Source organism: Nicotiana tabacum, chromosome 13 (genome assembly GCF_000715075.1).
Source record: "Nicotiana tabacum cultivar K326 chromosome 13, ASM71507v2, whole genome shotgun sequence".
Classification (NCBI taxonomy): Eukaryota; Viridiplantae; Streptophyta; class Magnoliopsida; order Solanales; family Solanaceae; genus Nicotiana; species Nicotiana tabacum.
Window position 1 is genome coordinate 69,661,133 of NC_134092.1, and position 72,089 is coordinate 69,733,221.

At 39.2% G+C, this 72,089-nt stretch overlaps 1 protein-coding gene and 1 pseudogene across 1 annotated transcript; both read right to left on the bottom strand.

Moving 5' to 3' along the window:
• Positions 1-22,480: 22,480 nt before the first annotated feature.
• Positions 22,481-35,112, bottom strand: LOC107778082 (tropinone reductase homolog At5g06060). Its single transcript, XM_016598267.2, has 5 exons — positions 34,939-35,112; positions 34,610-34,817; positions 25,002-25,218; positions 24,813-24,919; positions 22,481-22,989 (listed from the first exon to the last, which is right to left on the bottom strand). The coding sequence occupies exons 1-5, from the start codon at positions 35,025-35,027 to the stop codon at positions 22,801-22,803; spliced, it is 810 nt and encodes a 269-aa protein (XP_016453753.1). The 5' UTR covers positions 35,028-35,112; the 3' UTR covers positions 22,481-22,800.
• LOC142168607 (U5 spliceosomal RNA) lies at positions 24,463-24,552 on the bottom strand (annotated as a pseudogene).
• Positions 35,113-72,089: the final 36,977 nt, after the last annotated feature.

Consider the following 72,089-nt stretch of genomic DNA (forward strand, 5'->3'; position numbering starts at 1 on the left):
ATCAATTTAAAATCAATTTAAGAGAGAAAATCTGGTAAGCCCTAATTTTTAGGGAAAGTGTAAATAAGCAAAATACAAACAAAATCGGACTCACACAGTGTAGAATAGAATGCGTGTACACGAAATATGATCCAGATTCAAGAGATAGGAATCACTCGGATGGAATAGGAGAAGTAGCACTTGCCATGTTTAGGCAAGTACTAGGTAATACCATAGAGAATCAACCAGTAGCGGAAACACACAAATATGGTAAGTAAATGAGAGGAGAATCCCATTAGAAGAGGGATTAGGAGAGGGGTTTAGAGAGGCGGCGATTAGGGTTTATCAGAGAGGGGGAGAGTTTTAGGGCGGCAGATTTAGAGGGAATATGATTAGGGTTTGGGGTTGGGTGATTTAAAAGGGGGGATTAAATATGGGCCGTTGATCTTAGAGATCAACAGCCAGGATTTTAAAGAGGGGTTGGGTCGGGTTGGCTAGGCGGGTCGCGATCGGTTTGGGCTGGGATTATTGGGCTAAGGTACTGGGCTAATTTAGTCCGAAAAATCACTTAGAAATTGGGCCATCCTTTTAAACACATGTAATTTAGCAAAACATAATTTATAAAAATAATTAGTAAATGAATGAAATATTTTCTATGCACTAAAATGATTAAGAATAATGATTTAACACTATATAAAATATAAAATGTTGTTTTTGACATAAATAGTTTAAATAATGAGCATTTGTATATGAATATAGGCCATTATTGTAAAATTAAATAAATAGGTTAAAAAATGCTAATGTAATTATATGGAATGAAATAAAATATTTGAAACATATATTATAGGTGCAAAATAATTATTTTAGGTAACTAAGTCATTATAAAATAATTTAAAAGGATAATTACTAGATATTTACATATAATTTAAATACAAGAAAATTAATTTAAAGCTCTAAAAATTATGAAAAATTATAGAAAAATGTTTGTATAGGTTTGTAAATTAAATAATGATGCAAAAATACTATTTTCAAAGTATATATATATTTTGAAAAATATGAGGGCAAAATAGGGTATCAACATCTGCCCCTCTTTACCCGGGAATGATGAAAGAGCTGTCGGGTAAAGAATATGAATACCAATTTTGGCCGAATTGAGTGAGGGATGGTGTGATTTGAAAAAATGGGGGCCGATCCCTGGTTCTTGAATTGCCTACATATCCTTGCTGTTGCGGGAATCAAGCCGTGTGTAGTTCTGGATCCAACGGTGAACTGAACCGATGGAGTTGTTATAGGAACGGTCGTATGCTTCGGAAAGGGTTCTTTTGGATAGGACAATATCAGATGAATTTGCGCGAAGTCATGAATGTGAATCTGAAATGTTATGGATGTATCTCAAAACGAGTATCTGAACAGTTATCAAGGAAAAGTGGGTAACTGATGGTGGTTGGTTGCATTTGAAATAATTATAGGATGTGAACATTGAATGGAAACCGGAGTGAAGATTGCTCCCGTTAGGAGAACGGTTACTTCCTGGATTACATGCAAAACTTAAAACACAATGCATGCAAGTATATATGGATTATTGCGAGAATTTAAACATGATACAAATTTCCTTTGGACCATGAAAGTTGTCTTTGGACAGTGAGGATGATGTCCTTAGACCATGACGTCCTAGGTCATGAATCATGTGATAAAGGATTTGCAGGCCATGAAATGATGTCCTCTGGCCATGAAAATGGTGCCTCTGAACCATGATGCCTTTAAATAATGATGTGCAATATTGAGAGATCCTCAGTCCATGGAATGGTATCTTCTGGCTATGAGGATGATGCCTTCGGACTATGATGCCTTTGGACAAAAATGCCGATGTTTCAGCCCATGAGATGCAAAGATATGATTCTAGGTCGTATGTAAAGTGAAACAGAGCTTAGGCAATGCTTAGCCGCAGGCGAATAGAAGACAGTGCTAGGTCTTAAATAGCATAATGGAGATAATATTTAATCTTGAGGAAAAGGCAGTGCTTAGCCGTATGCAAGAAGGGGAGGCAAGGCTTAGCCTCATGCAAAATAGGAGACAGTGCTTAGTCTCATGCGAAGAAGGCAATGTTTAGCCTTATGCAGTTAAGGAGGCAGGGCTTAGCCTCGTGCAAATAGGAGACAATGCTTAGTCTCATGCAAAGAAAGTCAGTGCTTAGCCTTATGCAGTTAAGGAGGCAATGCTTAGCCTCATGAAAATATGAGATAATGCTTAGTCTCATGCAAAGAAAGGCAGTGCTTAGCCTTATGCAGTTAAGGAGGCAGGGCTTAGCCTCATGCAAAATAGGAGGCAGTGCTTAGTCTCATGCGAAGAAGGCAATGTTTAGCCTTATGCAGTTAAGAAGGCAGGGCTTAGCCTCGTACAAATATGAGACAATGCTTAGTCTCATGCAAAGAAAGGCAGTGCTTAGCCTTATGCAGTTAAGGAGGCAATGCTTAGCATCATGCAAAATAGGAGACAGTGCTTAGTCTCATGCGAAGAAGGCAATGTTTAGCCTTATGCAGTTAAGGAGGCAATTCTTAGCCTCATGCAAATAGGAGACAATGCTTAGTCTCATACAAAGAAAGGCAGTGCTTAGCCTTATGCAGTTAAGGAGGCAGGGCTTAGCCTCATGCAAAATAGGAGACATTGTTTAGTCTCATGCGAAGAAGGCAATGTTTAGCCTTATGCAGTTAAGAAGGCAGGGTTTAGCCTCGTGCAAATAGGAGACAATACTTAGTCTCATGCAAAGAAAGGCAGTGCTTAGCCTTATGCAGTTAAGGAGGCAATGCTTAGCCTCATGCAAAATAGGAGACATTGCTTAGTCTCATGCAGGAAAACAATGAGTGATAGTGAGAAAGCAGAGTATTTTTTAGCTGAAGATGTGTTTGCGTTTGGCAACTTTGTTATTATGAAGGTAGTGATTCTGATGTGTGTATGTATTTGCGCATATTCCTGTTATGTTCATTGTGCCCGCATCCAAAGAAAAATTGTGAGTTTGCGGGGAAGGTTGGTCCGTGCTTTCGCCTTCTCGCTTTGCTTTTGCTCCTATCTTGAGATCCTATTTGAATTACCCTGGGCAGCATATGGCTGTTTATAAAAATAAAGTTTTCGAAAAATATGTGTGCATTTGATGAATGTACTTATTTAAATATAGTAGTATGCAATATCAAGTAATTTAGATGAACCAATGACTGTGACATATTTTAGAGACATTGCGACTTCCTTGCTTTAGAATTTTGAGGGTCCTCCTCAAAATTCTACCCCAGCTTAAAAGCAATTCTTTGACTGTTCTGCATATGACGAAGTTGGCTAGACTTGCTTCAGAATTTTGAGGGTCCTCCTCAAACTTCTGCCCCAGTTGCTGACCATGGCAAAATTAAGATCTTATTGAGATGTGACCAAACCCACAGGGCTGCCTACGTATCCCCTCTTAAATGGGAATCAAGTAGATCAGTTACATCAAATGAAGAAATGTAAACAATCTAAATATAGTATCTCTTGACTGCGTCTGAGTTGATAGGTTTTGGCCAAATTTCTCCGTCCATTTCTGCAAGTATGAGCGCTCCTCCTGTTAGTACTCTGCGAACCATGTAGGGCCCTTGCCAATTGGGTAAAAATTTCCCTTTGGCTTCATCTTGATGCGGGAAGATCCGCTTTATTACCAACTGCCCCGGTGTGAATTGTCTGGACCTAACCATTTTATTGAAAGCTCTGGACATTCTGTTCTGGTAAATTTCATCGTGACATACTGCGTTCATTCTTTTATCGTCAATGAGAGCCATTTGTTCATAACGACTTCGTATCCATTCTGCATCACTGAGTTCAGCCTCTTGTATGATTCTCAAAGAAGGAATTTCTACTTCGGTGGGAATGACGACTTCAGTACCATAGACCAGCAAATAAGGAGTTGCCCCAGTTGATGTGCGAACCGTGGTGCGATATCCAAGTAAGGAAAATGGTAACTTCTCGTGCCATTGTTTGTGATTATCTATCATCTTACTTAGTATCTTCTTGATGTTCTTATTGGCGGCTTCTACAGCTCTATTCATTTGCGGCCTGTATGTTATGGAATTCTTATGCTTGATCTTGAAGGTTTCACACATGGATTTCATCAAATCACTGTTAAGGTTGGCGGCGTTGTTGGTGATGATTGACTCCGTACCCCGAATCGATAAACAATACGATCCCTAACAAAATCTGCGATGACCTTCTTAGTTACAACCTTGTAAGATACGGCTTCAACCCATTTTGTGAAATAGTCTATGCCCAGTAGAAGCGGCGGGTTTGATTGGACCAATGACATCCATCCCCTAAGCGGAGAAAGGCCAAGGTGCACTTATTGCGTTGAGTTTATTGGGTGGCACTCGTATCATATCAGCATGTACTTGGCATTGATGACACTTTTGGACATACTTGATGCAGTCTGTTTCCATAGTCATCCAAAAATATCCTGCTCCTAATATCTTCTTAGCTAAGATGAAACCATTCATGTGTGGTCTACAAGTTCCGGCATGTATCTCTTCGAGCAATTTGGATGCTTCCTTGGTGTTGACGCACCGTAATAAACCCAGATCTGGAGTACTTCTGTACAGAATTCCTCCGCTTTGGAAGAAATGGTTGGATAGCCTTTGGAGTGTTTGTTTCTGAGTATGATTTGCATGCTCTGGGTATTCTCCTTTTGCCAAATATTCTTTGATGTCATGGAACCATGGATTTCCATCAATTTCTTCATCAACGTGAGCACAATAAGCTGGCTGGTTATGAATCCCTACCGGGATAGGGTTGATGAAATTCTTGTCTGGGTGTTGTATCATGAAAGACAAAGTGGCCAATGCATTTGCGAACTCATTCTGGATTCTCGGAACATATCTGAACTCTATCTTTGTGAATCTCTTCATCAATTCTTGTACATAGTACAAATACGGTAGTATTTTGGTATTCTTTGTAGCCCATTCTCCTAGAACCTGATGTACCAAAAGGTATGAGTCACCAATTACCAGCAATTCCTGAATGTTCATGTCAATGGCCAACTTGAGTCCCAAGATGCAAGCCTCATATTCTTCCATATTGTTGGTACATGGAAACCTGAGCTTTGCGAATACTGGATAGTGTTGACCTGTCTCTGATACTAAAACTACTCCAATACCCACTCCTTTGAAATTTGTAGCTCCATAGAAGAACATTCTCAAACCATCATAGGTTTCGGTGATATCTTTTCCTATGAATGATACCTCTTCGTCGGGAAAATATGTTTTCAGTGGTTCGTACACTCCGTCTACAGGATTTTCTACCACATGATCCGCCAATGCTTGCCCCTTGACAGCCTTTTGAGTTACACAAATGATGTCGAACTCACTTAGTAATATCTGCCATTTTGCTAACTTCCCCGTAGGCATGGGGTTCTGGAAGATGTATTTTAACGGATCCATCCTTGATATGAGATATGTGGTGCAGGCACAAAAGTAGTGACTCAACTTTTGAGCTATCCATGTCAAAGCACAACAGGTGTGTTCCAACAAAGAATATTGTACTTCGTAGGGTGTGAACTTCTTGCTTAGATAGTATATGGCCTGTTCCTTTATTCCCGTCTCGTCGTGTTGTCCCAAGACACAGCCGAAAGCCCCATCTAGTACAGATAAATAGAGTAGCAGAGGTCTCCCAGGTTCCGGTGGGACCAGAACAGGTGGTTTGGATAAATATTCCTTGATCTTGTCAAAGGCTTTCTAGCACTCTTTAGTCCAACTTGTTGCAGCGTCTTTCTTCAATATTTTGAAAATTGATTCACAGATCACAGTTGATTGTGCTATGAAATGACTGATGTAATTGAGACGCCCTAAGAAACTCATCACATCTTTCTTGTTCTTCGGAGGTGGCAAATCTTGGATAGCCTTGACCTTTGATGGGTCTAGCTCAATTCCTCGGCGGCTGACGATGAACCCTAACAGCTTTCCAGCAGGGACTCCGAAGGCACATTTTGCGGGATTCAGTTTCAGGTTGTACCTTCGAAGTCGATCAAAGAATTTCCTCAAATCTGCTATATGATTTGTGCTTCTCTTGGATTTGATGATGACATCATCCACGTACACCTCTATCTCCTTGTGTATCATGTCGTGGAAAATGGTTATCATGGCCCTCATATAGGTGGCTCCATCATTCTTTAGGCCAAACGACATCATTTTGCAACAATATACTCCACACGGTGTAATGAAGGCTATTTTTTGGCATCCTCTTCATCCATCCAGATCTGATGATATCCCGTGAATAAATCCACAAAGGATTGAAGTTCATGCTTGGCATAATTGTCAATCAGTATGTGTATATTGGGCAAGGAAAATCATCTTTAGGACTCGCTCTGTTTAAATCCCGATAGTCGACACACACTCTGACCTTCCCATCTTTCTTTGGAACTGGCATAATGTTAGCCAAACAGGTCAGATATTCAACCACTCTGAGAACCTTGGCTTTGATCTGCTTGGTGACTTCATCCTTTATTTTCAGACTCATAGCTGGTTTGAACTTTCTGAGCTTCTGCTTTACAGGCGGACATATAAGGTTGGTAGGTAGTTTATGAGCCACTATGGATGTGCTCAAACTGGTCATATCATCATAGGACCATGCAAAAATATCCTCATACTCCTTCAAGAACCGGATGTATTCTTCCTTCTCTGACGACGATAGGTGAATGCTTACACGAGTTTCCTTGACAGTTTTGGAGTCTCCCAAATTAACGGTTTTAGTCTCATCCAAATTGGACTTAGGCTTATTTTCAAAATTTTTCACTTCTCTAACAATTTACTTGGGTATTATATCCTCTTCTAGATCCTCTGAATCACTATCCTTATGTTGCGTTGTCTCATTACATGTCACAGTTGTAAGTTCATCGGGATAGGTAATAATAATGCTGTAGAGAAAAATGTAAAAATAATAATAAATACAAAAAGCAGTAATGCATTAAAAAAATCTTAAAAACGTCAACAAGTGCGGCTTGATGGCTCGAGCAATTATTTCAAAACAGAATACTAAAAAATGTCTCAAATGCTCAAAACTATTTTTTAAAGTAATTCATGCTGATTTGCCAGGCTACCCAGGAACTCGACGGGCCCGGGATGGTGCAGCGGTCCAGTTCTTGAGAAGATGCCAGTATGCACAAACCAACCTTTGGGAATGGGAATAATCAAAAGAAAGAAAAGGCAAAAGGTAACCAAGTTAGTAAGGAATATTAAAAGAGTTTTTACGATATTAAAATATGTTTCACAAAGTCATGCAATAATTCGCGTCCTAATTTAGGGACCTCATTATGCCCGAGGTAGACCTAAGCGACACGTAGACTTGGAGAAAATTGATGTTAACATTTGCGTCATTTCATTAATGCCAAAAATGTTTACGCAATAATGATCAACATGTTGGCATATGTTTCTCCAAGTAATGCACATAGTATGATAGCGTCCATTGGGGTTGTGGAAATCCCGTCTGACTTTGGACGAGGTTCATCTTAGCGGGTTGTTACGTTAATAACGCTTCAACCCTTACTAGGTTTAGCAAGATACATGTACATTTCAAGTTGGAGTAGGGTTTCTAGAATAGTCTAGACTGGTACTCCCAAGTGGACAACTTGAGAGGGAAAGGAACGAGACCGTCGATTGCACCGTTGATCGAATAGTCTACCGAAAATAAGCCTTTTCGATTTAAAAGGGTAATTTTCGGAAGAGCGCGGACACTCATCAAGTGCCGCTATAATGATAGTTGGCACGAGTGGAGTATGATGTGGAGCATGCTTTATACAGTAATAATAACACGTTGTCAAGTATTTGCATGATATGTAAAAGCAGTAAATAATAGAGCAAAGGTAAACATGGAAAGAATATAGAAGAAAGACAAACGGAAGGAGTTAGTTTAGTTCATAAAAATATATGCGGGAATGTAATAAAGCAGGTAAGGAAGTAGGCATGATATAGAAATTTTGACAAGATAAAAGAGCGGTCATAGCAAGTAAAGGTGAATAGGGGGAAGGGATGTGCCTGTCATAGCAGATTTAAACAAATAAAGGTGAGTAGGGGAAAGGATGTGCATGTCGCAGCGGATTTAAACAAATAAAGGTAAGTAGGGGAAAGGATGTGCATGTAACAAAGAAAGTATTCCATATAAGCCAAGTTCATTATGGTAAGAGCCTAAGTGTAAATCCCCAGCAGAGTTGCTATGCTGTCGCGCCCCATTTTTCTCGCGAAAAGCAGTCTTCGACACGTGACAACTCCTTTTAGAATGGGAGATAGAGTGCTAAAGGAGAAAAGTCACCGCCTAACGATTTTTAAGGTGCGTTAGGGCACCTATTATGCAGATAACTCTATTTGACTAGTCAATGCCATCAAAGATCGGGTAAGGGCTCAAGTTACCCCAAAGAGAAGGTGTTAGGCACTCCTCGAGGTCCACAGCTGTGGGTCCCGATCGAACTTAAGATTATGTGGACTACGATTAAGCTAGGTGATCAAATAAACAAAGGGAATTCAGAAGTCAAAGAACTTTATTACACCATGATTAATACAGATCTTAGTGCGAATATAGGGATACAACTATTTAGATCTAATAAAAACATATAAAAAGGAGGGGGTCCTAAGTTTTTTAGCCTAAAGGATCACCCCGTGCAACATAAATAATACTTCGTAACTCCCTCAAGATGGGGTGTTACTCATATTATTCAGCGGGCACAGACTATCATCTCCTGCTACCCGATTACTATGTTAAAGTTGTTATCTAAAAGTGTTCTAATTCAATTATAGGTCGTACCCTATACGTGCACTACCCGTTCCATACTTATGGTCCAGGAGGTATTGGACCTTTACTTTGCATGGTTCTACACTTCACTTAGGCTGCTCAAAAATGTCAAAACTAGGCGACATACAAAACACATTGGACTTCACATATAGGCAGTCAAGGCTCAAGTTTGCCTCCACACTTAAGCAACAAATGCACGCAAGACAAATTGTATGTTAAGTAGTTCAGAATTAAGAACTTAAATCCCTATAGACATGATTTCTATGTGACAAGGCGTTAAGGCATGCAAGCAGTTTCAGAAACCAAGCGTTGCCCATAGACAGGATTGTACATTTGTCACATATTAATTGTTGAAATTGCAGATTTCCAGTTATTAATCCTCTAGATGTTGCGTCTAAGGGATTTATGTAGTAAAGACAATGGAATCTATCGGGAGAAACACAGAATTACTCACGCTTTTGATAATGGTCTAAGTGAACAATAAACACTGTTGAGGGGGGCATTATTAACAGTTATTAAGGCAAATTATGGTATCCTATAGGCAGGATCTTTAATGATTAGCACTTGGAACTGATTTTATTGTTATACTTTAACCTTATAGGCATGTTTTCTAGGTGAACAGTGCGATACAATAACAAATGAGATGATTAAAATCCTATAGGCATGATCTCTAGTGGATATACTGCAGCGATGCAAATTGAAGGAAAGTTCAACGATATTTATTTCCTATAGGGCAGGTTTTCTAATAACATGTAGCAACAAGGATAATGGAGGCATTTGAGCTCATGCTTTGCTAGTAGACAAGTAGTGTGAGTGTGTGCTTTTTCTAATGGCATGATTTCTACAGTGTGCGTAGAGAGTTAATGACACATATAACAAACATATTATTAAGTCCTATAGGCATGCTATCTACCCGTCGCATGTAAATATTAAACTCTACCCCATTCCCTTTTACTAACAACCCCAATTGTTTATAAAAAGATTATTACAGGCCCAATAATGAGTAAAGTAACAATATTACATAACAGTGAATAGGCCCACAATAGGCCCAAATAAAACAAATAAATACCCAGCATTGTTGGGCCTTTAATAGCTCTTACACAACATACCGAGGCTTTCAACAAAGAGCCACATTCAATACACGACTCAGGGATCCATAGAGGAGTCCAGAACCAGTTTACTCAACCATGGCACCAAGTGTTTCACCATTTAAATCAGCCAATTCAAGCACACAACACATAACAAGGGGAAGTAGAGTGAATAGGAACAGTTTGAGATTAAGGGAGTGACTAAGGACTAAGCCCTAGTGTGTCAGAGTTCACAAGGGTATCAATTGGACCCCGAGCAGTGCTCACACTTAGGAGGCCAATAATAGAACCTAGATAGTCTTGGCTTTCAGCCGGCTAAGAATAAAGAGTTCAGAATAGCATAAGTTGCCAGTGAGGAAAATGGACAGAAGTTAGGAGATATATTCATATCCTAAAGTAGACATAGCCAAATTGAGCATATAGAGTAATTAATCAAATAGGCCAGTAGGTTCAGCAGGACAGCAAAACACCACATAGATAGCCTCATATTGAAAGAAATTGGGGAAGAAACAGGTTTGCAAGATATACATAGATTATCATTCATGACAATAAACCAATTGAGACCTAAGAGGTTCGGATTAAGCTAAGCATGCATTTTAAGGTCATGCTAATAAGTATTTAGACATTGTGATAAACACTAGAAGAGACAGGGTATCAAATGAACAAAAGACAGACTGGAAACATATTAGCATCGAAGCAAGATCATAGTCGATAAAAATAGTTTTAATACAAATTGCAACACATTGTACATGCAAGACAGACATTGCAGAGATTCAAGATAGTGTGTGATAGCAAACACATGTAGGTATTCTAGCATTGACACGGTAGACTATTTACCTAAAGAAGGTCCAGATTGTGTAAGTCCTGATGTTATGCAACAGTCATGCTAATTTGGCAATCTGGCAGCATTTAGACATGAGAAAAGCAGATTATAACAACTGGTGAATCGAGGAGGGTGTTAAACATGCTAAAGGGCATACTGATAGAGATCAGGGTCAAAACATGTCAGATAGGCAAGTCATCAATACAGAAATTCAGAATATGAGGGGAAACAGGCTTGTGCCATACAATGGGTACATATTCATGCTTTTGAACTTAATCAAGTAGTCGACTAAAGAAGTCCAAATTATGCTAGTAAGGCATATTCAAATAACAAGATTGATAACAAAAGACTAAATTAAACACCAGAATATGATAACAAGTATAAGGGTCCCAAACAGTAATAATTTCTAACACATTGACTAGTAAGAACTTAATAGAACCGGGGTTAGGCATGCTTGAAGCTAAAGGCTTAAGAGACCTAAAGATTTGAGGAAAGCAAACTAAATTACACACAAAAGCAATCCAGAAAACATACAGAACTGACCAATTTCAGGAATGAAAATGTATACAAACCATAGATGCCTAGGAATGAAATTGCAAAGTATAGTGACTCACCAGTTAAGCGAAGAACAGTAAAGAATAGGTTTCCACAGAAAATCCAGAATCCCTAATGCGTCAAAGTTCCCAAGAGCTTCGATGAACTCAGGGCAGTGCTCGCACCAAGAACGGGTTAAGGAACAAAATGCTAATGGCCTTGGCTTTCAGCCGGCCAATACAGAATACCAAGCAAGAGAGTAGCAAATACTTTAAAATTTTATTAAAGAAATCGATTTTCTCAAAATCTGTCGCAAAAAGGAAAATGAGGGGTTTATATAGTAGTCAAAAATCGAGCAAACATATAAGAAAATAAAATAATTTAAACAACAAGCAAGGAAAAGAAACATGCAAATCAATTTGAAATCAATTTAAGAGAGAAAATCTGGTAAACCCTAATTTTAAGGGAAAGTGTAAATCAGCAAAATACAAACAAAATCGGACTCACACAGTTTATAATAGAACGCATGTAGACGAAATATGGTCCAGATTCAAGAGATAGGAATCACTCGGATGGAATAGGAGAAGTAGTACTTGCCATGTTTAGGAAAGTACTAGGTGATACCATAGAGAATCAACCAGTAGCGGAAACACACAAATATGGTAAGTAAATGAGAGGAGAATCCCATTAGAAGAGGGATTAGGAGAGGGGTTTAGAGAGGCGGCGATTAGAGTTCTTCAGAGAGGGGGAGAGTTTTAGGGCGGCGGATTTAGAGGGAATAGGATTAGGGTTTGGGGTTGGGTGATTTAAAAGGGGAGACTAAATGTGGGCCGTTGATCTTAGAGATCAACGACCAGGATTTTAAAGAGGGGTTGGGTCGGGTTGGCTAGGTGGATCGCGACCGGTTTGGGCTGGGGTTATTGGGCTAAGGTACTGGGCTAATTTAGTCTGAAAAATCACTTAGAAATTGGGCCAGCCTTTTAAACACATGTAATTTAGCAAAACATAATTTATAAAAATAATTAGTAAATGAGTGAAATATGTTTTATGCACTAAAATGATTAAGAATAATGATTTAACATTATAAAAAATATAAAATGCTGTTTTTGACACGAATAGTATAAATAAGGAGCATTTGTATATGAATATAGGCCATTATTGCAAAATCAAATAAATAGCTTTAAAATGCTAATGTAATTAAATGGAATGAAATAAAATGTTTGAAACATATATTATAGGTGCAAAATAATTATTTTAGGTAACTAAGTTATTACAAAATAATTTAAAAGGATAATTACTAGATATTTACATATAATTTAAATACAAGAAAATTTATTTAAAGCTATAAAAATTGTGAAAAATTATAGAAAAATGCTTGTATAGGTTTGTAAACTAAATAATGATGCAAAAATGCTATTTTGAAAGTATATATATATTTTGAAAAATATGAGGAAAAAAATGGGTATCAACACTCCCACGCGCAGAAAGACGGTCCATTACGTCACGAGCAGACCTGGTTCTCATGGAAGTACTGGATTGCTACACAACTATAAACCTGCATGGTCTTATGATAGAACACATGAAGAAGGTGGCAGAGTTCAAGGATGGTAATCATGGGCTGCCTTACAGGTTCCTCCTCACTAAAGCTTTTGAATTTTTCAAAGTCCCTTTGGGAAAAGCTAAGGTGGGAACTCGCAAGCAGACCTTCTCCAAGACCACCCTAGAAGAGTGTGAGTGCATTGACCGAAGTGGAGGGGCTGACAACAATTCTACTATCTCTCAGCTGATCAACACTCAGAACAGTGCCACTGAAGAGATAAGGAAGCTGAAGGCAAGGAATGCCATTCTCGAAGGTTAGCTCAGTCAGGTTCAGGAGGCACCTGGTTCTAGCAGCTCTCACAGCACAGAGGTTACCCGTCTAACAAAAGAGAATGCTGACCTCAGGAAACAAGTTGAGGACCTGAAGGAGAGAATGCTTAATGAGCAGGTGTCAGCTAATGCTCGAATGGACATCCTTCTTAGAACCCCTTACCTCTTCATCTGGGCCATCTCTTTCCGGTGTTCCCTAAAAATTGTTCCCTTCCTAGTGTCCGTCCTCTGTTTTTTGTCTTAATGATGTTTATAACTGGTACCTTTTGTTGTTTTTCTTTTGTGGATGGTTTGGTAACAATGGAACTGCTCCTTGCTTAATTTCCAAAAATTAATGGACGTTTCATCCTTTTTGTTGTGTATGTCTTGCTCTTTTGCTCTGTTTTTAGTCATGATTGTGTGAACACATGTGGCATGAGTTAACCAAGCTAGACTTCTTTTTGCTTATTGCTTGCTACTGATCTTTTTATAATGCCAAAAGGGGAAAAATAATTGAGGGGGAACAAGCTGGGGGAACAGATTCAGGGGGAATACAGGAAACTGATCTACCATTCTGGTTCTTAGGGGGAACTTCAATTATAAGTTTGTCATCATCAAAAAAGGGAAAATTGATAGGTTATATGTATCCCTGTTATATTTTGATGATCTAACAAACTTAATGATAAGAACCAGATAAGGAACCTGTTACATATCCTCAAGTACTTAAAGAACAACAAGTCTCAAGTCGGGGACGTGGTTCAACTCTTCAGAGTCAAAGGAACAACAGAGGGAACGGATGGCCACCAGTTCCCTTGGTGACGGTACAAGTCAACTCCTCAAAGCTGTAAAGTTGTTGCCTGCACACCAACAGTACAAAAACAGTATAGCAGTCAACTTTATGGGGAATGCCCTTTACCTAACTTGCTTGCATCATTCAAGTGATGTCACAAAATAAATTATTAACATCAAGCAAAGGCAAAAACAAAATACTTGCACATTCAGAATCGATCAAGCATTCTCTCAAGTCTGTGTCAATCTTGCAAGTGATTCTCAAGGGCATCAAAAACAAAGAACAACATAACGAAGGACCAGCTTCCTGTGTTGAGTTATTACATGTCCTTAGTTGTGTTGCATCTTTGTTAAAGCACTTTACTTGTAATTCCTACTTAGCTTAGTTAGAGGCATTGTGTAGGAAATCTTTGTAAAATCATAAGCCTTGTGTTTGTGTCATGGCTAGAGTTAGTCGAGTTGTAAGTCTTTGTAATAGAGTTATTACAAAGTGGCTTGTAATAGAGTTGTTACAAGTTAGTGAGGGATTAAGAGGTTAATTCATAGGTTACAATAGGTTGTAATCTAAAGTTTGCTCAGTAGTGAAGTTGAAATCCTACAAGGGTAGGTCGTGGTTTTTAATCCCGTGAGCTGGGAGTTTTCCACGTAAAACTTCTTTGTCTCATTTACCTACTGCAGTGTGCGTGCGTTATGTGGGAACTTATAGAAAATCTAGTTCACTGCATAGTTTGGTGGACCTTAGTTTCTATCAAAAACTTTTGAAGGAACTGCCTTCTCGCTTGCCTCTTTCTTGAGCCATCAAAACGGTAAAGATGAATAAAATATTACTCCTTAATTCACTATTAATCTTTTTCTTAGACGACGTGCTTCTCCAACCAGTTTGTAATATCTCCGAACTTGTCTTTATTGCCTACGTCCAAATCCCCTCAAAGAAGGCACGAAAATATACGCCCAAAATATTAACAAATCCTTATACAACTCTTTTCGCAGAGGCTTTGGCTCTCCTACAATTGATGGAAAAAGTTAATCTTTTATTTAGCTTCAAATCTTTGACACACAATTGTTCTTGCTTTTCTTTTCGTTGTTCTAATAAAAATATTTGGTCCAAATAATGCAAGTAACTTGCTAGAAGAGTACGTTGAATGATTAAATAGATAAAAACAAAAATGAATCATAACAGAATTGATGTGATAAGTTTTAAGAGAGTATATATAGAGGAAATAGTAAGGTCAAAAATATGTACTTTATTAAAAATCATCATTTACCGAGCAGAAAGGAATTAATAGCATAGGAACTACGTACCATATTACTCTCAAAGAGTCATATTTACGTAGTAATTAGCATAGTAACCATACCCTATATTCTACGCGGAAGAGAAATGATTGTAAATGCTGGCGGAACTCTAATAATCAAGTACACAAAAGAGAAAAGGTGAGAAATAGAAGATGATTGTTACCTTTTTTTTTGTCCTAGGAGTAGGGGTGGCAACCGGGGGTCGAGTCAGATATGGGCGGGTCGAAAATGGGTAATGCAAAAATGAATAAATTATCCGACTCGACCCATATTTAATACGGATAAAAAACGGGTTAAACGACGGATAATATGGATATTCATATTATCCATGACTTCTTGAATATGATGACTTTTGGGAGAATTCCTAGTCTCCCAAACTTGAGAAACCCCCAATTTGAGGCTTTATAAATATAAAAATTAAACTCATTGGTTATCCATTGGTTACGCATTGGTATCTATTTTTTAAGTGTATAATATGGTTCTTATCCATATTTTACCCGTTTTTAAAAAGTTCATTATCCAACACATTTTTTAATGGATAATATGGGTGGATAACTATTTTCCTTTAACCATTTTTCCACCACTACTTAGGAGGAAGAAGTTGGAGTATATGTGTCATGATCCGGAATTCCCACCCTCGGGATCGTGATGGCGCCTAACATTTCACTTGCTAGCCAAGCCAATGTTAGCTATATTTATTAACCATTTTAACAATCCAAATCAAATGATAACAATAAAACCGAGTAGTCTGAAATAAGGTGATAGACTAATAAACGATGTAATCCAAATACAATCGCAAAAATTGGAGTCACGATTACATGAGTGTCTAGAGTACTACAGATAATAATCTGAATAAAACACAACTATTTGAATTAAAATAAATAGCAATGATAACATAGAAGGGGACTTCAGGGCTGTGGATGCCGTCCAACTATATCTCAAGTCTCCACAGGTAGCTGGATCCGGGCAATCTCACTAAGCGTTGCTGGGACCAACTCCAGTATCTGCACAAGAAGTGCAGAGTGTAGTACGAGTACAACTGACCCCATGTACTCCATAAGTGCCGAGCCTAACCTCGACGAAGTGGTGACGAGGCTAAGGCGGGTCGCTTACATTAACCTGTACACAATAATAATAATAATAATAATAATAATAATAATAATAATAATAATAATAATAATAATAATAATAATAATAATAATAATAATAATAATAATAATAATAATAATAATAATAATAATAACAGAAAAAGAAGAAATGGAAGTAAAGCAATCAACTCATGAAAACAAACTCGAAGTCCAACTACCAGAGAGCCCAAAATAACAAGTCTCATAATCTCATATCACAATACCAAGACAAATCCAACAATCACATAAAAATACCATATATACAATCCATTGTGGCGCGTAACCCGATCCCACCATATCATTATCTGTCAATATCATAATCCGTCCTTATTCTACCATTTCAATTCATTACCTTTCAATTTTCGTTGCGGCGTGCAACTCGCTCCCCAAATAATTTTAATCAACATAAACGATTCAACAACCAAATTTACAAGAATGTTCGCATCAAGAGGGTAAATGTACGAGGCAATAAAGAACCACATAATAATCAAAGAATCTCTAACAACTCGAAGTCTCAACTTCACAAATTCATCTATATCTATCAATTAAACCACTCATGCAAGGGAAATCACCTTATAGAAGGCAACAAATATTACAAACAATAAGGCAAGTAAAGCATATGACAATTTAGATATGCAAGTAAAGCAAGTAGAGACAAATAGAAAATAAGCATGGAGTCATGGAAGGGACGGATAATTTGGTACAATATTAATTAAGTAACAAGTAACAATTATGGCATAGAAGTCAAATAAAGCATGTAACAATTAAGGCATGAAGCAAGACATATCATGAAATAAGCGAAAATATGGAAATAAATATGATGACGACGTATATATACTCGTCACCTCGCATATACGCCGTCGCCCACATAATTCACATAACACATAGTTCATGGGTCTCTAATTCTCTCAAGTCAAGGTTAGACCCAACACTTACCTTACTCCGCCAATCAAGCAATCAATCAACCACGCCTTTGCCTTTCGAACAAGCCTCCAAACCAACTAGATTTAGTAAATTATCGATCAAATGATTCAAAATAAGCTTTGGAAACTACCCATTAATGAAAGAGGTTCAATTTTGATCATTTTTGAAAAAGTCAACAAAAGTCAACCCCGAGCTCGCTTGGTCAAAACCCGAGGTTCCAAAATTCGATTACCCATTCACTCTCGAGCCCGATTATGTGATTTATTTCGAAATTCGACCTCAATTTGAGGTCTAAATCTCAATTTTACAAAAATTCCCAATTCTACCTAAATTCCTTATTTCTATCATGGAAATCCTAAATTTGATGTTGAAATCTCATGAAAAGTAATGGGTAATTGAAAGGAAATAGATTAGAGTCACTTACCAATGAATTTGGGAAGAAAAGTCTCTTGGAAAATCGCCTCTAGAGTGTTTAGGATTGAGAAATAGTGTAAAATGAGCTAAGTCCCATTTTCTCCCTCTTTTACCTAACTACAGATGTCGCAATTGCGAACATCGCAAATGCGAGACAAGGGTCGCAAATGCGAACCTTGCCTCATAACACCAGAAGTCGCAATGTGACATTTAGACGCAAATGCAAACATTCCACCATCGCAAATGCGACCAGAAACTTCGCAATCGCGAAGCAGACTCAAGTGGCCTGTAATCGCAAATGCGACCACTTCCTTCGTAAAAGAGAACGGCCACAGTTCGAAAAAGCGAACCAAATTCTCGCAAATGCGAGATTCACCTAGCCCACCCATGCTCACAAATGCGAATAATTCTTCGCAAAAGCGAGGCTCACAATTGCGAGCCAGACCTCGCAAATGCGAGATCTGCAACATAACCAAAATTGGTTTTGCACCAACAATCCTTATACTAACCAAACTCATCTGAACCCCTCGGGCTCTAAACTAAACATGCACACAAGTCTAATAACATCATACGAACTTGCTCGCGTAATCAAATCACCAAAATAATATCTAAATTTACAAATCAACCCTCAAAACGAATGGAATTTCAAAGTAAACTCAAGAACAATTAGAATCACATCTAAGTGTCCGAATCATGTCAAATAAATTCCGAATTGAACCAAATTTTGCAGATAGGTTTCAAATGGTGATACAGACCTATTCCAAGTTTCAACATCAAAATTCAAACACGTTAGCTATAAAGTCAACTTACGGTCAAACTTAAAAAATTTTCAAACTTTCAAAATACTAGTTTTCGATAAAATGAGTCAAATCAATTTAGGGACCTCCAATTCAATTTCGAGTAGACGCCCATGTACAAAATCACGATACGGACCTACCGAAATCGTCAAAATACCGATCCGAGGTCATTTTCACAAAATATAGATAGTGGTCAACTCAAGTTGTTTTTAAAGCCAAAAATCATATTTTCTTCACATCTTCAAATAAAAGCTTTTCAAAAAGCGACACGGACCACGCACACAAACTAAGAAACATCAAACGAAGCTAATGGAGGTCTCGAGATACGAAATTAAGAGCTAATAATCAAAATGACCTATCGGGCCATCGCATTCTCCACCTGTAAAATAAACGTTCGCCCTCGAACGGACATAGAAAGGTACCTGGGTTGGTGAAAAGGTGTGGGAATCTATTCCGCATATCGGACTCGGACTCCCATGTAGCTGCCTCGATCGACTGGCCTCTCCACTGTACTCTAACAGAAGGATAACTCTTAGACCTCAACTTCCGGACCTGCCGCGCTAGAATGGGTACCGACTCCTCCTCGTAAGTCAGATCCTTGTTCAATTGGACTGAGCTGAAATCTAATACATGGGACGGATCACCGTGATACTTCCGGAGCATAGTAATATGGAACACCTGGTGGACTGTTAATAATCTAGGTGTCAATGCAAGCTTGTAGGCCAACTCACCAACTCTCTCAAGGATCTCAAAGGGTCCGATATACCTAGGGATCAACTTGACCTTCTTCCCGAACCTCATCACACCCTTCATGGTGAAACCCGGAGAAAAACCCTCTCTCCAACCATGAATGCAACATCACGAACTCTCCTATCAGCATAACTCTGGTGCCTAGACTTCACCATACTAATCCTATCCTGAATCATCTTGACCTTTTCCAAGGCATCCTGAACCAAATCAATACCCAACAACCGAGCCTCTCCCGGCTCAAACCAACCAACTGGCGAACGACACCACCTCCCACATAAGGCCTCATAAGGAGCCATCTGAATACTCGATTGGTAGTTATTATTGTAGGCAAACTTCGCAAGCGGCAAGAACTGATCCCAAGAACCCCCGAAATCCATAACACAGGCGCGAACCATATCCTCCAATATCTGAATGGTGCGCTCAGACTGCCCGTCCGTCTGGGGGTGAAATGATGTACTCAACTCAACCCACGTGCCTAATTCATGCTATAAGGCCCTCCAGAAATGCGATGTGAACGCGTACCCTGATCAAAAATGATGGACACTGGCACACCGTGCAGACGAACAATCTCGCGGATATAGATCTCAGTCAAATGCTATGAAGAATAGGAATCTTCCACCGGAACGAAATGCGCCAACTTGGTCAACCTATCCACAATGACCCATACTGCGTCAAATTTCTTTAAAGTTCGTGGGATCCCAACAATGAAATCTATGGTAATACGCTCCCACTTCCACTCAGGAATCTCAAGTCTCTGAAACAAACCGCCAAGCCTCTGATGCTCGTACTTCACGTGCTGTCAATTCAAACACCGAGCCACACACGCAACTATATCTATCTTCATTCTTCTCCACCAATAATGCTGCCTCAAATCCTGATACATCTTGGCGGCACCCAGATAGATGGTATACCGCGAACTTTGGGCCTCCTCAAGAATCAACTCATGAAGCCCATCCACATTGGACACACAAACCCGACCCTACATCCGCAACACCCCATCATTTCCAATAGAAGCTTTCTTGGCATCACCGTGTTGCACCGTGTCCTTAAGGACAAGCAAATGAGGGTCATCATACTGACGCTCTCTAATGCGCTCATACAAAGAAGACCGAGAAACCATGCAAGTAAGGACCCGACTAGGCTTCGAAATATCTAACCTCACGAACTGATTGGCCATGGCCTGAACATCTGATGCTAGCAGTCTCTCATCAACTAGAATAAATGCAAGGCTACCCATACTCGCCGCCTTTCTACTCAAGGCATCGGCCACCACATTGGCCTTCCCAGGATGATACAAAATGGTGATATCATAGTCTTTTAACAGCTCTAACCACCTTCGTTGCCTCAAGTTGAGATCCTTTTGCTTAAATAAGTACTGTAGACTCCGATGATCTGTGAATGCCTCACACGACACACCGTAGAGGTAATGCCTCCAAATCTTCAATGCATGAACAATCACTGCCAACTCTAAATCATGAAGAATGTAATTCTTCTCATGAACCTTCAACTGCCGAGACGCGTATGCAATCACCCTGTCATCCTACATCAATACTGCACCAAGCCCAATATGCGATGCATCACAATACATAGTATAGGATCCCAAACCCATGGATAATACCAACACCGGAGCTGTAGTCAAGGCAGTCTTGAGCTTTTGAAAGCTCAACTCACACTCATCAGACCACCTGAATGGGGCACCCTTCTGGGTCAATTTAGTCAATGGGGCTGCGATGGATGAAAACCCCTCCACGAACCAGCGATAATAACTCGCCAAACCCTGGAAGCTCCAAATCTCTGTAGCTGAAGTAGATCTAGGCCAGTTCTGAACTGTCTCAATCTTATTTGGATCCACGTTAATGCCCTCGGCAAATATAACATGTCCCAAAAAGGCAACCGAGTCCAACCGAAACTCACACTTTGAAAACTTGGCATATAACTGACTATCTCTTAGGGTCTGAAGTACTACCCAAAGATGCTGCTCATGCTCCTCTCGACTGCGGGAGTAGATCAAAATATCATCAATGAAGAGGATCATAAAGAATCCAAATAGGGCTTAAATACCAGATTCATCAAATCCATAAATGCTGCTGAGGCATTTGTCAAGCCAAATGACATCACTAGGAACGCATAATGCCCATTCCGAGTCCGAAAAGCTATCTTAGGGACATCTGATGCCCTAATCTTCAACTGATGATAGACAGATCTCAAATCAACCTTCGAAAATACTTGAATACTGATATTGACTGTGATTAACCCCAATTTTCTATTAATTTAATTGTATAAAACCAAAATCTATTTTTTGGGTCATACAGTTACTCTCAGCTTTGAGCGTGCAAGAGAGATGTGTTCTGCGTCCCACAACAATTATTGTAGTGTCCTCATATGTTATTAGACAATTTTCACCAGTTGAACTTTTTGAATTGAGTTAAGCTAAGGTTCAATTTCTCAAACACTTCTGATAGCAAGGCTAAAGGAAAGAAAGAGCTGGGAAGAACTAAATCTTCTACCAATAAAATATATAAGGTAGCATCTCGAGGATAAACTGTTAGTTCCCTACCTTGTTCTCGTTAGAATAAGCTGACCGAAATCCCGAATCAATCTAATTTATTTTGACGCAAATATAAATCGATTTTAAAATGAAGAAGATGAATTGAACAAAATGACATTGGACAAAAGGAAGACGACATAAGAAAGTGCACTTCCAAGAAGGGGGCAAACAATAAGAACATTAACCCTTCTCTAGGGTCAGAAAATTTGCACATCATCACAACACTTCATTCAGTCAATAATTAAGCTGTCACAGTTAAAACATTCAATAACCAGCTCTCCTGAAATAAAACTATCACAAGAATATTCTGAAATTGGTGAGGAGGAATTACTAAAACAAAGGTTAATTACAACTCTTACCTAGAACAGATACTATCATACCAATATTTTAAAAGAGGTTCAATAAGAACAACGCCAGTCTTACTCATTTGGGTGAAAGTTTTAATACTTCCAAACTGGGAATTGATGGAAAGAGGAGCTATCAACACTGTTATAAGCCATATGCAAATTAAAGGACTATTGTAAGATCGGAAGCCTAACGGCTAACTAATTCAATAGCATGCTTTTAGCGTCGCCTTTCCTTCGAATTGAAAGTTCCTTAGAGAGATGGACACACATCGAATGAGTTCAAAAGTCCATTGCTATTTGCGTAATCCTATACAAACATGTGCAAATAATCAAAAAGTTTCCTATCCTACAGTTTAAATGAAATACAGAATTGCACTACCTTCTCAACAAAAATGAAATACAGAATTGCACTACAACAAAGGAACCTTAAGGAACGTGCAAAGCTCAGAAATAACTTCGCATGATATGCAACCGGCAACACAATCAACTACAGAATATGCTGTTCTTAGAGAAATATAAGAAAAAGACAGAAAACTAGAGTTTATACTCAGATAAGAAGGGGCATGCAGGGAAAATTAATGAGGAAATGCCTTATTATGATCCCATATATAAGGATTAAGGAAGATATGAAATAGAGCTTTTATTTCATGATGGTTTCAGCTTGATCAGTAAGAAACAAAGAGCATGAGTATCTCCAGACAAAAGAGATGCAAGGCATAAGCTGCGCTATCATCTCTAGACGAAAACACATATCAGTAGCTTGTCATTTCGAACCCATTGACTGTGAAACCTCCATCAACTGCTATAACTTGCCCAGTGATGTACGATGCTCCAGGTAGACAAAGATAAGCTACAAGGGATGAAACTTCTTGAGATTCTCCAGGGCGTCTAAGGGGAGTTCTAGATATTACGCCATCCAAAAATGTTTTATTTTCGAGCAACTGCAAAATTAAACATAAAATTCAGCAAAAATTGGAGAATATGCGGTTAAGTGAAAAGATTATATAAATATAAATACAGTAAGGGCTAGATTCAATAACATTAACTCCAGATAACAAATCTCTCAAGCTGCTACTGCTCAGTGCTCACATAAAATCCTGAAGCATTCTCCACAAGAAATGAAATTGGCTCCATTAAGATATGAATCATCAACATGCTTTGACAATACATATAACCAAAAGAAACTCTAGTCTTTGAAAACATTGCAATCGTGATATAATTCTCTACACAAAGAAAAGTCAGCAAATACAAATTTTCCTGTCACATTCAGGGGATTTTTTTCCTTTTGGGAAACAAAAAGATACTAAAAGACGGTTAACCATTTCCAGTCATTTGCCACTTCTATAAATATTTTACCACAGTTAAATATGCTTAACAATATAAGAACATGAAATTAAATAAACTTTATTCACAAAAAAAAGTATGATTTCAAAGGAAAAATATGTTGTCAAAGGCGAAAAGTTCTAAGAAGTGCTCCATGTCTATTGGGGCTTTATTAAAGTGTGGGCTTTAGCTTAAAAAAGCGCAATGAAGGAAAAAAAACAAAAAATATTTATGTAATTCAAGAAAAAAGTAACAAGTTCATTCGTAATGTTCTCCTTAACTTATTTGCCGGTTATATTTGTTGTTTAGTACCGCTTGAATCAAGATAGAGCTCATGGGCAATGAGGCACGGTACCTTAGTGCCTTCCCTACATTGAAGCACAGCTTAAGTGAGTGGAAGCACGCTACCTGAGCTTTTCTGAGCTTCAGGGCTTAAACGCGCCTTAAATGAGCCTTTGACAACACTGGAAAATGATTGAAAAATAGATCTAAGGACCTGGAAAAGCCAGTAACTATTCGCCATATGCTATTCCTTTTCCAAATGAACACTGAAAACCATGAAATTCTTTTAAGGGTATATATGAATACAAGTTGCTTTAGCAGATTGTCACCAGTTATTTACTCAACATACAATACACTCCTTAAATGAATGCAACAGGAATACAAGTTGTATAAAACAATATGCTGAAGATCCAATAGATATCACCAAGGGGTGTGGTGGGATGAATGAGATCCCTTTTCCCTTAACCGGAGGTCTCAAATTCGAGCCCTTGTAATTAAGAAACCCCTGGTAAGGAACGGTTCTCCCCTTTAACGGGCCTACGCGGTGCGAATCCAGACCAATCGGGTTAAAGGGTTCCAAAGACCGGATGGTTAGTCCAAAAAATAAAATGAAGAAGAAGAAGCCTTCCGACGATATACATAATGAAATTAGGTAGTTATTATAAAGCTCATGACAAGCTATTTTCACATTTATGATACACCATGTAAGTTCATGCTAAAAAATACAAGACTTATTATACAGTACAGTTAATTTGAGTCTATTAAGTTAGATAATGGCTAAGCCATGTTCTTGTGCAATGGCTGTTTTTCAATTTGACCTATGCCACTTTGTGCAACAGGCACAGGTATTCTTTAGCAAAAGGCAAAAGAATAGTTTGCTATGTGCTCATTGTGTGGCATGCCGTATATTTAGTTTTTTTCTTATGACTGTAAAAACTCTTAAAAGGTCATTTTGTGAGCCTGTTATGTAGTCTGAACTGCAGCATGCACCAGACACAACTTGAGAGAATTAATAAATGAAAAACGTGTAAATTCTCCGCGTGGGCCTCGGCGAAATCAAAGAAATGTTTTGCCTCAGGTAACTTGTATCTCCAATCGACAAGTACTTGCGCAAAGAGATTCATAAAATCAAATGCATAAGCAAGATTAAGAATATTACATGTTCTACCAAAGACGTCCTTATATACCACGGGGCAACACCATTAACCCGAATGCTATCGTTTGCCCATTCACAAGCCAGATTTCGCGTGAGTTGATTCATTGCCCCTGAAGTTAGTAAAGGAAAAGAAAACCTCAACACTCTATCTTCAATTGTTTAACAACTCAAAAGAGTGATAGTACAGCTAACCTTTTGTTGCTCCATAGATTGAGCCAGAGGACAGGTGCACCAGACCAGCAACAGAAGAGATAAAGACAACAGATCCATTTCCAGATGCTTTCAAAAGAGGGTGAGCAAGTTGACACAGATGGTATGCAGATTCTAAGTTGGTACTAAGAAGACGGGCATATTCTTCAGCAGAATAATCGGTGGTGGGCTTCCTAATGTTTGTCCCCACATTGTTTACCTATGGCCAGAAGATAGGACAATTACGTGGTTCAAAAAATTTACAGTCTGAAAATTGGGCCATCTAAAAACAGAAACATACATGTACAAGAGCAACAGATTGGTAATCAACAGTTTCTGTAGGACTTCTTTTTTGCACAAATAACAAGTAAAAATCCTTATGAAGCTTTAAAGGATCGCATTGGAATTTAGAGTCTGAAAACAGATGCGACAACACCATTCAAATGAGAACCTTAATAACATATATAGTCTAAGAGAACCTATAATGTTAATGCTAAGTAAGCTCTTTTCTGTCTATATGTCCTATTCTTTCACCATTAAACTAGTATTAATCAGTGATAGATCCATGTGATAAATCGTGGTGCATGTGCACCCTTCCTATTGGCCAAAATCCTGAAAAATATAGACATAATATGTTTAAAATGGCTATATATCATTATTATGCACCCATGTGCATGGCGAATTGAACGGTGCCCTGATTTAGCTTAGGTCACTGAAGACTCTGTCACTCATTGTCACTCATCAATCACTGTTAAGGATCTCTTGGTGAAAATCATCCCCATTTTTTACATGTGTGACTCCTCTTTTTATGTCCTTATCTTTTATTTCTTCCTGAAAAAGCTAATCTCAATTCACACCTTTGACAAAGTTTAATTTTCATCCAATAATATAACTGATAGATGCGCTTTCCTGACTTGTTAACATTTTGTCTCCTAATTCAGCTTCTAATTTTACTTAATAGATTGAATTAAAAGAAAAATCAAACTCTCGGGCCGATGATCAGTTTATTTGTATGAACCAACAACTTAGTAACCCAAACAGAGCTCAAAATTGACCAAACTGACTCATATACACTCATATTTTTGTGGCTAGTGGCATGCCTATATTAAGGAAATGATGGTGGTACACCCATGGTTTCCAGATCATGGATCCGCCTGGTATTAACAATGTTGACATTCGCTAAATTGGTTCCCGTTGGAAGTCACATATAAATTAAAATACTACTCATAGTTCAAACAAACTAGCTCCGCAACTACTAAGTGTTAGCATAACGTTTGGCTTATATTCAGTTTTAAAGCACTACAATACTGTTGGATATTGGGTTTGGGTCACGGGTCGCCCATATGGACTGACCCTACCCATTTAGAGGAGATAAAACCTTAAAGAGGTTACCTAGGGAAGTTAAAACACAGATAAATAAAAGAAAAAACTGCTGCACGTTAAAAAAAATAGTGGGAACGTGCGATTGTGTGAGCGGCAGTTTTTTCTTGAAACCTCTCTCTCCTTTATATATCTTTCTTCATCAACAGAGAAAATTGCTATGAAGTGATTCTCCCTAAAGTAAGAAACACACTGTGAAAAACAAAAACAAGGTATTTAGTTCGTGAACAAGAATTTCGTTTCCAAGAGAGACGAAGTCGGATTCAGGCAATTGATTGGAACAGATTCTGCAAAAACTTCCGCTGTTGTTAACAGGTACACAAATTCGATGTCCCTATCTTCATTGGTATCAGAGCCTTTGTTGTGTGTTCTATTATTTTGAATACACAGTTGAAGAATATTGCCATAAAGTTCTTTAACAATTCGTTTATTGGAAACGATACTCCTGTTGTGGTGGATTAAAACCAGAACTCAAATTGTTTTAATGTATTGGCTGTATATTTTTTTTAGTGTGTTTTTGACGCCGTCAATAGCGGCCTCCAACGTAATACAGTGACAAGTTTTCTATTAAAAGGTTCAGATATATTTTCTATATGCAAAAGAGAACAAATGAGTAGAGTCACTTTCTCTGTTTGGCATTTTCTTTAAATTTTTAAAGCCATTGCCAGTAAGTCTTCACAAATATTGAAAGAAATCTCATAACAATATTTGTTTCTAAAGAAGTGGCTTCACATGTTATGATTTGGGTCATGAGTGTTTTTCATGTAATGTTAAAGAGATGTTTCTCTATGATCAGATGCCTAAGTCACGTTTTTCCTCTTTATTTGTAAGGGCTTCTTTGTAACAATAATCTTCTCTATTTTGTAATCTAAGAGTTAATGAATACTTGCCTTCCATTTTTTTTTATTTTGGTTGACATATGTTCAAAACAGTGAGGCATGAGAAACTACAATTTTTTTTTGTTTGGGCAGATTGACTTATCTTTTTTGAATGGGTGCATGATATTCATATTTAACTTGTCAACAATATGTACTGATTGTGCCTTAACGTAATGGAATTATGCCAAGTTATAGTCAATCTCTATTGATAGAAAAGTGATCACATGTTTTTTTTGTGCTTAGACAGAGTATTTAAATATTAAAAATACTAGCCTTAGTTACATATATCCCTATTCTTCTACAAGTTATTGTGACATATGTTGTCACATTGAATGGTTGTATCCATTCTTATTGTTTCCTTGGTCCTATTTCAGATATGGGACAAGTTCGAATTATTCCAAGTGGGAGTTCTCGAAGTCGAGGAAGGGGACAACGTAGAAGGATACGTCATCGCAGAACTTATTTCTATAATGATTCAGACTCGGAGCCTGAAGTCATTAGGAATGTCCCAAGGGCGAGGCAAAATGAGTTAAGGGATCAGAGGGCTGAGCGAAGGGAAGGAGAAAAGAAATTTAGGGATTTTAAGGAATTTAAAATGGGCCCTGATGCTTCCATTCCTGAACATGTACGCCTTTTTAGGTTAAAAAGAGCGGAATTGGCTAATTACATAGAAATCACTGATTGGGAAGCATTAGCTATTTTAGCGGACTCTCTTCGAGAGCCTTGGGGTGAAATTTTAACTGAAATTTATCATGATGTTTGGTCTAGTGCACCTTTTAGCGTATATGTGCAAGAGTTAGTGTTCGATTGGTACATGTATGTCCTAACAAACATGTAAATTGTTATTATGTGTTTTATCTTAATGAAATTTAAATTATGTTGGTTGTCTCACCAGTTACATATATTATTTATTGTTTTATTTTGTAATGGGATTGAGACTTGAAATGAAGTACACACTAAGAAGTGATTTTAATATTAATTAAAATATTTAGATATAGATGATGAATGGAAACGTAGTGACCTTTCGATTCTATACTAAATGTAAAATTAATATTATAATTAATTTACTTGAGTGTGTAATCACATGCATAAATTGACTGAAGTAAATATTGATGAGCTAAACTTGTAATATTGTCTCGAATAACAGACATGGCATCGAAAAGTATCATCGCTGACTTGAACAAGGGTGACAAACTGAATGGTGAAAATTACGACATCTGGAGTCGTAAAATGTGGTATGTACTCGAAGAGCAAGATGCTCTTGAAAGTATTAACCATGTTATGAGTCACCCAGATGAGGGTAACACTGCCCAACACAGGAAGGATCGGGAAACTAAAAATATTTGGAAAAAGAAAGATTCCACTGCACGTGGAATTATTGTAAGTTTAGTTGTTGATGATCTCATCCACGAATGTGAGCAATATCCTACTGCTCAAGCTATATGAGCACATTTAAGAGAGGCATATGGGGTACAACTGTAACTCGCCTTCGACAGCTGACAATCAAGTTTGACACGTACAAAAAACGTCATGATCACAGTGTCAAGCAACATCTAAGGGTGATGTCAAACATGATTGCTCAACTCAAAAGTGATGGTCATGTTCTCTCTGATGAGTAGCAGGTTCAGGCAGTGATTCGGTCTCTTCCCAACAATTGGGAATATCTGAAGGTAAACTTGACCCACAATGACAGCATCAAAACTTTTGCTGATGCTGCCCGTCATGTGGAGCTTGAAGACGAGCGGCTTGGTGCTGCTAAAGCTGTACCTAATGCCTTTGTGGCAGAATCAAGTGGTACAAAGAGATCAAGCTTCAAGCGCAAGAGAAACTGGAAAAATGACGGAAAGGGTAAGGAGACCGGAGAAAGATCCTCCAAGAAAAGAAACAAGCCAAATTCTAAGAAAGGAAAACGGCTTTACAAGAAGAAAGACAAGAGTAAGATGAAGTGCTACAATTGCCAAGTTCTAGGGCATTTTGCTCGTGAGTGCACTGAGCCGAAAAAGGTAGCATTTCAAAACGCATCTCTTGGTGCTATATATGTTTCTAGCACTGTTTTACTAACTGAATCTTATCCTGTGTGGATTGTAGACTCAGGGGCCACCGACCATGTGAGCCGTGATAGAGAAGCGTTTATAGAGTTTCGTCGAGTTCCACCTGGATCAAAACATATATATATGGGAAATAATGCAAAGCTTGAAGTCAAAGGAATAGGCACTTGCAGAATGGACAGGTGTGGTGGCCAATCATTGATGTTGCATGACGTCCTATATGTTCCAGAGATTCGACGAAACTTAGTCTCTGTGTCTGTTCTTCTAGATTTAGATTTCAATTTGAACTTTAGTCGCAATGGTCTTAGAATTACTCAAGACAATGTTTTTTTATGGTTTTGGACATCGTTATGATGGTTTTATTGTGTTAGATTGTAATCCTTTTACGTATAACTATTATGTTGACCGTTGTGTTATGGCATGTTATTCTAGTAATAATGGTGTTGATGTTATTACATGGCATGCAAGATTAGGTCACATAGGGCAGAGGATCGAATGAATAGATTGGCTAAGGAAGGACATTTAGATTCTTTCTCTAAAATTGAAATGCCAATTTGTGAAAATTGTCTTCTTTTTTTTTTTTTATAACCGTGGTGTCCGGACCAGCTTGCGTGCACCTCGACTAATTCCACGGGATACCTGCCACCTCCCACCAGCAACAGGTACCAGGTAACTCTATCCACCAAGGCTTGAATAGATGGGAAGAAATCGCCTAGTATTTGCCTCCACTGGGATTTGAACCCGAGACCTCATGGTTCTCACCCACTTCACTAACCACTAGGTCACACCCTTGGGTGCTAATTTGTGAAAATTGTCTTGTTGGAAAGATTACACGTAAATCACTTGGAAAGGCTAAGAGAGCTGATTTTCCTTTGCAATTAATCCATTCTGATATCTGTGGTCCAATGAATGTGAGGGCTAGGTCTGGTGCTTTATATTTCATTACATTTATTGACGATTTCACGCGCTTTGGTTATGTCTATTTGATTTCTCATAAATCTGAAGCACTAGAATGCTTTAAGAAATATTTGAATGAAGCTGAGAATCAATTAGATAAAAGGATTAAGACCTTAAGAACCGATAGAGGGCGTGATATCTATCAAATCAGTTTGAAGAATTGTGTAATGAAAAGGGCATCACCAGACAGTTAACTATTCCTTACACACCTCAACAAAATGGTGTAGCAGAAAGAAGGAATAGAACAATATTGGATATGATAAGGTCCATGATGGCACGAGCAAATTTACCTATCTCCTTTTGGGGAGATGCATTATTGACTGCAGCCTACATATTGAACAAAGTTCCTTCTAAATCAATTTCTTCCACCCCTTATGAACTATGGACTGGTCATAAACCAAACTTAAATAATTTACGACCTTGGGGTTGTGCCGCATATGTAAAAGATTCTTTTAGCAAATTTGAAAAATTAGGTCCAAAAGGCAAGAAATGTATCTTCATAAGATATTCAGAACACTCCAAAGGGTATGTGTTCATTGGTGAATTAGAGGATGGAAGTGTTACCGAGATTGAATCACGAGATATCACATTTTTGGAAAATGATTTTCCAAAGAAGGGCGAGGTAAGGAATGGAGAGCCTCTTTATGAAATGTTGAACTCAGATAGTCAGCAAGTGTCTTCTGACACAGTTGATAATCAAATTGATCAGGATCTTGTTCTTGATCCGAGTGGGAGTGGGAGTTCTCAATCCCAAAATCCTTCTGACGAATCTGAATTTCAACTACGAAAGAGTACCAGGAAAAATATACCCAAACGTACTTATGAGATTGAAGATTATGTTTTCTTGGTGTCTCCCATAGAAATGGATGAGCCAAAGTATGTGACTGAGGCTTTATCGAGCCCTGAAAAAGATGAGTGGATGACAGCAATGAAAGAAGAATTGGAGTCCATGAAAACCAACAAAGTCTAGGATCTAGTTGACCTTCTGCCTGGGCGAAGAGCCATTGGGAACAAATTGGTTCTCAAAGTTAAACGCAAAGCGGATGGGTCAATAGAAAGATACAAGGCACGACTGGTGGCAAAAGGCTTTACTCAGATTATGAGGAAACATTTTCACCAGTTGTGAAATTTATCTCAATTTGCTTACTTTTGGCTATTGTTGCACGTTTGGATTTGGAATTACATCAAATGAACGTGAAGACAGCTTTTCTCAATGGAGAACTAAACGAAGAAATCTACATGGAACAATCTGTAGGCTTCATCGTTAAAGGCCAAGAAAAGAAGGTCTGTAGATTGAAAAGATCTATTTATGGTCTGAAGCAATCTTCAAGGCAATGGTATTTGAGATTTCACAAGGAGGTGATCTCGTATGATTTTACCATGATCAGTGAAGACCGTTGTATTTATGTGAAGAAATTCAATGGGATGTTTGTAATTTTTTCTCTTTACGTGGATGATATTTTATTGGCCGGAAATAATTTGGAGTATTTGAAAACTATCAAGTCATGGCTTTCAAAGTCATTGACATGAAAGATATGGGTGAGGCAGACTATATCCTTGGAGTTAAGATCCAAAGAGACTGTTCCAAAAAGTTATTGAGTCTATCTCAAGAAATTTATATAAAGAAAATTTTGGAGCGTTTTCGCATGAATAGTTGCAAATCCATGGATACTCCTATAGCGAGAGGTGAAACTTTAAGCCTTGAAATGTGTTCCAAGACTGAAAATGAAAAGGAAGACATGTCCCGAGTTCCGTATTCAAGTGTTGTCGGGAGCTTGATGTACGCTATGATGTGTACTCGCCGAGACATTTGTTATGCCGTAGGTCTGGTTAGCAGGTATCAATCCAATCCTGAAAGAGATCATTGAAAAGTTGTAAAGAGAATTTTCAGATACCTGAAGGGAACTGCAGATTATTCACTATGTTATAGTGGAAATGATTTATACTTGAGAGGATATACAGATGTTGGATTGGGTTGGTGACCGGAATGATAGAAAATCAACATCCGGTTATGCTTTCTTACTTAATGGAAGTGCTATTTCATGGAAAAGTAAGAAACAAACTTATACAGCCCTTTCGACGATGGAAGCTGAGTTCGTGGCTTGTGCGTCTGCGGTACAAGAAGTTGTTTGGTTGAAGAGATTCTTTGAGCATTTGGATATTACAAAGAACTCTCAGGGTCCCATGACTCTATATTGTGATAGTCAAGCGGCTATTGCATACACAAAAGATACTAAGTATCACAGCAAGACCAAGCACATTGACATCAAGTATAACTTTGTGAGAGACATGGTTGCAAGTGGAGAGATAAATTTACAGTACATTCCTACGCGAAGCATGATAGCTAATCCTTTTACAAAGGCGATATCTAGAGACCTGTTTGAGAAACATGCTATGGCTCTTGGTTTGCGAAGGATATGAACATATTTATGTATTGTAAAATGACTTTATTATTATTATAATATGCTCATCAATATTTGACTCTTGAAATTATGCTTATATCTCGTATGCAGGTGATAATGTTTTGTTGATAAAGTGTGTCGAACAAGTTGCGAGATTGGCTCTCTTACATGAGCAATCGCCTCTTACGTTAAGAATCGTGAAGAGATGAGACCTTATAGAACCTTGGATAATGCGAGGTTATATTTACTTGTAAAGGTCGGTCTTGACTACTAGTCATACTTACGAATTTTACCATTCGATTATGACTTGTTTTGTAAGCCAGATGCGAGTTTCTCCAAAAGGTTGGATTTGAGGATTATTGAAGTGAGAAACTCGGGTTAGACATTTGGAAATGTCTAGACCAAGGTCTGTACGGTGTTGAATGATTAAAAGAATAAGACACACGCGCCAATATAAGGTGAGAACACCGTAACATGTGTTTCATACCACGTGCGCTATCGACCAATGGGATAATGGAAGAATGAATCCCTGCTTCTTCATTGTGTGAGATCCCAAAGAAGTTATATTAACTTTTATTGGAATACACTTTGACCTTTTACTGTCTCTTGAAGTGCCAATCAGTGTTGCTACTTTAGCATGTCACTAATAGTCATGAGTGATTCGGCAATGCAGTGCATGTCTAGGAAATTTGGAATGAAAAAATTCGAGTAGAAAGGGAAGACAAATAAATAATTTTTTTGTAATTTAACTTGTATTCATAGGTCGACCATTACACTTACCATGAGGGTATTGGGTGTAATTGTGGATACAATGTTATATATGAACTCGAGTTCACCTCTTTTCGAGGATGAGGGATCGGATAACTAGCTACTAGAGTAGCCAACAATGTCTGGGGTATTGCGAGTAATAATAAGATCCTCATGGTAGTAGTGAATCCTTTCTGCATGTGATTGGATTTCTACATAGAGCTATTAAACAACCTTAAAGGGTGTAAGAATATTGTAGCTCTTAATGCTCACAGGTCACACGATCTATTTACCAATATGAATTACGTGTGTTATTCACATGGCACTAGTTTGGGTCTAGCCCATCATGTGCGAAGTGTAATGACTGACCCTACCCATTTAGAGGAGATAAAACCTTAAAGAGGTTACCTAGGGAAGTTAAAACACAGATAAATAAAAGAAAAAACTGTTGCACGTTAAAAAGAAATAATGGGAACGTGCGATTGTGTGAGCGACAGTTTTTTCTTGAAACCTCTCTCTCTCCTTTATATATCTTTCTTGCTCAACAGAGAAAATTGCTATGAAGTGATTCTCCCTTAAACACACTGTGAAAAACAAAAATAAGGTATTTAGTTCGTGAACAAGAATTTCATTTCCAAGAGAGACGAAGTCGGATTCGGGCAATTGATTGGAACAGATTCTGCAAAAACTTCCGTTGTTGTTAACAGGTACACAAATTCAATGTCCCTGTTACTCGATTTTAATCTTCAAATACAATACTCTCTATCTCAATTTATGCGACTTTTTCGTTTTTAGTCTATCACAAAAGTATGACACCTTTCTATATTTATTTAACTTTCTTATTTGATTTATAACCACACAAATATTTATGTCTTATTTTAAACGACAAATTTCAAAAGACTTTCTTTCTTTTAAGCATTTTTTGGGCAGATTTTGACAAAAATCTTCGAATCCCAAAAATAGCTCTAGAGTAGTTTTTGAAGTTTTTGAAAATTTTCAAGTAAAATACTTTTCAGGTAAAATACATGTCCAATTCAACTTTCAAAAATTATTTTTCATCTCACATGCAGAAACTCATTTTTTCAAGTTTCAATCAAATCTATATCTAAACGATAGCTAACATTCTATGTGAAGTCAAACACAATCACATTAAACTAAAACCGAGGGTGTAATAGAAGAATTGGGGTTATAGAACTAACAAGAATGTTCAGCTTTCCGTCGAAAGCAGAGGAGACATTTTCCATGAGCTGAACTCTCTGTTCCCTTGAAGAAGCATCGCAAACAGAACCCTTGACTTGAAGGCCTTTAACGGCCCCCTCTTGCAAGCGTTCGTTGAGCTCTGCTTGATTCCGTGAACAAGTATACACTGTCGCACCCAGTTCCGCTAGTTCCTCCACAACCGCATGCCTAAGAAAATATGGCCATAAATTGAGGAATTGAATACTCATCCAAATTGAAACGCAGATACATTTACTAAAAAAAATAAAAATAAAAAAAATAAAAAAAGGATTTTGGAGTTCGGTTTTACCCAATTCCACGAGTGCCGCCGGTTACGAGGGCGGTAAATCCTGAAAGAGACCATCTGGAACTGCTCCCAATGCATGCAACCTTCGCCATGAATTACTTTCGTAGAGATTTTAACTTCAAATGAGGGAGAAATAAAAGGATATTGTAATAGTAGTAGTACTAGTATTAGAATCCGAGATTAATATTAAAGTGTAAAACAATAATTATAACAAAATTATTTTGAGCACATTATGTTAATTTATTTTCGTATTCGAAATCGGGCTCAACTATTGCACGACATATCGGGTTCGAAACATGAAGAGTTGAAAATCGACCCCGAATCTCATCGAACCAGAACACGAGGTCAGATTGTCCGTCCTCGAGAACATTGAGCCCATGATCCTGGAATCGACCCTGACCCCGAATAAGCTCGAGAAAACATTGCCAGTATAACCAACAGAAGACCGAAATAACGGAAGGCTGAAATATCCGTAACCGGTCGGATATTTCGGCGAAAATCTCGGCACGTATCAATAAAGAACCAGCAAATCAGCAAACCATGAGATTTTTACCTTTTATAGAATTATACCTAAAGTAGGACTCCCCTACTATATAAAGGAGGTTTGATTACTTGTAAAACACATTGTAACACACATCCCAAAGCAATATATTATTATTCTCGTCAAGTTCTTGTTACTCTCTTGCTGTTTCTGTTCTGATATCAATAAAAGCATTTTTGGCTTGAGGGTGACAAACCTTCTAAGTCTAAGACAGTTCAACTTGTGTGGTTAGGCATTTACTTTTCCATTACTTATTTCAATTGCAATCTGATTTGTCATTCAGTATCAAATTAAATCATGTATCCTTAAAACTACTTATAAATTCAATTATTATCCGATTTTGAGGGTAAACAGTTTGGCGCCCACCGTGAGGTTAAGGATAATAGTGGTTATTTGATACAAATCTCCATAACACACATTACTTTACACTTGCTCTTTGAAGTGTCTCTGATTTCAGGATAAAACACAAAATGTCAAACTCTCAATCAGCACCCCTATATGTTGACAACGAGTCCGACCACCACGATGAAAATAACAACATAGCGCCCGGTGAAGGAGTACCGCCCGTTGATCCCATCGGAATTCTGATCGCAGATCCGATTGACGCTAATTCACATGTGGCTATCGACGCAAACTTACCTACCGACCCCGAAAATAGCATTTGTGGTGGAGCCCGATCGGCAACTCAAAATACACAAAACATTGAAGGAGACGGGATCAGTCTACGGGTGATCTTCGAAATATCGCAGGCTCAACATGCGGCGATAGCTCAGTTACAGAACCAAAGCCGTGCACCGAGCAGGGTTGAGCCCGATCCACCCTGGGAAGTCACCCGCAAGGATGAACTGGTCATAGAAAGGTCAAATGAATATGAATCAGGGCTAACCCCGAGATCATAAAAATGCTCGAGGAGCTGACAAAACGGATAGACTCAGGGGAGAAGAAAATAGAAGCTAATGACAAAAAAATGGAAACCTACAATTCTAGAGTAGACCAAATCCGAGGAGCACCGCCAATATTAAAAGGCCTGAATTCTAAGAAGTTCGTGCAAAAACCTTTTCCTCCAAGCGCGGCTCTGAAGCCGATCCCTAAGAAATTCTGCATGCCCGAGATTACTAAGTATAACGGAACGATCGACCCAAATGAGCATGTAACCTCTTACAAATGTGCCATCAAAGGGAATGACTTGGAGGATGATGAGATCGAGTTTGTCCTATTGAAGAAGTTCGGAGAAACTCTATCAAAAGGGGCTATGATATGGTATTATAACTTACCTCCTAATTCTATTGATTCATTTGTTATGCTTGCTGATTCTTTCGTGAAAGCACACGCCGGGGCCATGAAGGTCGAGACCAGGAAATCGGACCTTTTCAAAGTAAAACGGAAGGATAACGAGATGCTCAGAGAGTTCGTGTCCCGTTTTCAAATGGAACTAATGGATCTGTCGCCGGTCGTTGATGATTGGGTCGTTCAGGCTTTCACTCAAGGGCTCAATGTTCGAAACTCGGTGGCTCCGCAGCAGTTAAAACAAAACCTAATAGAATATCCGGCCGTTACTTGGGCCGACGTGCATAACCGGTATCAATCGAAGATCAGAGTGGAAGATGATCAACTCGAGGAACCTTCGGGGTCTGTTTATCCCGTCAGAACCCTCGACAGAGTCAAGAGAGACATCAATCGTGAACCGAGACCAAACAGGGATCGGTATCAGCCATATAATGGAGACCGAAGAAACAGTGGGTCCAGGCGGAACTCCATGAGAAACGAAAGGAGAAATGACCGAAGTCAGAGCAACTAGGGACTCATGACCAAAAACAGCTTCGACAGGTCCATCGGGCCTAAAGAAGCACTGAGGCTATCGGAATACAACTTTAATGTCGATGTTACCGCTATTGTATCAACTATCGGGCGCATCAAAGATATCAAATGGCCTCGACATCTAAAATCGGATCCAACCCAAAGGGATCCTAACCAGATGTGCAAATATCATGGCACTCACGGTCACAGAACGGAAGATTGTCGACAACTGAGAGAGGAAGTAGCCCGACTATTCAATAATGGGCATCTTCGATAATTCTTAAGCGACCGAGCCAAAAATCATTTCAGGAACAGGGGTACTAACAAACAGACAGAACAAGAAGAACCTTAACACGTCATTAACATGATCATCGGTGGGGTCGATATCCCTCAAGGCCGATATTGAAACGCACTAAAGTATCTATCACTAGGGAGAAACGAACTCGAGACTACATACCGGAAGGAACTTTATCTTTCAATGACGAGGACGTGGAAGGGATTGTACAGCCCCACAATAATGCACTGGTAATATCTGTACTCGTAAATAAAACTCGAGTTAAACTTGTGTTAATTAATCCAGGTAGCTCGGCCAACATCATTCGATCGAGGGTCGTGGAGCAGCTCGGTATACAAGACCAAATCGTGCCTGCAGTCCGAGTTCTAAACGGATTCAACATGGCATGTGAAACCACTAAGGGTGAGATAATACTACCGGTAAACACCGCCGGGACCATACAGGAAGCTAAGTTTTATGTAATCGAAAGAGACATGAGGTACAACGCTTTGTTCGGAAGGCCATGGATCCACAACATGAAGGCAGTACCCTCAACTCTGCACCAAGTGTTAAAATTCCCAACACCAGATGGAATTAAAACTATCTACGGAGAACAGCCAGCCGCAAATGAGATGTTTGCGGTTGAAGAAGCAATTTCGATATCCGCACTTACAACGACAAAGGGGTCGAGTTCAATTACAAAGCCAGAAACCAAATAGCAATTACCGACACTAGCTTCGACCCAACTAGAAAAATAGGGGACTGATGAAGACGATGATTACGGGGTACCCAGTTCTTTTATAGCCCCCGATGATTCAGTCGCCACCAAATCGACGGTCGAGGAGCTGGAACAGGTCATATTGGTCGAGCATCTACCCAGTCGACAGGTATACCTAGGCATAGGGCTAAATCCCGAGCTCAGGAAAAAACTCATTCAGTTTCTTATGGCTAACATAGATTGTTTCGCTTGGTCCCACCGTGATATGACAGGGATCCCACCGGATATAACCACTCACAAGCTGAGCCTGGACCCGAAGTTCCATCCGGTCAAGAAAAAGAGGAGACCTTAGTCCGAGGTCAAACATGCTTTCATCAAGGACGATGTATCTAAACTCCTTAAAATAGGGTCCATTCGGGAGGTTAAATACCCAGATTGGTTAGCAAATGTAGTAGTAGTGCATAAAAAGCGAACAAATTAAGAATGTGTGTAGACTATAAGGATTTAAATAAGGCATGTCCCAAGGATTCTTTCCCTTTGCCCAACATCGATTGAATGATCGATGACACGGCTGGCCACAAGATCCTTAGTTTTCTCGATGCCTATTCCGGGTACAACCAAATACGGATGACCCCGGGTGATCAGGAAAAAACCTCCTTCATTACTAAATACGGCACATACTGCTACAACATGATGCCATTCGGTTTAAAGAATGCTGGTGCCACTTACCAATGCCTAGTAAATAGGATGTTCGAGGAACAAATAGGAAAATCAATGGAGGTTTACATTGAAGACATATTGGTTAAGTCCCTCCGAGCAGAGGACCATTTAAAACATTTGCAGGAAACCTTCAGCATATTAAAGAAATACAATATGAAGCTGAACCTGGAGAAATGTGCATTTGGAGATGGGTCAGGTAAATTCCTCAGGTTCATGGTATCCAACCGAGGAATCGAGGTCAACCTCGACAAAATCAAAGCCATCGAAGACATCACGGTTGTGGATAACGTGAAGGCCGTGCAAATATTAACCAGGCGCATAGCCACCCTGGGGCGATTCATTTCAAGGTCATCCGACAAGAGCCACCGATTCTTCGCACTATTGAAGAAGAAGAATAACTTCTCATGGACCCCGGAATGCTAACGAGCTTTGGAGGAACTCAAACGGTACTTATCGAGCCTACCGCTGCTTCACACACCGAAGGCAGACGAACAACTATACTTGTACTTGGCAGTTTCGGAGATAGCGGTAAGTGGAGTCCTAGTCTGGGAAGAGAAAGGTACGCAATTTCCAATTTACTATGTTAGCAAGACCCTAGCTGAGGCCAAAACTAGGTATCCTCACCTAGAAAAACTGGCGCTCACTTTGCTAAGCGCCTTTAGGAAACTAAAACCATACTTCCAGTGTCACCCCAGATGTGTCGTAACTACTTACCCATTGAGAAATGTTATGCATAAGCCCGAGCTCTCGGGCCAATTGGCCAAATGGGCCGTGGAAATCAGTGGGTACGATATTGAATATCGACCTCGGACCACCATTAAGTCTCAAATTTTGGCGGACTTTATAGCTAACTTTACGCCGACCCTAATACCCGAGGTCTAAAGAGAGTTATTAATCAACTCAGGGACCTCCTCGGGAATCTGGACCCTCTTTACGGACGGAGCCTCGAACGTAAAAGGGCTTGGACTCGGCATCGTATTGAAACCGCCAACAGACAATGTAGTTAGGCAATCTATTAGGACTGTGAAATTGACTAACAATGAGGCCGAATCTGAGGCCATGATTGCAGGTCTCGAACTAGCCAAAAGCTTGGGGGCAGAGATAATTGAAGCTAAGTGCGACTCCCTCCTTGTGTTAAATCAAGTTAATGGGGCGCTCAAGGTTAGAGAAGAACGAATGCAAAGGTACCTGGATAAATTGCAGGTAACATTACATCGATTCAAATAATGGACTTTGCAACACATACCTCGGGATCAAAACAGTGAGGCCGATGCCCTCGCTAACCTAAGGTCATCAGTCGAGGATGACGAATTCAACTCGGGGTCAGTCGTACAACTTGTGAGATTGGTAGTGGAGGAAGGCCATGTCGAGATTAACTCAACGAGCCTAACTTGGGACTGGAGAAACAAATATATAAAATACCTAAAAACTGGGAAACTACCGCAGGATCCAAAGGAATCGAGGGCCCTATGTACACAGGCAGCCCGATTTAGCCTATCCGAAGACGGAACCCTGTTCAAAAGGGCGTTCGATGGCCCACTCGCGATATGTCTAGGACCAGGGGACACCAAATACGTTTTGAGGGAAATCTATGAAGGCACCTGTGGAAATCATTCAGGTGTCGAATCACTGGTTCAAAAAGTTATCAGAGCCTGCTATTATTGGATCGATATGGAAAAGGACGCAAAGGAGTTCGTACGAAAATGTGATGAATGTCAAAGACACGCTCCGATGATTCATCAGCCCAGTGAACTGCTGCATTCGGTCTTGTCACCATGGTCATTTATGAAGTGGGGAATGGTTATTGTCGGCCCCCTTCCATGGGCACGCGGTAAGGCACAATTCATTTTGTTTATGACTAACTATTTTTCTAAGTGGGTGGAAGCCCAGGCATACGAAAAGGTGAGGGAGAAAGAAATCATCGACTTCATTTGGGATCATATCATATGCCGATTCGGAATGTCGGCCGAGATCATGTGCGACAACGGGAAATAATTCATCGGCAGCAAGGTAAGCAAGTGTCACGACCCAAAATCCGTTAAAGGTCGTGATGGCACCGGACACCATTGTCAGGCAAGCCAACACTAAATAGTTAATTAAATTCTCATTTTAATATTTTTTGAAATCGTAAATTTACTTCAATTTAACTAGTAAAAGATGAATTTACAGAGTAGATAATAATGTTTTCAAATTTCAATACTGAACATCCCATAATCATCCCAGAACCCGGCGTCACAAGTACATGAGCATCAACTAGGAAGATAAAATAAAATACAACACCTGTCCAGAATACAAATTAGACAGGAAAATACATAAGTAACTCTGAAGGGGACTCTGCTGGCTGCGGATCGTAGATGAAAATGCAGCTCACCTAAGTCTCCGCATTGACCACACCTCTGCGCCCGCAAGGCTGCTAGACATATATGCACCTGCACAAAAATGTGCAGCAAGTGTAGTATGAGTACGTAAATCAACGTGTACCCAGTAAGTAACTAGTCTAACCTCGAAGAAGTAGTGACGAGAGTTCGACTCCGACACTTATTAGTGGTCCAATAATAATATACCGATAATATAATAAATTATGGATTTTATGAGGCAACAGTAAACTCAATAACATGAGGCAAGTAAATAATTCTCTTGTTAATACGGGATTTCAAAATTTATTTTCATCTTTTAACAATTTATATCTCCGGCCAATGAGGCCATATCAATTATCAATAATTCCAAAACAATCAATTAAGTCATGCGCAAATCATGTCGAGGTCATACGGCCTGATCCAACATAATATTAAACTGTGCACAGCCGGATGGTCGAACGACGCGAACCATAGATGCATCTATTTAATCTACTGAGGCGTTCAACTCATTCCACAAAAGATAAACACATTCAGACAACCAAATCAAGGATTTATTTAGGTTTGATGCTTAAAGAAATATCAGTTCTCATTAACGGTCAAGTGACTCGTCCAAAACCCAAGTAGGTGAAGTCTAACCCTTTTGAAATTCCTTTATCAAGTCCCAATCTGTTTTAAATGGTTAAATTAACAAGTAGGATGCAAGCATCGCAAGTATAACATGATTTGGGTCCTAGACTACCCCGGACATAAGCATAATAGTAGCTACGCACAGACTCTCGTCACCTCGTACGTACGTAGCCCCTACAAATAGAAGCACATATTGAATTATTTCACCTATGGGGTAAATTCCCTCTTACAAGGTTAGAAAAGAGATTTACCTCACTCCGAAGTTTCATAACCGGCTCCCAAGCCATTCAGTCAACTCAAATCGATGCCCAACGCTCCAAAACTAGTCAATAAATGAGCAAATTCATAAATATATACTTTAATACTCATTATAATCCTATTTACAACAATTCCCAACTCCGTTCGAAAAGTCGATAAAATCACCCTCGGACCCATGTGCCCGGATTTCGAAAATTTTCGAAGATAAAGTTTACCCATAACCTCACAATCTCAAATATATAATTTATGTCCAATTCCATGCTCAAATTCGTGGTAAAAATCTAAAAATACCAAATTCTAGGTTTTTTTTACCAAAACCCCACAATTTCGACTAATTTTCATGTTTAAATCCGTATACAAACCATGTATTTAACTTATAACAAGTGGGAATAACTTACCTTGTGATGCTTGAATAAAATTACCCCTTCAAGCTCTCAAAAATCGCCCAAACCAAATGAAAATGGGAGAAAAAATGGGCAAAGTCTCGCTTATAAGAATCCTCCTCTTCCCAGCGATCCTCGCATCTGCGGTCACTTGACCGCTTCAGCGGTTCCGCAGGTGCCCAAATGTTCCACTTCTGCGGTCAATCCCCCAGCTACCCACCTCCGCTTCTGTGCCTTCCTTTCCGCAGGTGCGGTCTCGCTTCTGCGGCGAGATGATCGCATCTGCGGTGTCAGCACTTCCCCACCAAAATCGCATCTGCGCCTTTTTGGCCGCTTCTGCAGCTCCGCACCTGCGGCCAAGACCTCGCAGGTGCGGTTACACCAGATGACAGCAGGCTTAGCAAATCTTTGTTAGGTCGAATTTAATCCGTTAACCATCCGAAATTCACCCGAGGCTGGGACCCCGTCCAATCACACCAACCAGTTCTAAAACATATTATGAACTTAGTCGAGCCTTTAACTCACAATAAAACAACGCTAAAATCATGAATCGCACTCCAATTCAAGCTTAATGAACTTTTGAACTTCAAACTTCTACATTCGATGCTGAAACCTATCAAATCACGTCCGATTGACCTCAAATTTTGCACATAAGTCATATTTGACATTACCGACCTACTCCAACTTCCGAAATCGAAATCCGATCCCGATATCAAATACTCCATTTCCGGTCAAACTTTCCAAAATCTTCAAATTTTTAACTTTCGCCAAATGACTCCAGAATGACCTACGGACCTCCAAATCCACTTTCGGACGCGCTCCCGATACCAGAATCACCATACAGGGCTATTTTCAGACTCGAAATCCCAAACGGATATCGATAACATTGAAATGCACTTCAACCCAAATTTATGAAATCCTTCAAAATAATGCTATCTTCCACAATAGGCGCCGAAATGTTCCCGGGTCACCCAAAAACCAATCCGTACATACGCCCAAGTCCTAAATTATCATACGAACCTGTTGGAACCTTCAAATCTCGATTCCGAGGTCGTTTACTCAAAAATCCAATATTAGTCAATTCTTCCAACTTAAGGCTTTTGAAATGAGGATTTTCTCTCCAATAACAACTTCGATCTCCTCGACATTCAATTCCGACCACGCGTACCAGTCGTAATACCTGAAATGAAGCTGCTCATGGCCTCAAACCACCGGACGACGCGCTAGAGCTTAAAACGATCGGTCGGGTCGTTATATTCTCTCCCACTTAAACCTACGTTCGTCCTCGAACGTGTTAAGAACTGCTCTGGAGTTGTCCAAAATCACTGGTTAACACCTCGTGCACCCACCCGTGCTATCACAACTCAGTTGAGCATATTAGCTCGAGCTACTCTGAAGATTTCCCCTTTTTCTTAGCCCATTAGGACTTAAAGCCCAATTCCAACATCCGGATTTCTCTGCCAGGCCTGCTTCCATCATACGAACACCATATCAATTTCTATACGATGCACCAATACATGATTGCATACCTTTGTTGGATCCACTCTACGCACTGCATAACTTACATGACCAATAACATCCTCTGATAACAATAGCCAAAATCTCACGAATCTGATGCTCACAATACACCTCATGATATATATAAGTCTTGTTTCAACATTGGCAATACCGCCACGACGGAAGAGACGTGTAGAAATTCATAACCAACTGCCAAGTCAACAAATCGTTGAACCTCTCCTCTTGACTAGAATCATCACCCCATTATGAACCGAATAATGGTATTTGCTCTTTAATATACTTCATATAATCCGATCGCACTGATCCCAGATCCAAAAATCTCGTCTCATCCAGTATAAGTTGCCCAGGCAATAAGCCACCTCAGGCACAACCAAAAGTCGCATATGATGCCACAATGTGCCAATAAGATACAAACCCAAACGTGATACCTAAGGAAAATGAACTCTAGAAAGGATCACTCAACCCGCATAACTAATTTAGACAACTGAAAAGGCATCATGAACCTTCCTTAGAAAATGGAAAACAAAACACACAAAAATAGCTATAGGGGACTGTACTCAACATCACACTGTTGCGGCGTGCAACCCGATCCAAACAATATACTAGTATATTGGCCACAAGCATGCCAAGTGCATAATACCATCCCTGGGGGGGACAGGTAGCGCCATGCGCTACAAAACTCAAGCACAACTAAGGTGCGATATATGATTTGCATATCGAGAGACATCCTGCTCATACAACACCATCGCTGCGCGGAACCTCAACACATATGAAATTAACAAGTAGTTTCACAATTCACACAACACAATACAATATTGCATGAAGTAGCCGGTGATGAATTAACATCCAACGTCCGAATACTCCTCCACAAGGAGCGCTATGCTAAAATGAACACCTCCGGCCTGACATAGAGCCCACATTCATATCTAGATCCACCCATGGACCTCAAGCCGATTCGGATCGTACCATACTAGTCTAATAACCTTTCAAGGGTTCATAATAACCCCTTTCCCCATAACACACAAGAACAACCATCATATCTGGAACAAACCTCCACAACCAAATGAACCGAGCGCCCTCCAGGCATAAATTCTCACATGAACAATAGTACCGCAATCTCCACACTTGGTTCCAATCTTCAATCAATCAAGTGACTACATGTCACACTTATACAATCTTCCCCGTGGGACGTGCTCCTACCACCTTCCGCACTAGATAACAAGTCTGCACATCCATACCACCGGCCGCACAAATGTTGTAAAGCAATTCAAAAATCCGAAATCACTACTCAAAGCCTCTTACACAGGACACCAATCTCAGGTGACGCTAAAGACAATACCAGCTTACTCTAACTATCTGAATCCTTTCCCGCTCATCCGAGCTCTTGACATTCTTGTCGACACCAAACTGCAACCTTGATCCTCAACTTCCGAATCCCATGTCGATCACTGCACTTAATCATGCCAATGCGCAAGAGTACAAGAATTTCATCTTAACTTCCGAACTACTAATAGGGTAAACACTTCATCACATAAAAACCTTTTACTTAACTCATTCCAAGAGAACCATCGCAACACGCGACTGAATCCTCATATCCGCAGAAAATACCAACCTCAAGTAGTGGTCTAAACCACCATAAACCTTCCGGGATCCATCTGCACATAACATGCCATAATACTCGAAAGTCTCCCAATAAGATAAGTTACGGCGACCGTCAAACCTCGAACGTACCGTCACAAATCACATGAATAACCTAGCACACTGAAGGAGGTGATCATTGCCATCATTATGCCGATTCAACCATTGCTAACCGACCTAACTCTTTTTAATTTACCCTGGACTTGCCTTAGGAATAATAATAGCTCCATTCAAAATATGGCGAACTCAATCCACACTCGTCTTGAGTGATCCTATTTCACAAGACTACATTGTCTCAAAACCCACGAACCATTTCATACACTCCTTGTACGCATAATCGCGTCTTCCACTGATCTACCCATTTTGATGATTCTTTTATAAATCCAAAGTTACATTCTCCCCTTCCTCTCGTGATACCTCGTAGACCAAAGATAACACGGAACACTCCAAGCTCCTTTATCAAAATCCGCTGCAAAAGCTCGATGTTCAACCATACTATGGACTCGAAATCCTTAGGCACCACATCTTAACTTTTGAATCCACTAGGACTGTTATTGAGAGTTACCCACTCTGACTTGGTCCCGAATATAATCAACTCCAAGTCTCTGCTAGCATATGAGCACCCTCTCAAAGAAGCACATGGCCGAATCATCTTCCTTGTAACTCGCCCCTACACGAAGCATAAATCCTGAATCTTCCCAAAGCCTGAGCATGAATCGATAAGGCTAACTATAGCATACATTCCTCAAATCGCTTGCTCAAATTACCACTGATGTTCTCTTTCCTTAGTCGTAATAACCGATCAATATGCCGATAACTAGAAATCTTACAAATAGACGACCATGCAATCCAACTGTAGGCGGTGGGACTCTCTTACTTAGCTTGAAGCTATTGTTGCATAAAACTGGAACCCACCAAGATTCTTCCTTCATCGACATGATCTAGCACAATCAACCCGCCAAATTCCTAGAAATCCTTCCATTAACCTTTAATGAACACTCCGAACCACTAGCCACATTTACATATTCAATCTCTTACCGGGTAGCCAGTAGAATTCTTCGCAAAAGCTTCGTCAACACCACGCGACCGCTAACCTGCTCACAGGAGATAACCCACCTGTGGAAATTAAATGCCGATATATTCCAACGTCGCTGCACTGGGTATAATTACTACGAAATCAGTAGATCATCCTGAGTCCGAGCTCATTCACCAGCTGCACCAGTCTGTTCACTCCTCATGGACGTCAACTAAAGGTGCGACAATACATTCCAATCCAAAGTCATGTTGTATCCTTCTTCATATCAAGCAAATCCTTTATGTTGTATCCAATCTCTCGCCGTATAATAGCCAATATTTCAAATTAAGTCCGTAGACCCAATTACCGTCCACCATAATTCCCAATTCACTCTAAACTTTCCTCAAGATGTGTAGCTATCCTATCACAGAACCTACATGCTACTCTGCCACTCTCCCACTTTGGTCAAACTCACTCCTTTAAGCAACTACCCGACTCCCGTTTCTCACACTTGGCCTTCTACAAGTTTATCCATCGCAAGGCGCCGCCTACATGTCCTTCCTCATCCTTCGCTGCCTAGTTGTTGCCTTAAATCAAAATCTACCTCTGTAGCACTTGAACCGATAGATCGCTACCAACTTTAAACCTTTTCGAAAATCATCTTTCTCGAGCCATCAATACCAGGAATGCCAATTCGATCCTGAAACACTGCACACTGCGACCTCTGACAGCCGCTTTCCCGGCACCATTTATAATACTCTTCCTCGAGGCGAATTGAAGGAAACTATAACACCGGCAAACTTAACACATTATAACCAATCAAGGACGATGATGCCACATCACATGCGGAGATTCCACCACGCTCGAAAATATCGAGTCCCGCTACTCCATCAACCTAAGTCTGAACATTCTTAGTTCGCTTGCCTTTCCTCCGTTGAAAGTAAAATACCAAATCTCTGAATCATGCACTGAGTAAACCTCCTTTCAAGTCATTCACTGCCCCGAGACATAGGCAAGCATCCTACCATCACATCAATACTGTGCAATAATAACTCATGAGCATCATAGCAACTTGTGCATAGCCTCAAAGCTCTCAGAATTATCGCCACTGAGCTGAAATGACAGAATATCCTTCCACAAGGCGACGACAATAGCCCAATCAACTACGCAGGGAGAAACATCCCGCACCATATCTGTAGTACCATTATAATTCCTCAATTCCTGATTTATAACCAGCGCTTCACGTCGCATAAAATTGAATGGGAAAGAAATGAAGGCATAAGCCTCAAAGAAATCAAATCGCACGATGAGGAATCAAGAAGGGAAGTGATCCTAATAGCCCTGTAGCCTCTCGAAGATAAGTACAGACGTCTCCGTACTAATCCGCAAGACTCTACTAGACTCGCTCATGACTCGTGAGACCGAAGTGAACCTAGTGCTCTGATACCATGTTGTCACGACCCAAAATCCGTTAAAGGTCGTGATGGCACCGGACACCATTGTCAGGCAAGCCAACACTAAATAGTTAATAAAATTCTCATTTTAATATTTTTTGAAATCGTAAATTTACTTCAATTTAACTAGTAAAAGATGAATTTACAGAGTAGATAACAATATTTTCAAATTTCAATACTGAACATTTCGTAATCATCCCAGAACCCGGCGTCACAAGTGCATGAGCATCAACTAGGAAGATAAAATAAAATACAACACCTGTCCAGAATACAAATTAGACAGGAAAATACATACGTAACTCTGAAGAGGACTCTGCTGGCTGCGGATCATAGATGGAAATGCAGCTTACATAAGTCTCCGCATTGACCACACCTCTGCGCCCGCAAGGCTGCTAGACATATATGCACCTACAAAAAAATGTGCAGCAAGTGTAGTATGAGTACGTAAATCAACGTGTACCCAGTAAGTATCCAGTCTAACCTCAAAAAAGTAGTGACGAGAGATCGACTCCGACACTTACTAGTGGTCCAATAATAATATGCCGATAATATAATAAATTATGGATTTTATGAGGCAACGGTAAACTCAATAACATGAGGCAGGTAAATAATTCTCTTGTTAATAGGGGATTTCAAAATTTATTTTCATCTTTTAACAATTTATATCTCCAACCAATGAGACCATATCAATTATCAATAATTCCAAAACAATCAATTAAGTCATGCGCAAATCATGGCGAGGTCGTATGACCTGATCCAATATAATATTAAACTGTGCATTGCCGGAAAGTCGAACGGCGCGAACCATAAATGCATCTATTTAATCTACCGAGGTGTTAGGCCCATTCCACAAAAGATAAACACATTCAGACAACCAAATCAAGGATTTATTTAGGTTTGATGCTTAAAGAAATATCAATTCTCATTAACGGTCAAGTGACTCGTCCAAAACCCAAGTAGGTGAAGTCTAACCCTTTTGAAATTCCTTTATCAAGTCCCAATCTGTTTTAAACGGTTAAATTAACAAGTAGGATGCAAGAATCGCAAGTATAACGTGATTTGGGTCCTAGACTACCCGGACATAAGCATAATAGTAGCTACGCACAGACTCTCATCACCTCGTACGTACGTAGCCCCCACAAATAGAAGCACATATTAAATTATTTAACCTATGGGGTAAATTCCCTCTTACAAGATTAGAAAAGAGACTTACCTCGCTCTGAAGTTTCATAACCAGCTCCCAAGCATTCAGTCAACTCAAATCGATGCCCAACGCTCCAAAACTAGTCAATAAATGAGAAAATCCATAAATATATACTCTAATACTCATTATAATCCTATTTACAACAATTCCCAACTCCATTCGAAAAGTCGATAAAATCACCCTCCGGCCCACGTGCCTGGATTCCGAAAATATTCAAAGATAAAGTTTACCCATAACCTCACTATCTCAAATATATAATTTATGTCCAATTCCATGCTCAAATTCGTGGTAAAATCCAAAAATACCAAAACCCCACAATTTATACTATTTTCTATGTTTAAATCCTTATACAAACTATGTATTTCACTTATAACAAGTGGGAACAACTTACCTTGTGATGCTTGAATAAAATTACCCCTTGAAGCTCTCCAAAATTGCCCAAAAATGGGAGAAAAAATGGGCCAAGTCCCGCTTATAAGAATCCTCCTCTGCCCAGCGATCCTCACACCTGCGGTCACTTGACCGCTTCTGCGATTCTGCAGGTGCGCAAATATTTCGCTTCTGCGGTCAATCCCCCAGCTGCCCACTTCCGCTTCTATGCCTTCCTTTCCGCATGTGCGGTCTCGCTTCTGCGGCGAGATGACCACATTTACGGTCTCAGCACTTCCCCACCAAAATCGCATTTGCGCCCTTTTGGCCGCTTCTGCGGCTCCGCACCTGCGGCCAAGACCTCACAGGTGCGGTTACACCAGATGACAGCAGGCTTAGCAAATCTTCATAAGGCCGAATTTAGCTCGTTAACCATCCGGAATCCACCCGAGACTCCCAGGACCCCGTCCAATCACACCAACCAGTTCCAAAATATATTACGAACTTAGTCGAGCCTTTAACTCACAACAAATCCCGCTAAAACCTTGAATCGTACTCCAATTCAAGCTTAATGAACTTTTGAACTTCAAACTTTCACATTCGATGCCGAAACCTATCAAATCACGTCCGATTGACCTCAATTTTTGTACACAAGTCATATTTGAAATTACCGACCTACTCTAACTTCCGGAATCAAAATCCGACCCTGATTTCAAAAAGTCCACTTCCGGTCAAACTTCCCAAAATCTTCAAATTTCTAACTTTCGCCAAATGACTCCAGAATGACCTACGGACCTCCAAATCCACTTCCGGATGCGCTCCCGAAACCAGTATCACCATACATATCTATTCTCAGACTCGGAATCCCAAACGAATATCGATAACATTGAAATGCACTTCAACCCAAATTTATGAAATCCTTAAAAAATGCTATTTTCCATAATAGGGGTCAAAACGCTCCCGGGTCACCCAAAACCCGATCTGGACATACGCCCAAGTCCTAAATCATCATACGAACCTGTTGGAACCTTCAAATCCTGATTCCGAGGTCGTTTACTCAAAAATCCAATCTTAGTCAATTCTTCCAACTTAAGGCTTTCGAAATGAGGATTTTCTTTCCAATAACAACTCCGATCTCCCCGACATTCAATTCCGACCACGCGTACAAGTCGTAATACCTGAAATGAAGCTGCTCATGGCCTCAAACGGCCGAATGATGTGCTAGAGCTCAAAACGATCGGTCGGGTTGTTACAATAAGTTCCTCGAAGATCATAAGATCAAAAGGATTTTATCAACACTCTACTACTCTAGTGGGAACGGAAAAGCAGAATCGACCAACAAAACCATACTCCAAAACCTCATAAAGAGGTTAACCGACACCAACGGAAGGTGGAAGGAAATTCTGCCCGAAGTCTTATGGGCATACCGAACTACTTCAAAGTCCAGTACCGGGGCCACCCCGTTCTCACTAGTCTACGTCGCCGAAGCTCTAATACCGGTTGAAGTCAGAGAGCCAAGTCTCAGGTTATGATATGCAATCGAGGAATCAAATGGTGAAGCTATGAACACGAGCCTCGATTTTTTGGATGAAAGACGTGAAGCATCCCTTGTCCAGTTGGCCGCCCAAAAGCAGCGGATCGAGAGATATTACAATCGAAGGACCAACCTTCGACAATTCAGTGTCAGGGACTTGGTACTAAGGAATGTGACACTAAACACCTGAACCCCGAATGGAGGAAAGTTGGGGTCAAACTGGGAAGGCCCTTACCAAATAATCGAGATCACTGCTAAAGGATCGTACAAACTCGGAATGATGAACGGTGAGCAACTACCAAACAACTGGAACATAGATCACTTGAAGCGATACTATTGCTAAGGTACGATCCCATTCATTTCCTTTTATTTATATACATTCCGAACTAACATTTGCAGGGAATCATCGAGAAACGATACAATTTTTAGGTCTAAAAGCGCGCGTTGCACTCTTTTTCCCTTGAATCGGTTTTGTCCCAAATGGATTTTTTGGCAAGGTTTTTAGCGAGGCAACGGTAAATTGTGATAACTTAGAATTGAAGGACGGTTACGAACCGGTATCGAAGGTCACGACAATAGTATTTGCGACCTCTCTATGCTCGGCCCTGAACACTGGGGGGGCATCACCCTCGGATAACAACTTTAGCAAGGAAGGAAACTTTACGATTCAATGATCTCGGCTCGATTGGTAGGATTTACTATAAGGGCAAAACAGTCACATTAGCCGTGCCCACATAGACTACTCGAGCCCTGGCATGAAACCTGTACACATGTGTAACTATCATGTACAAGAATAAAAGAAGTTTCTACCTTACGGATAAATATCTTGTCCTTTAAGAATTTCTCTTTTTTATTTTAAGGAATTTCGTACATTCGATCCCCTAAAGTTACTGAGCCCAAGGGCTGCCTTTGCCTGGGTTCAAACTATCACCCTAATCGGGGACTGCCATCGAAAATCAAACTCGGGCTACCGAAGCCTAGGGGCACAAGACCTATTAGGAAACGCCCGAACCTTAAAGGCTACGGCCACCCCAATTAAGGACTATTATCTTAGGCAAAGCCCGGATAACTCGGAGTAAAGCCCACTGGGAAACGACCGAATTAAAAAGGCTACGGCTATACTGAAATGGCTCGGAGATGTCCGAGACCCGTAACAAAAACAAGGCCTTCAAAAAAAAAATTCATACTGGTTCTAAAGGCTACCCTCGGCAAACTATAATCTAAACTACTTTGGGAAAATATTTTCGCTAATACTGAATTCCCATGATGCCTTAAAACGAAATAATGTTAAAGTCAAGGTTTGTTCAAACCTCCGAACGTAACCTAACTACTTCATGCTAAGGCATTTCGATCTTTGCGAATATAAATAATAAAGCAAAGGGAAAATTCAAAAGCTGTTGAAGGGAAAAAGCCTTATATACATATCAAAAATTCTTTTTACAAGGGCCAAACAGCCCCGATGTAATTTTTTACAAAGGCCGAACGGTCTCAACAAGAGGGTGATACAAAAAGCAAAAATGAAAACATCTAAAAGGGTCCTAAGTGGCCTAGTCTTCGTCGGGGGCCGCATCATCACCTTAGAGGTCTCCGCCTCCCTCGGATTAACCCAAATCTTCATACACCTCGAAATCTTCCTCCTCGGGATAAGCCAGCTTCCTGGCCTCAGCTTCGAGCACCTTGGCATTCTCGATCTCAACCGATAAATCAAAACCCCGAGCGTGAACTTCCTCGAGGGCCTCCCTTTGTAATTGCCACTTCATATGCTGAACTATATTTTTTATAAGGTCCTAAGCCGCCTCGGCATCAGCCTTGTACTGGGCCACCATTTCATCATCTTTGGCTTTGACAACGACGACCTTAGACTTGGCCATTTTAAGCTCCTTGGCCAGACTTTCTTGATCTGAGACAGCCAAACCAAACCGGGATTGGAGCTCCTCAAGCTTTTTTGTCTTAACCTCGACCCTCTTCTTTGCTGCTCTAAGATGGATTTCAGTCGAAGTTAGTTGTGCCCGAACAACCTTTTTTTTCGAGGCCAGATGATCCATTCGGCCTCTCCATTCATTGGTCTCAGCTTTGACTATATCCATTTCAGCTCGAATCTGGTCAATCCGATCGAGTTTTTGCTGGACCTGCGAATTTTGACCATCAGCCACCGAATCAAATTCATCGTCACTAACCTCAAAAACTTTTACCTGCTAGATCAAATCAGCATGTTCCTTCCAGGCAACTTCCAGCTCGGCACGGAGATTCTTAACCTCCCCTTCGAATTGAGCTAAGAAGTTTAAAGGCGTCTCTCTTCTTAGTGAGCTCACGAACTTCAGTGTCGGGTTGCTTCAGCTCGTCCCGGTACCTTAAAAAGTCTTATTATGAAGCACCGAGGCCTACGAGCACGAAAAGAAACACTAAGTTATCTACAAAATAATCTAAGTGTAAATCAAAAAATCACTTAGTAAAGCATGAAGTTACTCGGTTCAATGCCTATTGTGCTTTGTTGAAAAGGCAGGGTGCATCCACCTTGTTCATCTTGGTTCGATTATCCTCGGTCACCAAACACCGAAGATAACTGGTTACCCCTAGGGGGCGGAGAGGACTCGGGCATCCTTCGGAAGGGAGATAACAATGGATCGCTTTCAATCGGGATTAACACTTGGGGCAGGGAATCGATCGACCAATTTCGGGCTCAAGGAAGCCCGCTTGCTTAAGAGGGTGAGCTCTTCCTCGGTATCTCTATATATCCAAATCCGATGGCGTCCTCTGTGGCCGCCGAATCCATGCCATAAAAAAAACCACGAAAGGGGTCGTTTGCTCTATGGGCCCCCTTGATGGGGCATTGTTTTGCACCTTGGGCCTCGTTGAACATCGACTCTATGAACGAGGGCGACTCGGTAATCTCTATCAGGCCAAGAGCTTCCTGCGGGGCTTAGCCCGCATCCCGGGAAGCTTCAGTTCCTGCCTCCTCCTCGGCCTTCCCGACTAGATGAAGATCGGCCTCACCTCCCTCTGGTTCGGAGGCCCCTTGCCCTTCGAGCTGCGGCGGCTCACTCGCCACCAGATCAAAGACTTCACCTTCCCCCTCGGACTCATCCCTCAATCGATATAGTGAGTCCGGAGACAGTATTCGAGCACTGGTGCTTTCCTTGGGTTTACGCACCAATCCTTTCCTTAGCTTCTTCTTCTCGAAGCTCGGAGAACTCGGAGCCCTTTTTCTTTTCTTCTCTTTATCCTGCCTCGGAACAGATGGTTCGGTGAGGATATCGTCATCACCAGATGGAGGCCTCATTGTGATATCCTTGGAAAGACCTGTAAAGAAAAAAGAAATTAGTAAGGGCACAACAGCACGGAGGAAACCTAAGTGTTGTCCACTCAAGAAAGGAATCTCACCGTGAGAACGGGCCTCCCACCGGCCCTTTGAAAGCTCGCGCCATGCGCGTTCAGAATGCAGTTTCTGCGACATAATGCCCTCGACCCACTCCTTGAGTCGAGGAACTGCATCCGGCATCCGAGCAACAACTGCACCACCACAAAACATCAATGAGAAGGGAGGAAAAGGAAAAGCGATGAAAAAAATATTGAAAGCAAGATTATACTTACGTGTCATGTTCCACTTCTCAAGAAATGGCATATGCTCGACTGGGATCAAATCCGAGGTCTTCACTCGGACAAAGCGGCCTAACCAGCCTCTATCCCGATCTTCGTCGATGCTCGAGAATGGGGCCTTACTGGCCCGACGAGTAAGCTTAATTAGTTCCCCTCGATATATAAGCGCATGAGATGGTCGAGGGTGAAGGGGTACCCCTCGATCTTGCTTATGAAAAAATGGAGGAGAATTACTATCCTCCAAAAAGAAGGGTGAATTTGACCAAGGGTCACTTCGTACCTCTTACAGAAGGCAATAATGACCGAGTCCAAGGGACCCAGCGTGAAGGGATAAGTGTAAAAATCCCTCCACGTAGGTAGTAATGGCTTCCTAGGGCATGGGGACCACTACGTGCTTATTAGCCCATTTGCAATCTTTCTTGACCTCGGAAAGGACGTCCTCGGTGATCGAGTAAATATATCTTGAGACCGGCTCACACCTACCCGATACCGAGGAGGGCTTCTCGTTCTTGAAATCAGCACCGGTCAGGCACCTCCTGGGAATGAACATTTTTAGAGGAGGTTCCGGTGCCGGTTCCTCGGTAGCAACAGACGAAACGTTTTCCTCTATAGCCGATACAGAGGCCGAGGGAGTTTCTTTTTGGGGAATGGATTTTGAAGTCTTTGCCATTTCTTTGATAGATGAAGAAAAGAGAGGGAGTTTAAAGATTAAGCTTGATGGTTGGGGATAAAAATAGAGCTGAAGTTCTTGTGAAAGGATTTTAGAATAGCCAGAAATTTAATGCTGGGAAGTGTTGGAATTTCTAAGAAACAGGAGTAGAGAAGATTTGGATGTAAAGTTTGAATGAATGAAGAAGGGGGTATTTATAATTTTCAAATGACGGTTCAAAGTCAGGAGTGGCCGACCAGCAACTGACGAGCATTAAATGCTATTAAGACGTGATTGATGAGACGTTTCATTCATTTTGTCATTTCTGATGCGGAGTACCGAGGTGAGAATCGGAAGCTCATATCGTTTTTCGTCGTTTACTCTCCGAAAAATGAGGGGACTATCTGTATACGATCGAAATAGGGCTCGACTATTGCATGACAGATCGGGCTCGGAACGCGAAGAGTTGAAGATCGACCGCGAGTCTCATTGAACCAGAACACGAGGTCAGAATGTCTGTCCTCGAGAACATTGAGCCCATGATCCCGGAATCGACCCTGACCCCGAATAAGCTCGAGGAAACATTGCCGGTATAACTAACAGAAGACCAAAATAACTGAAGGCCGAAATATCTATAACCGGTCGGATATTTCGGCCAAAATCTCGGCACGTATCAATAAAGAACCGGCAAATCAGCAAACCACGAGATGTTTACCTTTTATAGAATTATACCTAAAGTAGGACTCCCCTACTATATAAAGGGGGTATGATTACTTGTAAAACACATTGTAATACGTATCCCAACGCAATATATTATTATTCTCGTCAAGTTATTGTTACTCTCTTGCCGTTTCTATTCTGATATTAATAAAAGTATTTTTGGCTCGAGGGTGGCAAACCTTCCAAGGCTAAGACTGTTCAACTTGTGTGGTTAGCATTTACTTTTCCATTACTTATTTCAATTGCAATCTGATTTGTCCTTCAGTATCAAATTAAATCACGTATCTTTAAAACTACTTATAAATTCAATTGTTATCCGATTTTGAGGGTAAACAATTTTAACAAAATTTCAATTGCTATCTTGTTTCTCAATACAATATACCAAATAATAAAATGCTTATGAAATAAAAGGAAACAAATCATATAATTATTGAATAAATTTTTGTTCTTTATATTGTTATTATATTATTCACTATTTAGTATTATTACTTTGCTAATTTAACTTTTTATTAGTTTGATATTTGTCTTAATATGTTTGTGCACCATTGTTTTTTAATCTCTCTCTCTCTCTCTCTCTCTCTCTCTCTCTCTCTCTCTCTCTCTCTCTCTCTCTCTCTCTCACACACACACACACACACACACACACACACACATATATATATATATATGAAAGCAATCGGCCGACTCTATTGCTTAGAATTCTTTCATTATTTAACATTTTTTATTTTAACTTATATATTCATATTTTAATTATGTAGTATTATACATCATATGATTTTTATTATCCTTAAATGTTATTACACCGAAATTTGTTATTTAATTTTTCAATAATATTTTTAAGTATTATTTATATTTAATTTATTTATTTTAGAATTAAATTAAAGTAAAAATAGCCTCACACTATCTGTATTACCAAATATTTTTTCTATAATAACATTTTTATTAAATTTATGCATTTTATTATCTTACCTATAAGCCAAATAATGTCATATTGTGTTATAATTTAAGATTTTGAATTCGTCCATATCCGAGAGTATAATCGGAGAAGTTTTTTATTATTTTATCGTAGAATCTATTGAAAGTCTTAATAATTGTAATTTTAGTATTACACGTGCAATATGCATTATTTCCTCCTCGTTTCTTTTATATATAAATTTTTAATCTTTAATTTTAATTATTGAAATTACCTATATGAAAATTTAAAATATATTTTTAATTTTTTGCTAGGGATTCTTTCATTGTTTAATCTTCTCTTTTTGGTTTTATCTATTAATATTTTAGTTACATGATCTTTTATAGAGACCCGGGGAAATTCTATATAATAATAAATGTAGAAAGGTGAGGGTGAGGTACTTTCCCCGGCATACGGAAAGAAAATCCAGGACGACGGCTTTCAAAAGACGAGTAAGGGGGGAGAGAAAACATGAATGTTTTTCTCTCTTTCAAGAGATTCTGTCTCGGAATCCTGTCTTGAGGGGGGATGCTGCCTACAATCCTACCGAGGACTTTCTGGATTTCTTATCTATGTAGTTATACTGCCCAAAGAATTTTTTGTTAACTTGGTACCAGACTTGATATTCTTTCATATTACTCCATTTTTATTTTTATATGACTAACAAACGTGAAGTATAGATAGCATCACATTATCTCTATTCTCCTCATTATACATTAATTTTTGTTCTATAATATTTAATTTAATTTTATTTAGTATTTATCTATAATAGGAATAATATCGTATTATTTCTGTAAATTGGTGGTACTGAATTAGTTCAAAGTTTAAATAGAAAGGTTCTTTTATTATATGTCATAAATCTACTTATAATCGTAAAATTAGCATTTTAGTATTACTTCCAATAAGAAATTAAATTAAATTTCCTTCCCTTTCGTATTTAATATTGAAGTTTGACTTTCAAATTTTATTGAAATTAACTACATAATAATTTAAACTAAAAATATGTTTTACTGCACATATTTGAGATAGTTATGTCGCATAGATAGGTTGTAATGTTCCGATCGATCGTTTCAAGATTTAGCATTCCGTTTGGCAGTTTGACACTTTGAGTAGGTTCATATGATCTATTATGACTTGTGTTTATGGTTGATTTTAATTTTAAGAGGTTCGGGTTTGATTTGAAAGAGTAATTCTCAATTTGAAAACTTAAAGTTAGAAAAGTTGATTAAGGTTTAACTTTTGAGTAAACAACCTCGGAATCGGGATTTGATAGTTTTAATAGATTCATATGGTGATTTTGGACTTGAGCGTATGATTGGATTTTGATTTGGAGGTTCCTAAAAGGTTTTGGCTCTATTGTCTAAAGTTGACAATTTGAAGAATTAAAGGGTTCATAAGTTTGACTGGGAGTTGACTTCAGCGTGATCGGACTCCTATTATGGTTTTGAGACCATGGATATGTTCGTTTAGTTGATTGGAACTTGTATGCAAAGTTTGGTTGTGATCCGGAATGTCTAAGTGTGATTTGGATACGTTTGGCGAAGTTGGAATGTTTGAAACTTAAGAGAATGATTTGATCTTCGATTCTTGGTTTTGATATTATTTATGGTGCATCGAGCCTTTGGATAAGTGTAGATACTGTATTTGTCACAATCCAAAATCTACCTAGTCGTGATGACATCTAACCCAACCCGCTAGGTAAGCCCAATAACAGTCAATACAATTCTAATGACATAAAAGTGGTCAACAAATGATATAACTGAATTACATACAATATCCCAGGGAATGGTGATACAAGTCACGAGCGACTACGGATAAGATTATAATTTCAATTAGAGAAAAGATTCATCAACCGTTCAAAATTTACATAAACAGAAATATAAATCCTAAACTACCGGAAAGAATTGGTAGCTGGTATCTAGATGTTACACCCCATGTTTTAGTACGTGAAAGTACGCCATAAGTAAATTGATGGAAGCTCGGAAATGAGATACTACATCCCGCATTTTTGTGTGTTAAAGTTTCGTCGTAAGTTAATCGATGTAAGTTCGGGGATGAGATTTTATTGAGATCATAAGCATTATGCTATTTCAAACACATGATGAGTAAATTCGTGAAGGAGAGAAGGTAAGTAAATAGAAGAAAATGAGTTTCGTTAAAGGTTGTCGATTTGGGATAAAATACGGGCCGAGCGATAATACCCGATATTTTTGGACTAGTACCATACAAGGTACCATATGGATATAATAGTAAGGTGTATAAAGTGTATTAAAAGTGAGTAGTATTTTATGTAATTTGAGATAATTCTTAATTATGTGGTTAATTGGTTAATTATTGGACTAGTGAGGGAATTAATGGATTGATTAAGAAAAGGGGTGGATAATTGGATAAGTGAGGGGGCACTCACGTGGAAGCACCCCTTAAATCCCATGAATGACTCTTTAAGTCATTACATTATGTGGCAAAGTTTGATAAGTTTGAGGGATCTTACCTTTAACGTGGCAGCCCATGAATTTGTTAAGAAAAGCCACCAAGTAACTCATACAAGATATGGAAAGGTGTTACACTATTAGAGCATGACAAGGATTAACATTTTCTTTAGCCTTCTACACGTGAATTGCCAAAATACATTCACCTTAACAATGCAAGATAATGTTTTCTTACCCCCTTTAAGATTAGAAGATGAAGCATCACGTTGCAGAGAGATTGCATGCGTGATTTGCAATGATCGGAACAACAATGTGAGATTTTGCAAATATAAGGGAAGTAAGGTACAATCTTTCTCACAAATATCACACGAATATTTCCCTACTCCAGGTATGTTAAGGCTATCCCTTCTTTCTTTTGGCATGATCTATACGACACGAATGAAATGAGCAAATACACAACTTCCATAAATGACTCTATTCATAGAAATATTAGGGGTGTCTATATTCTTTATTCCCCACGTGAATTATTATTATATCTTTTGTTCATGGGTCTCAGAAAAATACGTATTTGATAAAATGTATCCGACAGGCATGTTATTTTTATAACATTCCGAGAAAAGCTTATTAACGTATTTCTTATGTATTTCATGCATTTATACATGTACATTGACCCATGACCAGATGGCGTTATATACGCATATATTATATGTATATGGGATATATACGTATATATGTATATTATATGTATATGGGATATGGAAAAAGGTTACGGCGTTATATACGCACCACCACCTAATCAACTGGTATACGTTGATGATTTGCCCACGGTGGACGAAATGATGTGATGGGATGCCCTCAGAGACTTGATGATGTTATGAATGCATATACCTATGCATGGTATGACATTTATACGCATATGCATGACATTATAAAAAATAAAATGATTCACAGAGTTATGCAGACGTACATGTCGAGTCTTTTACTCCATGTTTCTCTCATGTCTATTATTTACTGATTTCCATTCCTTACATACTCGGTACATTATTTGTACTGACGTTCCTTTTGCTTGGGGACGCTGTATTTTATGCCCGCAGGTCCCGATAGACAGGTCGAGAGTCCTCCAAGTAGGCTATCAGCTCAGAGAAAGATGTTGCTGTGCTCCATTTGCTCCGGAGTTGCTTATTTGGTTAGTATAATTAGGACATGTATTGATTGGTATGGCGGGGCTTAGTCCCGACCTTTATGATATTTATGTACTTTTAGAGGCTTGTAAATAGATGTCAGGTATATGAAAGATTGTATGTCCTTGTCGGCCTATGTTTTGATTTTACAAATGATCATGTTGGCCTTATAGGCCCGTATGTCACATATGTAAGTTTTTATATCAGGTTGGGTCGTCCTATATGGAGGACTCCCCCATGTTCATTCTGGTTAGCCCATGATGGCCCGTTTGGCCCATTTGCCAATGAAAGTATGATAAGAATGATATGCTATGTTGGTACTCAGTTGAGTAAGGTACCAGGTGCCAGTCGCGGCCCATCGATTTGGGTCGTAACAAATGTGGTATCTGAGCAGTTCTGTCCTAGGGAGTCTACAAGCCGTGTCTAGTAGAGTCTTGTTTATGGGTGTGTTATGCACCACACTTATAAGCAGGAGGCTACAGGGCATTTAGGACTGTCACTCTTTCTTCTTACTCTAGATCGTGTGGTAGAGCTCAGTTGTAAGAACTCAATTTCCTAAACTCTATCTTATTCATAATACGACGATGCCTACATTTAGAAAGATGGTTGGTAAGGGATTGAATGCGGTTGTGGAAGAGTTGAGTCAGAGGAACTCGATTTTGCATCATACTTATGATGAGTAAATGTGAAGTCTTCATCAGATCTTGTGTGTATTAAGACGTGTAAGCTTCTTGATAAGTAGCCTTAAGGCAAGAATGTCTATCCACTCTTACGATAAAAAGGAATAAGAGAATCGGAAGGTAGACACAAGTTTCAGCAAGTAAAAGAAGCAAGATGAGAAAGGGTACAAGGTACCCAGTTAATGAAGGTTAACAGTTATTACAATTCAAGCAGAGAAATATAAGCATTCTGAGTTACTTTCATCAATAACAGAGGTATATACAATTGATCTCTCCCATTTCAGTTTATGCCCTTTGGGGGCTAACAAAAGTAGTATAAGAGAAGGATGAATATCAGGGTCCGGCTGGGGTTAGAGTGACCCAAAATAGTATATGGATTGTTTGCGTCAGTTGACATTTCCGAAGGATATTGCAAATGTGCAAATAGATCTCCTTGTGAGATACCCAGATGGTGCACTCTAAAATAGTGCAGCTGGATATGAGTACTACAAAGATAGGCACTAGAAGCCTTAAAAGGGATAAATATTACCTTAGTATGGCTCCCGTCCCTAGTAAAGAAAAAAATGTTAGGCAACCCGAAGAGCCAGTAGATGGAGCAAGAGCTAAAAGCAAAAGAATGTCCTGTTAAAAATTTCAAAATAAAGTGAGAGACAGAAATGTTAGTAGGAAATGAGAAGAGAGTTAATGAAGCATTATGAGTAAGATGTGATGCGTGGATGACAATGGTAGATGAAAAAAAAACATGACAGCATTACAAAGAATATAGTCAAGTGAAGGAAAAGACGAGAGGAGCCAGGCCTTGAGACAACAAAAGAGTATAGGCCACAAAGTCATATCCTCATTTCGAGAAATAAGTTCGTGACTCCAACACGACTACCAGAAGGGAGAGTTAAACCCCAGAGTAATAGAAATCAGTATGGGCTGGTGAACAAGATAAACTAAACATGAATTAGGGACTGAATGATTCGATAATGGTCGACATCATGAGAATTTTAGATTTCGTTCCGGCGATAATGGAATCGACGACAGAAAAATACCCTTTAAAGGTCATTCAGGAAGACACTTCCCTAAAGCAAGCAAGGTGAGTAAAGTTAAGCTTAAGGGACTGTATGTGCCAGTTACACTAGGTGTTTCCCTCGTGAGTAAGGAAATTTGTTACACTTGGTACAAAAGGATTACCGCAAGGCGAATGAGGGTTATCGATGATGTGAAAAGACGTCAAAGATGAAGAGGTAAAACATTTATACGTAGATCATCATAGCACTAAATGTTAGTACTCCTCTAAAGGGGGGAATATGGAGTGATGTGGCATTAAGTCAGAATTAAGGGGTTCTAGTAATTATGGAATGGTAAAGGAAGAATGCAATAAAAAAAAGAAAAAGGGACAAGATTGCACTTATTTGGCCTACAGATATGCTACGATTCCAGAACATTATGCAAACACGACGTCAAGGAAAGGAAGTAAGGGTCCCTGCCCAAGATGTTATTGATAGATAAGGAATCAGTGCGAGACGTAAGTTAAGACAAAGGAAATAACCCAAGAAAGATTACGCGGAATATTGATATGAGAATGGGCCAACGAGTAGTCAGTAATTGATTCAGAAAGAGCCTAGTTATGGCTAAACAGGAGGTTACAGATGAGTTAGCAGATCGTGCAAGATAAAGATAGTAAAACCCAATATGGTGAATTCAATCTCACAGATATGACATCGTGACCCTTAAGAAATATTCAGATAAGAGTTGGGGTAGTTAAAGGTTCCGTATGAATATTATGGAAATAAAAGATAGTCTCACTGGGAAGACAGTCAAAATATCAGTTCAGAACAACCCTACAAGCACAAGGGCGTGGAAGTAAGTACCTACAGATAATTATAGGCAAGGAAGGACATCAAAAGGTCCGTCGAGTATACAATGTAATAAGCCTACAGATTTGCAAGAGTCAGAGGGTCCTCCCTAAGTACTACAATGAAAGACTAGCTGAGGAAATAAGGAAGAACGCTTGAACCTAAGCATAATAACCAAAAGGAGAAATGGTCTTGTAACAACAATCTCATAACAACATTGTATGTACTCCGTAAGAAAGTGGCACCTACCGTGGCTAATGAACAAGAAGTAAAGTCAAAAGTAATATTCGAGACCATATGAATTGCACAAAATTCTGACAGGTATGGGAACTAAGATAAGCTAAGTATGCACGCAACAAGGGGGCAGAAAGACCAGGAAAAGTAATAGCTCACGTTTAAAGAGAGCTGAGAAGGAATGAAAGAAATTATTCGATAAATGATCCAGAGTGAGTTACGTTATGAACGCACTTAAGAGTTCGAAGTATTATCCATGCAACATATATGTTGACAATCATACAGCCAGTTAGAAGAGTACCAGCCTTATAAGAAGTCAGTATGAAGCTCCCACCAGATTGTGCATGCACCAAAGGTGCAAGTGTTATAATAAAAGCTTTAAGTTGTGGATGTGAATTGTACCTATGTGGAAGAGAGGTCATGAAAAAGATAAAAGATATGATGTGAGATTTTAAGGCAAAGGTAAACAACGTACGAGATACTCAAATGCAGAATGTTATGAACAGCTCATACTTCGGATAGAAGGTTGGAAGCACGGGGATTCAGTATCCAGGAATGATAGTGGCGTCGTCAGTAGCATATCTTCCAGCCTATGGTTTCTACGTATTGAGAGGTCTAGTTAAGAGAGTATAGAAGAGTTAGAGACGATGTGATGTCTCACTTGATGTTCCAGAATGACATAAGAAAATCTATGGTGCAAGCAAGTTGAAGGAAGGTGGCGAATAATATAAATAGATATGTGTAGGTCGCAAGCTAAAGTATGGTAAAGCGACAAGGTTTTAGGAAGACAAGAGTAAGGATAAGAAAGGGCGAGTGAGAAGGTGATGAGAATGGATAAGTCCTCAGGATTAAGCCCGTGAAAACAAGAGAGCTGATGGTCCCTCTAAGTTATAGAAAGCTCGGCATAGCCTGAACAAAACTCAAATGAGTCTAGGACTAGTAGAATTTAAAAGAGATAAAATGCTGCCCTAATAGTAGAATAAGGGTATGATTGTGATAGATAAAGGATGACGTTTGGGACTTCAACTGAGTAATGATTTGAAGAGGATTTCATGGATTGTACAGAATTAAAAACATAGGGTAAATCACATTGGGATTCTATAAAATATGATTATTGAAGTACAATATCGCCGCTAAGTGGATCAGGAAAATCACTTCAAATATTCCTCGATGCAACGTAAGCCCTAGTGGCAATGTATTACGTAAGAAGTTTCAAGTTATCAGTGGTATATTATAGATCAATATTGAGGTGAATCAACAATGGATAGACAAAAGTCACAAAGTATGAGATGAGAATAGGCCATCATTCTTAAGATAAACAAGTAATGAGGAAGCATTAAAGGACTTAGATTTATACATATGGGATAAGTAACGAAAGTAACCTGGAGTTCGGTAGCAGGCCTCAGTAACGATAAAACAAGGTAAGAGTTATGGTATAGTATGACCTACCTAGATGCAGTAAAGTTATACAGGTGAATAACCAGGTCTATGAACTAAGATATAACAATATTCATAAGTTCTAGAAAGTACCGAGCGAAGAACTTCAGTATAGATGCCCAGAGGGACATCTTATTAAGCTCTGTATATGTTTGCAAAGTGAGGCCTAGAGATTGGCTAAAAGCAGGGGGAAAGAGGAGAGAAGAGTCGCATAGGCGCACATACAAGGAAAAAGTCGTACAGGCTACATGACAGAAGATAGCAAGAGTTACGAGATTGGAAGACTTCCAGCCACAGACCGTGGTGCGAGAAAGAGGCCTAAAGGGGGGAATGCCCTGGCCTTTGGATTTATTCGCAGAACAGTTACCTAAATGGAAAGAAGAGTATTAAAGTATTCGCAAGAGCTATGGGTTATGAGAATGATAAGTGCATCCGTCAACATTCGAGGACGAATGTTCCAAAGGGGGGAATGATGTTACACCCCATGTTTTCGTACGTGAAAGTACGCCATAAGTAAATTGATAGAAGCTCGGAAATGAGACACTACATCCCACATTTTCGTGTATTAAAGTTTCGTCGCAAGTTAATCGACGTAAGTTCGGGGATGAGATTTTATTGAGATCATAAGCATTATGCTATTTCAAACACATGATAAGTAAATTCGTGAAGGAGAGAAGGTAAGCAAATAGAAGAAAATGAGTTTCGTTAAAGGTTGTCGATTTGGGAAAAAATATGGGCCGAGCGATAATACCCGATATTTATGGACTAGTACAATACAAGGTACCATATGACTATGATAGTAAGGTGTATAAAGTGTATTAAAAGTGAGTAGTATTTTATGTAATTTGAGATAATTCTTAATTATGTGGGTAATTGGTTAATTATTGGATTAATGGGGGAATTAATGGATTGATTAAGAAAAGGGGTGGATAATTGGATAAGTGAGGGGGCACTCACGTGGTAGCACCCCTTAAATCCCATGAATGACTCTTTAAGTCATTACATTATGTGACAAAAGTTGGATAAGTTTGAAGGATCTTACCTTTAACGTGGCAACCCATGAATTTTTAAGAAAAGCCACTAAGTGACTCATACAAGATGTGGAAAGGTGTTACACTATTAGAGCATGACAAGGATTAGCATTTTCTTTAGCCTTCTACACGTGAATTGCCAAAATATATTCACTTTAACAATGCAAGATAATGTTTTCTTACCCCCATTAAGATTAGAAGATGAAGCATCACGTTACAAAGAGATTGCATGCGTGATTTGCAATGATCGGAACAACAACGTGAGATTTTGAAAATATAAGGGAAGTACGGTACAATCTTTCTCAAAAATATCACACCAATTTTTCTCTACTCCAGGTATGTTAAGGCTATCCCTTCTTTCTTTTGGCATGATCTATACGACACGAACGAAATAAGCAAATGCACAACTTCCATAAATGACTCTATTCATAGAAATATTAGGGGTGTCTATATTTTTTATTCCCCACGTGAATTATTATTATATCTTCTGTTCATGGGTATTAGAAAAATACGTACTTGATAAAATTTATCCGACATGCATATTATTTTTATGACATTCCGAGAAAATCTTATTAACGTATTTCTTATGCATTTCATGCATTTATACATGTACATTGACCCATGACCAGATGGCGTTATATACGCGTATATATGTATATATATGTATATGGGATATGAAAAAAGGTTACGGCGTTATATACGTACCACCACCTGATCAGCTAGTATACGCTGATGATTTGCCCACAGTGGCCGAAATGATATGATGGGATGCCCTCAGAGGCTTGATAATGTTATGAACGCATATACCTATGCATGGTATGACATTTATACGCATATGCATTACATTATAAAAAAATGAAATGATTCACAAAGCTATGCAGACGTACATGTCGAATCTTTTACTCCATGTTTCTCTCATGTCTATTATTTACTGATTTCCATTTCTTACATACTCAGTACATTATTTGTACTGACGTCCCTTTTGCTTGGGGACGTTGCGTTTCATGCCCGCAGGTCCCGATAGACAGGTCAAGAGTCCTCCAAGTAGGCTATCAGCTCAACAAAAGATGTTGGTGTGCTCCATTTGCTCCGCAGTTTCTTATTTTATCAGTACAATTAGGACATGTATTGATTGGTATGGCGGGGCTCAGTCCCGGCCTTTATGATAGTTATGTACTCTTAGAAACTTGTAGAGAGATGTCAGGTATATGAAAGATTGTATGGCCTTGTCGGCCTATGTTTTGAGTTTACAAATGATCATGTTGGTCTTATAGGCCCGTATGTAACATGTGTAAGTTTTTATATCAGGTTGGGTCGTCCTTTATGGAGTACTCCCTCATGTTCATTCTGGTTAGCTCATGATGGCCCGTTTGGCCCATTTGCCAATGAAAGTACGATAAGAATGATATGCTATGTTGGTACTCGATTGAGTAATGTACGGGGTGCCCGTCACAATCCATCGGTTTGGGTCGTGACACTGGAATGCAAATACATCTTCAATGCAAGGCTCTGTCTTCCACAACAACATAATTCCAGGATCTGCACGTAAGGTGCAGAAGTGTAGCATGAGTATAATCGACCTCATGTACCCAGTAAGTATCTTGACTAACCTCGGTAAAGTAGTGACGAGATTTTTATGTCAAAAAATACTCATGAATATAACTTGTGTAGTAGATTTGCATTAGAAACAATGCTAGAAATAACATAGAAGAGTACAAGAATAAATATGCGAAGCAGTAATAATTGCGAAAAGAAATCACGGTCAGTTCTCTCAATATCACAACCAATCCTTTTCTTAAAGCGATAACCACCAAACAAAAATAGTAAATCCACGAACTTCACAGTATGAGGAATGTGTTCAAGAAATCAACTCAAATGGCAAGACAACACCCTTCGTGCATTTATCTCTTCCTCAACAAATATGTGTATGTAGGACAAATTGATTGGCACGGCAACACCCTTCGTACATTTATCTCATTCTCACCGAACATATGTATAATAGTACTAATAAGGTAAATGAAATGCAAATAATAGTAACTACGAAGTAGAGAGTACACAGATAACACCAATAAACAAGTCAGAAGCATATGGAAAACAGTAACTGACGAGATAGGAGGCACAAAAGTAGTGACATTAAGTAAGGTAGAAGAACATAGGTTTCAACCGCTACTGAGGTAGAAGGTTTAGATGAAATTACAACAAACGAGAAAAAGGCAGAGATGTAGATATAACAGACAAGAAGGTAGACATGAATATAACAATAAGTAACAAATAGAAGGCACCGATACAACAATAGAAAATAAGGAAAAAGGCAAAGATGTGACAACTACAACCATCATAGAAAATATAGGTGCAACAGTAACAACTCAAGATAAAGGCATAAACATATACACAAGAAAAAGATATCACAATATAATACATGTCTCTCATCCTCGCCTATACGGAAACACCCTTCGTGCCATGAACACATGAAAATATAAAAATAATTGCATCGCCCTTCATGCTTTTAATCTCGTCCTCACATGATAATGTAAATACAATGGCACGACATCACCCTTCATGCTTTTACTCTCGTTATCACATGATAATGTAAATAAAATGGCACGACACTATCCTTCATTTATAATAATGTATATGAAATGGCACAGCATCACCCTTCGTGTTTTACAGTCTTCCTCACATGATAATGTATAACAATGTCATGGCATCACCCTTCGTGCTTTACACTCTTCCTCACCAAGCATATATATATATATATATATATATATATATATATATACACACACACACACACACACACATCAACAACTAGCAAGGAAGAAAGCATGGATAACATCAAGAAGAGTAGTTAAGTAAAATACACCATGCGAACGAGAATCATAAATCTTACACAATTAAACAATGGCAAAATACATAGTTTACCCATCCACCTTGCACCCAAATCCCTGTTATATACCTGTTGACCACGGGTTTAATGTTACATACCAAACCTTTCAAAAGTGTGTTAATGACACACCATTTTTGACCAGCCTCTCGGACGTGTGAAACACGAACAATGCGGCGCATGAGAAGTTAATTTTTGCCTCACCTGACAAATATCAACGGCTACTTACTGGAATTAAGCCTATTTTCTTAACCCTAGCGCCCAATTCTTCTTCTTCTTCTTCTTCTTCTTCTTCTTCTTCTTCTCCCTATATTAAAAGCTATTTGGCAACCATTTTCAGAGAGAAAAACCCAACTCCCATCTTCACCTTCCACATCTAATATTTTCAAGCTCGTTATATTTGTTATATTAAAGTGCAATTCATAAGGTACGATAATTATTCTTCAGTCAATTCTCGTATTAGGGTTCATATTGAATGGAGAATTCGGGTCCATTTTGTCGATGTGGAGATATAGCTGAACTAGTAATTTCATGGAGCACAGACAACCCTGGTCGTCGATTCTATGGCTGTAAAAATTAAGAGGTAAGCTTAGATTGTTATAATCGTTATTTCAAGATTTTATAAGCTTCATTTTAATTTGTTTTTGTATTTGCAGAAAGATAAAAAAACTGGGTGTAAGTATTTTGCATGGTTTGATCCCCCTTCGTGCCATGAACACATGATAATATAAAAATAATTGCATCGCCCTTCGTGCTTTTAATTTCGTCCTCACATGATAATGTAAATACAATGGCACGCCATCACCCTTCGTGCTTTTACTCTCGTTATCACATGATAATGTAAATGAAATGGCACGACATTATCCTTCGTGCATAATAATGTATATGAAATGGTACGGCATCACCCTTCGTGTTTTACAGTCTTCCTCACATGATAATGTATAACAATGTCACGGCATCACCCTTCGTGCTTTATACTCTTCCTCACCAAGCGCATATATATATATATATATATATATATATATATATATATATACATACACACACACACACACACACACACACATCAACAACTAGCAAGGCAGAAAGCACGTATAACATCAAGAAGAGTAGTTAAGTAAAATACACCACGCGAACGAGAATCACAAATCTTACACAATTAAACAATGGCAAAATATATAATTTACCCATCCAAACCCAAATCCCTGTTATACACCTGTTGACCACGAGTTTAACGTTACATACCAAACCTTTCAAAACTGTGTCAATGATACACCACTTTTGACCAGCCTCTCGGACGTGTGCAACACGAACAATGCAGCGCGTGAGAAGTTAATTTTTGCCTCACCTGACAAATATCAACGGCTACTTACTGGAATTGGGCCCATTTTCTTAACCCTAACACCCAATTCTTCTTCTTCTTGTTCTTCTTCTTCTTCTCCCTATATTAAAAGCTATTTGGCAACCATTTTCAGAGAGAAAAACCCAACCCCCATCTTCACCTTCCACATCTAATATTTTCAAGCTCATTATATTTGTTAAATTAAAGTGCAATTCATAAGGTACAATAATTATTCTTCAGTCAATTCTCGTATTAGAGTTCATATTGAATGGAGAATTCGGGTCCATTTTGTTGATGTGGAGATGCAGCTGAACTAGTAATTTCATGGAGCATAGACAACCCTAGTCATCGATTCTATGGCTGTAAAAATTAATAGGTAAGCTTAGATTATTATAATCGTTATTTCAAGATTTTATAAGCTTCATTTTAATTTATTTTTGTATTTGCAGAAAGATAAAAAAACTGGGTGTAAGTATTTCGCATGGTTTGATCCTCCGACTCATGAACACTTGAAGCCAGTGATTTTGGGTCTGCTTAAGAAGAAGAAGCAGTTTGAAGCACATTTGCAGGAATCTGGAAAACAAAGGAATTGGAGGAGACCTTTTTTTTTCCCCCTAATTTTAGGATTAATCATCCTTAAGGCCATTATATTTGGTAGTTCCGAGCACTGCTATATAGTGTAATGATATTTTCTTGTATTGGGTGTTCATGTATTTGGCTGATTGAGGTTGTTGTTGTCTATAAGGGTTATCCCCTATTTTATTAGAGTTGTATTCAAGCTTTGTGTTATGTTCCTATTTAGCTCATTGAAGTTGTTGGTCTCCTCTTGTGTTATGTTCATATTTAGCTTTGGTAACCAAACATGGGTAATGCAACTTTTGTATAACCAAAGTATACCAGTATAAAAAGAAGACCTAAATATACTTCATTCCACAAAATAGGTGTTCATTAGTAGACACCAAAACGGATAAGCAACACTTAACAGAACATACCACTTGGTTGTCCATAGCAATACTTTACAAAATATAGTACTTTGTTTTTCATAGCAACACTTTACAAAATATAGCACTTGGTTTTCCATAGAAACACTTTACAAAATATAATACTTTGTTGTCCATAGCAGCACTTAACAAAACATAAAGCTTAAACTACAACCAAAGTCTTCATTTCTTTTTCTGCTTCTTCGTTGGTTGAGATGATGAACTAGCTTGACTAAGATTGTGTTGTGATGCTTCAACTCTTTGAAGTTGTCTTGTGCTTGTGGCTTTTATTCCCATCCACCTCAAGCCGGCACTTCTTGGTTGGTAAGCACATTCCTCCTCTGAAGCTGTAGACCTCTTAGTCTTAGTTCCGGTGCTAATGACTCTTGGATTTTGTCCTCCACTCTACCAAAGTACAGTATATTTAGTTGCAACATTACATTCAATAGAAGGAACATACACTAATTATAGCTTTAGTTAGTTCACTTACAGTAAAATAAGTGAACCCATTGCTTGCTTGAAACAACCCAATTCCAGTACCTCTACCTCTTGCAGAAATTCCTTTACCTCTTGCTGATTGTGAACTAGATGTTGTAGTAGTACTAGTTCCTCTTATTCTTCCACTTCCTCTTCCTCTACCCCTTCTAGCAACATATGAAGGTGTACCGGTTGGTACAATATTTCCAGCAACAATTGTTTTACTGGGGCATCCCCTCTTATTGTATCCACACACACCACAGAGGGAATAAGTCATCTCTATACCTCTCCTTGAAAGCTTCCCAGATTT

Bases quoted from the DNA above. Each gene is read 5' to 3' on its own strand.
- LOC107778082 (XM_016598267.2), bottom strand. From the start codon at position 35,027: ATGGCGAAGGTTGCATGCATTGGGAGCAGTTCCAGATGGTCTCTTTCA. The intron at 34,818-34,938 runs GTAAAACCGAAC...ATATTTTCTTAG, and splicing joins GGCGGCACTCGTGGAATTGG to GCATGCGGTTGTGGAGGAAC. The intron at 25,219-34,609 runs GTTAGTTCTATA...TTCTGGCCATAG, and splicing joins ACGGAAAGCTGAACATTCTT to GTAAACAATGTGGGGACAAA.